The 62,944-nt window shown below is 34.8% G+C and overlaps 3 protein-coding genes and 1 pseudogene across 8 annotated transcripts; all 4 read right to left on the minus strand.

The window, feature by feature from the left end:
• Window positions 1–24,139: 24,139 nt before the first annotated feature.
• On the minus strand, window positions 24,140–30,042 carry LOC109064522. 3 transcript variants are annotated; one of them, XM_042745160.1, is made up of 10 exons: window positions 29,963–30,042; window positions 29,737–29,850; window positions 28,489–28,697; window positions 26,299–26,507; window positions 26,151–26,205; window positions 25,909–26,027; window positions 25,599–25,825; window positions 25,198–25,357; window positions 24,893–25,003; window positions 24,140–24,588 (listed from the first exon to the last, which is right to left on the minus strand). In XM_042745160.1, the coding sequence occupies exons 4-10, from the start codon at window positions 26,498–26,500 to the stop codon at window positions 24,503–24,505; spliced, it is 960 nt and encodes a 319-aa protein (XP_042601094.1). In that variant the 5' UTR covers window positions 26,501–26,507; window positions 28,489–28,697; window positions 29,737–29,850; window positions 29,963–30,042; the 3' UTR covers window positions 24,140–24,502. The 3 variants fall into 3 exon arrangements, with proteins under 3 accessions (XP_042601094.1, XP_042601092.1, XP_042601093.1); XM_042745158.1 differs by lacking the exon at window positions 28,489–28,697 and having other exon boundaries at window positions 29,963–30,039; XM_042745159.1 differs by lacking the exons at window positions 28,489–28,697; window positions 29,963–30,042 and having other exon boundaries at window positions 29,737–29,864.
• Window positions 30,043–33,323: 3,281 nt separating this feature from the next.
• LOC109064523 lies at window positions 33,324–45,170 on the minus strand. Of its 4 annotated transcripts, none has more exons than XM_042745154.1 (9): window positions 45,087–45,164; window positions 42,598–42,762; window positions 37,200–37,404; window positions 36,204–36,258; window positions 35,958–36,091; window positions 35,657–35,871; window positions 35,150–35,309; window positions 34,883–34,984; window positions 33,324–34,117 (listed from the first exon to the last, which is right to left on the minus strand). In XM_042745154.1, exons 2-9 carry the CDS (start codon window positions 42,619–42,621, stop codon window positions 34,029–34,031), a joined length of 984 nt encoding a protein of 327 aa, XP_042601088.1. In that variant the 5' UTR covers window positions 42,622–42,762; window positions 45,087–45,164; the 3' UTR covers window positions 33,324–34,028. The 4 variants fall into 4 exon arrangements, with proteins under 4 accessions (XP_042601088.1, XP_042601089.1, XP_042601090.1 ...); XM_042745157.1 differs by lacking the exon at window positions 33,324–34,117 and adding an exon at window positions 34,243–34,382; XM_042745155.1 differs by lacking the exon at window positions 42,598–42,762 and having other exon boundaries at window positions 45,087–45,170.
• A 2,926-nt stretch (window positions 45,171–48,096) lies between these two features.
• Window positions 48,097–49,163, minus strand: LOC109064475 (annotated as a pseudogene).
• Window positions 49,164–49,295: 132 nt separating this feature from the next.
• LOC109081895 (nuclear GTPase SLIP-GC-like) lies at window positions 49,296–60,053 on the minus strand. The gene is made up of 19 exons (XM_042745991.1): window positions 59,952–60,053; window positions 55,771–55,836; window positions 55,638–55,670; window positions 55,502–55,564; window positions 54,759–55,024; window positions 54,112–54,327; window positions 53,771–54,016; window positions 53,536–53,642; window positions 53,394–53,433; window positions 53,014–53,097; window positions 52,678–52,771; window positions 52,371–52,507; window positions 52,105–52,269; window positions 51,856–52,013; window positions 51,022–51,145; window positions 50,700–50,808; window positions 50,344–50,477; window positions 50,167–50,251; window positions 49,296–50,034 (listed from the first exon to the last, which is right to left on the minus strand). Exons 3-19 carry the CDS (start codon window positions 55,648–55,650, stop codon window positions 49,979–49,981), a joined length of 2,097 nt encoding a protein of 698 aa, XP_042601925.1. The 5' UTR covers window positions 55,651–55,670; window positions 55,771–55,836; window positions 59,952–60,053; the 3' UTR covers window positions 49,296–49,978.
• Window positions 60,054–62,944: the final 2,891 nt, after the last annotated feature.

The raw sequence follows: 62,944 nt of genomic DNA on the forward strand, positions 1-62,944 counted from the left end.
GTATGTGTGCTGTACTTCAGTGTACTTGTTTGTGTAGATAAGAGAGAAATAAATCAAGAGGAAGGGTGGGTGAAGATCAGCTCTTTTAACCGTTCCCATTGGAAAAATTGTTTCTTTAATACCTCAATTGTTTTTCCCTTGACAGCAATGAGATTAAGCGGAGAGCAAAAGGGAGACTTTTTCTCACGTCAACTGCTTGTCAGATTTTTCTCCTGAGAAAAAGACGGTAGAATCTCATGTTTTCAAGGGTTTCCATGAAGTGATTTCAAAACGTTATCACAAAAATGTTCTCAGAAGGGAATGTGAATTTAAATGCATCAAAATTAACTTTAATCAAGTTTTAGGATCAGCATATAGTAGAGATGGGGTACTTGGACTCTGACAATTGGACTGTGGGATACAGTTTGAATACGTGTCAGGTGTAACATATCAGATAACAAACATAAATTTAGGATGAGCTGAAAAAAAGCAGAGCTGGTAATGCCATATGGAAATTAGTATTGTTGTGGTTGACTTAAATCACCATTGCAGCCCTATCCACCAGTTACACTCACTGACGCTCCCCCTTCATCAGCTCTATTCAGCAGCGTTTTGAGTCGATTGTTCCTCCAGCTCTCGGGTCAAGATGAGAGGACCTCATTAGTGAGTGCCGTTCATAACCTAGAAATAATAAAGAGATTTCAGAGACTAGAAAGTGAGGATAAGACCGCTATGGCTGCAGTGCTCCAATCTTGAGTGTCATTTTGTTTTAAAAAGTGGAGGAGACAGTGAGGTCACAACATGGTGACAGCTTTGCTTATGAATAGAAATTAGTTTATATATATATATATATATATATATATATATATATATATATATATATATATATATATATATAATATATATATAATATATATATAAATAAATTAAATACCCGTTATTTTAAATTTAAAATAGAATGTACAATTTTGTTTAAAATTGTAATAATATTTCTCAATATTATTTTTTTTGATCAAATAAATGCAGACTCAGTGAGCATAAGTGACATATAAATATATATAAATGAATTAAAATCCTGCCAGCCCCAAACAACATTTTTTGGGGTATTTTTTGGGATAAGTATAATTATATAAATACAAAAATACATAAAATAAATATTATTAGAAATATTTTAAAGATTTAAAATTATCCTACCAACCCCAAACTACAATATACATTATTATTTTTCATATTATGCATATTTGTATTTTATATTTGTATATTTATATTGTAACATATAAAATTCAAATAGAAAAAAAAAATCTAATGTAAAAATATTCAAAAAAAATCATGTGAACAGCAATATCAATAACTCATTTGGTCACTATTTTTTTTACATAATGATGTTCTCATTACCCAGTGATTTGAGGGATCATCAACGCTTGACAGTTAATTTCAAGTGCTCAAATGAACTTGTGACATACTTAATTTGATAACTTCATTCTGCTACTGTCAGTCTTTGGATTATGTAGGTCAGTGGATAAATTCATCAGTAATTGATTGTCAAATGTGACACGCTGGATTCATAGAACATTTTCACTTTGAATTTGAGGGGTTTAGGATTGTAATTGGCCCTAATATAAGGTTTTTTTCTTTTATTTTGGATTACATCATTCAGTGAGCTAGTTCATAAAGTGGTGTGGACATATCCTAAAAATATGATGTTTATGACTCCTAAACTGACATTATAAAAATAAACCACAACTACAAACTATTGACTTGAGCCAGAACACTGATTCATTTGTTTGCCATAACATTAATCATGTTGTCTCGCCATCTTTCTGCCAGTCTGTCTGTCTATCCTCTCTCTTTCCCTTTGCTGCAATAAGCAACAAAAGATGATTGATCTGGCAGGCTCCCTGATGGCTGCCAGCACAGCGGCGGTATCACACGCGCAGTGGACGATGGCGGCGAGCTCTATTGTCTTACAGTGATGCGGCTAAATGAGTCTCTTTATCAAAGCGCACACGGCTTCTCAGGATTCGCTTAATTGAGACACACAGCGATTGTCCGGAGCCGAATGCTGCGAGGCGCTATTGATCGCTGGCGTCTTGTTTATGTCACATTTGACTGAGCATGATCAATGCTGTCCCTGCACTGTAATTGATCACCGATAGCCAGTCACCTGTATTGACTGAAGCTCATTCTGGCTGGAATAATAGCTGTCAGCCCTGGCAGGAAGATTATTAATGTAAATAGCAAGTAATAAAGTGTCCTATTCAAACCCGTAACATACACAAAAATAAAAATCACACCAAAGGGGTAGTTTACCCAAAAATAAAAATTCTCTCATCATTTACTCACCCTCATGTTGTTCCAAACCTATATTGACTTTCTTTTCTTCTGTTGATCATAGAAGATTCCATTGAAAAAAAAAAAAAAATTCACTGTAAGTAAATGGGAACCAAAACATTTTTAGTTACCCACATTCTTCGTAATAAACTTTATACCTTCCACAGAAGATTTCAGAACAAAATAAATGGGAAGGAAAATTCATCTGATGTTTATATGTGGAATATCATGGAAAATTAGATTCCTAATGATATAAGCCCTTTAGTTTTTATACTCTAAGCTCTTCTTGCTTTTTCCTTTGATTTATCAGGACTCCAGCAGCTTTATTGAGTCCATCTGTGAAGTTCCCTCCCTTTGGTCACTCATTCATTCTGTGTGTGTGTGTGTGGACTAGTCCCAATCCATCCATCTTTGTCTCACTCTTTCCATTCTGTCCACCATCATCCATCTTTCTCTTCCCATGTGCTCCAGCTTTATTCTGCCAGTACCTCCTAATTCGTTCTCTTCGCATGTCTTTTTTAAGCCTGAACTCGTTCGCATTTGTAGGTATTTGTTCATAAAGTGTACATTTTTATTTTTATATGCTTAGATATTGAAACATACTGTACATCAACATATGACTGCATTAGGTCACTCTTTATTTTTAACTGACTTTTGCCTCAATTAACTCCTAATTTGCTGCTTATTAATAGTTAGTAAGGTAGTTGTTAAGTTTAGGTATTGTGTAGGATTATGGGTGTTTAATATGGTCATGTAGAATATGTGCTTTGTAAGTACTAATAAACAGCCAATATGTTAATAACAGGCATGCTAAGAAGAAACTAGTTAATAGTGTGAATTGGTCCCTATACTAAAATGTTACCCAGCATTAATACACATGCTTATTTAGTGATTTGTTTTTAGAAATTGCATAGAACAGCATGATAATGTCCAATTATACAGTAAACAGTGCATTGACTGTTAAATACGATGGGGTTAAACATATTTAATATCATGGTAAATTGTATTTTTATTAACCAACATTAACAAAGGTTTCTAAAAAATATATTTCTCATACTTAGTTCATGTTAACAAAGTAGATCTTATGGTTAAGTTAAAATCAACTTATAAATTGAAATTTGTAAGAAATGTGTAATTGTGAACTGTAAAAGTGTTCATGTTTTATATGTTGTCAGAATGATAATAGCGTCCGTTTCAGAATTTGAGACTACTAAAAGTCTGATAAAGATGACTATTAAAAATACTTGCTATTTGTACTTAGTATAAATAGTGGTAAATACAGTTTGCAAAAAGTATGAATAGTAACAAATAGCATCTTGTTTATACGAAGTGCAAATATTGATGCTATTCACACAGTGTAAATAGAAGTAATATTTGTAGTAAATATACAATTTAATCTCATTTATCAAGTTACAAACTTAAAATTTTGAAAAAAATGTGAAGGTGTTTTAGATGTCAGTTTGCTAATACTGTAGTATTGTTCAGGTTTTATGCACAAAAACAAAATCAAATCTAAAATCAAACCATACGTAGAAATATCTGTGAATACTAATGAGATATCATTGTTTTTTTATCTCTTTCTTTTCTCTCTAATCTCCACTGCCATTTTAAAATTGTTAATGATGACAAACACCGGTGGTGCCTCTCGCTGGCTGCTCTTGCTGTACAATCCTCCATCAAACCTTCCCCTCATTTGCGCTCATATCCTGTCTTTCCCCCCCGCCCCCTTTATGTGCAGGGCCAATTAAAATTCCATCCATTCTTCCTCTGTGTCTCTCAAGGGTCACTCAGTAAACATAGGCCATTTCTTTTCTTTTCTCTTTTTCTTTTCCTCTCCCTCTCCCCCCCCATCTCCGTCTGTTCGGCTTCTCGTTTTTTCCCCTTGGCATCACTCTCTCCATCAGTTTTCACATTTGTGTGAATATATAACAATAAACAAGACACGCTGATCTGTTGTTTTGTAGGTTGTTTTGTATCATATCAACCTGTCTCCTTCCTTTCCAGTGCTCCCAGTTAAAAGACAGACAGGACGTTGCCATGGAAACACACAACAGACACAGCTTTCCATCTAGCGAGGGAGTAATCTGGAAATCAAGATGAGGTGATTCATGGAGCCATAAATAACATCATAAAATGCATGAAAATAACGTAAAAAACATTGGTAGTTAAGCCCTATTCAGACAGTAATTGAGTCTCATGGGGACATAAACTATTGTCAACATTTTTTTTTTTTATGTTAAGTGTCATATTTATGTTTGTACTATTATGACACTTCAGTGGATCTTTTTCATCTAAAAAAACACCTCACTTTATGGTATTTGCATTGAATTGAAATACTTTTTTTAAATCTAATATCATTATTGATTTATAGTTGTGGTTTTTTTTTTTGCCTCTTCTGCATTTTATGATCCTATTTTAAATAGGACAGAGAATACACTAGTACTCTTTTAAAGTTTAGAGTCAGTATGATTTCTTTTTTTTTTTTTTTTTTTTTTTTTTTGAAGGACATCAATGTGTTTATTTAACAAGGATACATCAAACTGATTATTATTATTGTCAAAAGTGACAGAAAAGACAGAAAAGATTTCTATTTAAACTAGTGCTGTGTATATTTATTATGTACATATAAATACACACATATGCATGTATACATTTCAGAAAATGTTATGTTTATATATTAAATATATTTATTTATAAATATAAATTATATGAATATAAATATAGACGTATATTTTCAAAATATATACTTTATGTGTGTGTATTTATATATACATAAATATACACAGAATGCATATATTATGCAAACAAAAGCTTTTATTTTTATCAATTTATTTGCATCAATACTACAGCATGAATAAAAGTTATGCCTTCTTTCTTTATGTAAACATTTGAGCAGTGTTATGCAAATCGTCCACACAGTGACGTAGATATGTGGGGCATGTTTAAATGAGGCAATTTAGGAAGGCATGGACGAGTCTTAACTTTTATAAAGAAAATCTCTTTGGGTTTGAGACTTTAATCTTTGTGACTTTACAAGAGGAACCCCATTCATCTTAGATTTTTAGATTACTAGATTAGATCACTAGATTTTACTTACTCCCACTCTCATACGTTTGTTTTGAATGGGAATTTACTACAATGGCAAAGGCTATTTTGAATCACATTTATGCTTTTCTGAGGTCAAAAAATCTAGTGCAGGGACCCTGGAATATTTCCTTATAGGTGGATTTGTGGGCAAAAATTTGAGATGCACATTATCTTAAGGAAATACAATGTATGTTTTGATCATTCCTTCAACTAAACTAAGAGAGTAAGAGATAGTTAAAGAACATTTAAAGAACTATACAGGGGCTTAATGGGTTCTTTGTATGGCAGTGGTGCTATATAGCACCTTAACCAGCCCAAAGAACCACAGAAGAACGGTACTGGGCTTAACAGGTTCACCAAAATTTGTGTGTGTGTGTGCGTGCGTGCGTGCGTGCGTGCGTGCGTGTGTGTGTGTGTGTGTGTGTGTGCGCGTGTGTGTGTGTAAAGCCTTCTACACACTGCATGATTTTAGCAATCCTATAAGATCATTACAAATCACATTGTGTGACATGGATCTAATAAACTTTGGTACAACATGTATTCAGACTGTACGATGATGGCACCTAGTGACTTATAGGCTACGACGCAAGTTACTACTGAAGAATAAAACATCATTAGTATGCGCTAGTGGTAAACAAAAAAAGAGCATGACAAAGCACAGTTTGGTAGTTGTACTTTTTATGTTTACTGAAAAAATCTGCTTCTCAAAGAGATCTGTGAAAGAGGAAGTAAAAAAAAAATGGAGGTAAGCAGTTTAGCGCCATGTCGAATTGATCAACAAGCTATTTCATGTTGCATATTTATTGGCTGGCCAGTAAAATGTGGATCGTAAACATGTAAACACACTGTGCGATGATCATGCTGAAGTTCTGACACTGTGTGTGTGTACATTCGGAAGGGCACATCCCTTTGCCCTGATCCCTTCAAAGGGTTTACCCTCCAGAGTGAGAGGGCTGAGGGGTGTAGGAGACCAAACAACTGTTTCTTGAAATGCCATTCATCCCATGCCCATAAGGAGGCGCTGTCATCATGGAAAGAATCAGCGCAAAGGATCATGGGAGCCCAAAGTGTCCATTAGTTGTACTCTTCGAAATCCTTCACTCCTAAGGGAAAATTGAAGTGCCCAGTTTTGAGCACTTCGGTTTTGGAACGACCCTTCAATATGTCGGCCATGATTGTTTTCAATATAGTTTCAATATATCCCGTTTTGAACGCACCGACTGTCAGAAAATGATTGCAGGCTATCTTTGGTCGCAAGACCATGACAACAGGTTTCTTTGAACCTCTCTCCCTAATACAGTACGACATAGGACCTCAGTTTAGGATCACAGAAATCATTTCACGATCTGGGACAGCCAAAAATCATTGAGTGTGTAGAAGGCTATAAATCAACCACTAAAACCAGACTTTACCACTGGCATTCACAAACAGAAAAACTAAATTCTGGATCTGGATGATCCATTTCACACAAGACGTAAAACCTCTAGTGTTTCTGTGTAAGGATGCTAACATTATCACCCTGCTGGTGGATGAAGAAAAACACACTGTAGTACCAGAAACATTGAGAAGATGAGATCTTAGATCTCACAGGTACTAGGCTGCTTACAACTGCTTGAACAAAACCAAACCATCAACTGATTGATGTTCAATTTTTCTCTGGTATACCTAATAAACAGTAATAAATATCAGGTGCTTTGTAAGTGACCAGAAGTTTTTTTTTGGTCTTGCTCAAAAGTTTTTTTTTTCTCCAGTTGTACCTTCAGTTTTGGTGCCACCCTGGAAGAATACATGGCTCTTCCGCTTATGATGCAAGCCGAGATCAAGAAATGTTCTCACAATCCTCCTCTCAAGCTCTCACTCCTCAAGCAAAACTAATCCCTACTGAACTCCCAGAATTCTCATATTCCAGGATCCCCAATCCGGTAAAGCCCACATGCAACGCACACACATAGCATCCCTCAAGTGGCACTAATCCTCCTCTTCTGGTTTCATCTCTCTTCTTGCCTCTCCTGTTTTTCTGATCTGTCAGTACCAGAGCAAAACTAATCTTGCCCCCATTCCCACTTTCCTGTGCTGCTGCGCATCGCTCTCTCTTTCACCCTTATCTCTCATATGACAGTATGAAGATATTCCAGACGCTGTGATAGTTTCAGAGACACTCACCTTTATTGAGGGGCCATACATTTACATTTTCCAAAAAAGCTATTGAACTCGATCTTTTTTTTTATATGCTGAAAAGGTGTGGAAGTTCTTAAAATGAACTGATGTTATGTATTAAAGCATTAGCTTTCATACTTATAGATGTATAGTAATCCTTCCACATGTATGACATCAGTGACCTAAACAGCTTATGAACCTGTCACACATTTGTCATCTTTGGTTAAACATCAAAGTGAATTCACCTCCATATTATTGGCTTCTTTTAAGCACCTCTCATCCCCAGAGCCCGTCGCCATCCAGCTGCTAATCAATTTGTGCCAGTCTATTGATGGCCAAACCACCTGAAAAGCCCCTGCAATTTATATTTTTCAATTTGACGGTCTAAAATTGGTGATTGTTGACTGGTTGATTTTTGGTATGTTTTGTAAGGGTGCTTAAAAACTCTAGACAAAACACAGATGCTTTTGGTGGTCTTGTAACAGCCAAAAATGTCTGTCAGATACATGTAGAGAAAATTCTAAAATGCATAACCACGTATAGATATTTATATATATATATATATTGGGTAAAATAAATATGATAATTATTTAACTATAAATGTACAATTTTAATTACATATACATATATAAATGCATATGTTTTCTAATATGCTGATTTGCTGCTCAAGTAACATTTCATATTATTATCAATGTTGAAAACAGTTGTGCTGCTTAAGATTTTTGTGGAAACCATGATGCATTTTTAAGGATTTTTTGCTAAAATAGAAACCTCAAAGAACAGCATTTATTTAAAACAGAAAATTTTGGCAACATTGCATGTGCCACTTACTGTCACTTATTATCGATGTAATGCATCCTGAAAAAAAGTATTAATTTCTTTCAAAAAATATTTATTATTATTTTATAATATGGTTTAAGGTTTTTCTACAAATAATGTATAAACAAAGTGACTCTTTCCTTTATTGTTTAGCTTTATTGAGCTTAAATATCCAACCAAACGACTAAATAAATGTCTTAAAAATGACTTGAGCAGTGTGCCAATGCAGCAACCACCAATTGGATCGGCTAGCATCCAGCAGGACAATGACTTAGTGACCTCCATCAATTTAACAGCTGTCAGGATAAAAGTACTTTTTAGACTCCACTTTTTTTTTTTTCTTTTAAAAATGCCACGCTTTACTGTTCCTGCAGTCTTAATCAATCACAGCGTGTTTTCAGACCATCCGATTTCTTGTAATAGCCATCGTCTAACCATACGATCCCTCTGCCTTGTATGATCTCAGCTAATAGCATGTCTGTCCTCTCACTAATCACATGTGTTTTTATACGTCTGCGAAACCACATTTCTCCCTTTTTCCTCCTTTTTTCCGTCCTCCTTTTCTCTCTAAATGTTCCCCAAAGCCTTTCTTCTCTCTCCCACTCCCATCGTCTGCTTGTGTCTGGGGCTCTCTCTGACAGGCCACGGTGAGCGAATGCTGGACCACGAGAGCCGATTGTCAGCATCCTTCTCTCTAAGCGAAAGTGGATATTGAAGCCGGCCACATAATTACAGTCTTATCTTAGCCATTCATGACCCTTCATATGCTGACAGCAAATGAAAAGGCCCCAATTAAGCAATTATCTTTAAAGGTGCTGCCTAATGCAGTCATCTGAGCAGCAGAGAGAACTAACCGTAGTGGAGCTAAGATGGGACTTTTTTAATGAACACAAAAAGGGGGACAGCCAGCCCCCTAAACCTGACAAATCTGTCAGGAGAGATACTAAATAGAGGCTACTAATGATGAGAACACACACACACACACACACACACACACACACATACACTCTGGTACAAAACATAGTGAGCAACCCTACACCTTTAAAGGGTCGATCACACAACACGCATATATGTTTTTAAAAAAAAAAAGAATTATGGAGTACAATGGAATGGAATAAAATGCTCTTGTTTTGAGCTTCTTTTTTTTAAAAGTTTCCTTTTTTTTGCCTAACTTGTCACAGCATCTAAAATCATGATGTAAGATACTGTGAAAGATCTAATTCTATAAATGCTAATAAGCATAAAAAATACACAGCTCACACAAATATGGATAAAACAAACAAAGCCTTTCAATTACTAATTTTGTAAATAATGAAAACAATATTTTTAAAAATCATTTTAACCATACATTAACCAGATAATACTACAGGTCTATATATATATATATATATATATATATATATATATATATATATATATATATATATGTGTGTGTGTGTGTGTGTGTGAGTCTGTGTGTGTGTGTGGGTGTGTGTGTGTGTGTGTGGTGTGTGTGTGTGTGTGTGTTGTGTAAAATCATTTAAATTGATAATTTCAGTAATTATTAAAAAAATTTTAAAAATGTTTTTACTCCTAGATTGATAAACCACACTGATAAAAACCATTTTAATTGATATATTAGAACATTTATATATATTAATATTATTAATAATTTATTTATATCTGATTAATATGGATAATTATTATTTATTTATTCATTTTACAAATAGCAGTCAATGCATTTTCTTATTTCTATTGTAATCTCAAATATTGGGTAAACAATTGATTTATAATTATTTAATTATTTTATAATAAATAATTAAATTTTTTTATAGCTATTTTAACACTAGACATTACCAAGATAATATTTTTTAATTATTATTTAAATCACATAAATTTTTATTATTTTAATATTTTTATTATTAATTTAAAAATAACAGTAGTAATTGCATTTTTTAAATAATCTATTTTAATTTCAAATATTTGGTTAATTTTATATATATATATATATATATATATATATATATATATATATAATATATATATATATATATATATATATATATATATATATATAATATTTTTTTTTTTAAACCAAACAGTAATTATACATTTACCAAGAACATTTTTAAATAAATATTTGGTTAGAGTAATATTGGGTAAAAATAATGAGTCATCGTGTACGTTTCTGACTACAGAAGTATTTTAAATTGATTATTTTGAATCAGTTGCATCAGTTTAATGAAATATGTATTTATTTATAATAAACTTTTATCTCGTTTGTTGTTGTTGCAAGTGCATTTTGTGATTGCTGTTCTCTATGAATGATACATTCTTTGTATTTGACCAGAACAAATTTTTAAAGGCAGCATAATTTAAATTTTTTTGAATATAAAGTAGGCGGCTCACTAGATTTTAAACAGAACCTGCATTACAGACAAAAACTGTACTGTGATATTTGACAGACACGTGTGATCAAAAGTATAGATGCCAGACAGCCGATTGAAAGGAAGCCATTAAGCGCCACATTCAGACAAACAAAACGCCGCCTATTTCTCTTGGCTCATGTCCCTGTATCTGACAGCAGCGAGCCACTAAATAGTTCTGTTGTTTTTGCTGTATTCTCTTTGCTTTTCCTCACCCCCATCCCTCTTCCTGCCTTCCCCAATGCCTCCCTCCTGCTAGTCATTATAGACATTTTTCTCTCTAATTGATCCTCTCTTCTTTCTGTCTGTGGTGTGACGCTTCTAATGGTCAACTGCCCCCAGTATCACACAATCCTACCTACAACAAAACATTCCTCCTCTCTTTTTTCAAACATAAATGTATCCATTGTTTTTGTCACCATCCTACCCTCCTACTATCTTTTTAGTTTGCCACATAAATCATCCCCCCACCAAACAATCCTCCTCTCTCCTCTTTATCACCACACTAAAGAATGCTCCTCTGATAAAAGAATCATCTATGATAATAAGGGTCTGTCATGTATCTTCTTGGTTTGTCTCTTTCACATTAGCAGACCACAGAACACAGGACATTAACAAGACACAAACCCAGAGAAAAACAGTGCAAAACTAGAAGTAAGAAATGTGTGGGAATGAGCTATACACATCTTTCAATGCAACAGAAATACATTAAAAAAAAAAAGAAATAAAAAGAAAGAATAATATTAGTCGTAATATTGATATTCATGTTTTAGGCTTTATTTTTATTCTTTAACCCTTAATAATATTTTTATATATTTAAATAATATTTCATATTGTGATATACATAGCAAAACTGTGGGATCAATAAGATTTTTAATGTTTTTTAAAGACGTTTCTTGTGTTCAGCAAGGCTGCATTTATTTGATCAAAAATACAGAAAAAAACAGTAATATTGTGAAATATTATTGCAATTTAAAATAACGGTTTTCTGTTTACATATATATTGTGATGCAACGCTGAATTTTCATCACCCAATTATTCCAGGCTTCAGTGTCAAATGATCCTTTATAAATCACTTTAATATTCTGATTTACTATCAATTGAGGTTCAATAGAGATATCATGAAAATTGTTGTGCTATTCTTTTTGTTTGTTTGTTTGTTTGTTTTTTTTTATTATTATTTATAAAGATAAAACTAAAATGTAAATAGGGTTCTTTGATGAATCAAAAGTTCAACAGAACAGCAATTTACACTTCCGTTCAAATGTTTGGGGAATTTTTTTTTAAGTTATTTATATTTTTCATTCAGCAAAGTATATGTTAAATTGATGAAAAGTGAATAAAGTGTTAAAAAAATAGTATTTTTACTTTCTCACCGAAGGATCCTGTAAGAAGTATCACAGGTTCCAAAAAAAAATTAAGTTAGCTGTTTTTAACATTCATAATAATGAAGAAATGTTGAAGAAAAGAAACTGTTTATTGAAAAGTCTCCAAATCAGCATTTTAGACTGATTTTCTGAAGGATCATGTGACACTGAAGACTGGAGTAATGATGCTGAAAATTCAGAATTTCATCACAGGAATAAATTATATATTAAAGTATATTAAAATAGAAAACAGTTATTTTAAATTTTAATAATCAATAATAAATAAAAATTCTAATAAATAAAATTCTAATAATCTTTCACAATAAATTACTTTTTTTTTTTTTATTTTTGGTCAAATAATTGAAAATAAGATACTTCTTTAAAAATATAAAAAATCTTACTGATCGCAAAGTTTTGAAAGGCAGGGTATTGTAGTTTATTATGACACTTTTTTTGGATATTTACATTATTTTCAGGACTATATTGGCACATTTTACCCTTCTAATTCTCATTACTGTAAAGTCTTTGATAAGTTATTTTGTTGTAACTGTAATACAGAAAAATACTGTTTTGAAATTATTTCTTTAATTCATTATTTTAATTAAAGGGACAATACAATAAATGCTACCATTTAAAATTTATATATTATTATATGTTAAAGTAATGAAAACAAAACCTTGATTTGTTTATTTAAAAAACAGATGAGCAGCTTTTTGAACCCATGACATTTCACACTTGAAAAAAAGAAAGATGTACACTTCGGTCTAAAGTTTTGGGGTTAATAAGATTTTTTTATGTATTTATATTAAAGAAATTTAATACATTTATTCAGATCACTCACACCCAAAGCAGTAATTGTAAATGAAATGATCACAGATAATAGTTTTGATGTACTCTGCTTGACTAAAACCTGGCTAAAACCAAATGATTATATTGGTCTAAATGAGTCTACTCCACCAAACTACTGTTATAAACATGAGCCCCGTCAGACTGGTCGAGGTGGAATGGTGTTGCAACCAATATATAGTGATATTCTCAGTGTTACCCAGAAAACAGGATACAGGTTTAAAGTCATTCAAAATACTTCTGCTAAATGTTACAACAATGTCAGATACGCAAAAGAAATCTCTCATATCTCTTGCTCTGGCTACTGTGTGCCGTATATACAGAATTCCTAAAAGAATTTGGAGATTTTCCTCTCAGACCTTGTTGGTTACCGTGTGGATAAAAGTTCTAATTGTTGGAGATTTTAATATTCATGTTTGATAATATACAAATGAATGATGCATTAGGACTCTGAGTTAGACTGACCTAATGAACTCATTTTGGAGAGCAAGACGTCAAAGTCAAGTCACCACAGGGCCCCCATCATCGTTTTAATCATACACTAGATTTAATTAATTGCATGGAATCGATCTTACTGATATCTTACCTCAAAGTGATGATGTTACAGACCATGTCCTTGTGTCGTTGCATGCTGCGTATCACTTATATGTAATATATGGCTCAGCGTTACTGTCTGGGCAGAACTAATGTTCCAGGCCACCAAAGACAGATTTGGCCTAATTTATCTCAACTGCTATGTGTACCAAAAAAAATACACATGAAACTAGACAAAATTACTGGCAACATGGGGCACTATTTTCTCTAATACATTAGAAGCTGTTGCCCCCCATCAAATTGAAAAGGTTAGAGAAAAATGTACTGTGCCATGGTATAACAGTAATACCCACTCTCTCAAGAAAGAAATCTTTGCGTGGAAAAAACAGTATGTCCAGCTATAGACAGGCACTAAAAATTGCCAGGGCCCAAGCATATCCACAAACTCATTGAAAATAACCAAAACAATCCAAGGTTTTTATTTAGCCCAGTGGCTAGATTAACAAATAACCAGACGCCACCCGATTCAAATATTCCATCAACATTTAATAGTAATGACTTTATGAATTTATTTCACTGATAAAATAGATAACGTCAGAAATACATTAACAAATGTAGATTCTACAGCATCTAATACTTCAGTTTCATCCATCGCACCCAAAGATAAACTGCAGTGCTTTACAACTATAGGACAGGAAGAGCTAAATTAAACTTATCACTGCATCTAAACCAACAACATGTTTATTAGATCCTGTACCCACTAAATTACTGAAAGAGTTGTTACCCTGTAGCAGAAGAACCGCTTCTCCTCAATATTATTAACCTGTCGTTATCTCTAGTTTACATCCCAAAACCATTCAAGCTGGCGGTTCTTAAGCTCTTATGAAGAAAACCACAACTAGATCCTAGTGAACTTGCAACATTATAGGCCCATTTCAACTATTCCATTTATGTCTAAAATTTTAGAAAATGTTGTTGTGTCTGCTCAATTGTGCTACTTCCATGCAAAAAAATTATCTGTATGAAGAATTTCATTCAGGTTTTTGGTCCCACCATAGCACAGAAACTGCACTTGTTAAAATTACAAATGACTAGTTTTACTTAATCTTAGTGCTGCGCGTTCGACACCATAAGATCATGACCATACTGTAATCGAATAGATCGATTACAAAAGTTAACTATACAGGTATTCAAAGCGCAGGCTCTAAGATTCGTTTAGATCCTACCTGTCCGATCGCTACCATTTTGTTATTTAAATGGGGAGTCATCTCATTTACCACCCAGTAAAATATGGAGTGCTACAAGGATCTGTCCTAGGTCCCTCTGCTATTTTTCAATATACTGTTGCCCCCTTGGTACTATTATTAGAAAAATACGGGATTAGTTTCTCACTTTGGGAATGCTGATGCTACTCAACTATATATCTCAACGAGACCAGATGAAACTTCTAAATTATCTAAGCTAACCGAGTGTGTTAAAAAGTAAAAGATTTGGATGACAATTATTCTCTTCCTATTAAATTTGGATAAGACAGAGGATATTACTTATTGGACCAAAAAACAGTGCACGAATCTTGTAGATTACAGTTTGCAACTAGACGGAAATGTACTGTTACTTCCTCTACTGTCAAAAATCTGGGTGTTTATATTAGACAGTTAACTGTCTTTGAAATCATATTTCCATGTTACAAAAACAGCATTCTTCCATCTTAGAAACATTTGCAAGCTACGAAACATGTTTACCTGTTTCTGATGCAGAAAAAGAAAAGCTAGTTCATTGCACTCCATGACCTCTAGACTGGACTATTGTAATGCACTGCTAGCTGGTTTTCCTGCATCTTCCAATAAACAAAGCTACAGACAGTACAAAGTGCAGCGGCTAGAGTCCTTAACCAGGTCAAGAAAATTGATCATATTACCGCCAATTTTTACCAGTCTCTGCACTGGCTACCTATTATGTTCTGTATCAGTTACAAATTATTATTACTTACCTATAAGGCCCTAAATGGTTTAGCTCCTGCGTACCTAACTAGCCTTATACCACGCTACAATTCATCAAGCTCCCTAAGGTCACAAAACGCTGGACATTTGGTAGTTCCTAGGATAGCAAAGTCCTCTAAAGGAGGTAGAACTTTTTCGCATTTGGCACCCAAACTCTGGAATAGCCTTCCTGATAATGTTCGGGTTTCAGACACACTTTCTCTCGTTAAATCTAGATTAAAAAACACATCTCTTTCGCCAAACATTCACAATAATGCATCTCATAATTTGTGACTGCAGTTGTAATCTGATCAAAATGCGCATTATTATTCTTAAGCTTGGTTTAAACTAATTAATTTTACTTGTTTGGAACAGCAGCTACACTAATTATGTCTCTATTTGTTTCTCTGTTTTGCCACGGGATTTACTGTACATCCCGTGGTAACTAGGATTTACACAAGCTCCAGTCTGGATCCAGAACACCTGAGAAGAGATGATGCCAGCCCCTCAGAGGACCTCAGATGATGCCAACCCTGAAAAAACATATACTTTTGAAGGAACATGTGACAGTGAAGACTAGAGTAATGAAGCTGAAAATTCAGCTTTGCAACATAGAAATAAATTACATTTTACAATATTATATTAAAACAGTAAAAAGTTTATTTTGGAATTGGAAGATTTCACAATATTTCTGTTTTTTGCTGTATTTTTATTAATAAAATGAACATAAGATCCCAGACTTTTAAACTTGGTGGAGTCATTTACATATATCCAGATCTCTAAACCCTCAAATCTTGTGTGCTTCCTTAATTTAATTTTCAGTTTAATAAACCTAAAAGAGCCAGTTTAGAAATATGTACATAGTACAGTCATGCTGTGTACAGTCTCACCTCAGGCAAATCATTTGCATGTTCTTGTTAATTATCCTCAGTGTGGCACCTGTTGGGTGACAGTCTGAAGAAGGCGATTCAATATAACCACCACACACTGACTCAAGGCTAATCAATAGAGTGGTCTCCAAGTCCTTCCTGGTGTAATAGCAAGGCCAGTGAAGTGAAAGCTGTGCCGTCTCCCGGATCAATACAGACTCAGCTCCATTAAACAACACCTTTTTTAAACCCGCCGTCACAGTATGATGCAGCCCATTGTGGAAATGAAAATGACTTCTAGCAAGAGGGGCACCTTGTTCGACATAAAGAACGGTCAAGCGTTTCGATCCATCCGAGTGAAATATTGTGTTGTAAGGAGGGCTTAATGACCAGCCCTTTGAAAGGAAATCAGAAGCTAAATGTGAAGTGCTAGTCAATAGATGTACTCACTGTTCTAGAGAGAGACGTTACTTTGTAGTATCCATTACTCTGACTTAAAGATCTTCTCTGTGACTCTTATCAGCCAATGCCTTTTAAAAATAAAAGGGAAAGATCAGAGTAGTTCATCCATTTGCTCTGTATTTACATTTTAGTTTTATCTTTATAATAAAATATTAAATTAAGGGGGGCTACTCCTTGAACAGAATGTCTGTGTTACAAAAAATCAAGGTGCAATACAATGTTGTGTGATATAATCTAATTTATATTTGGTTATGAATACATTGAAGTGTAGGTGTTTTGACACATCAAGAGGCAAGTGAAGGATCAGAGCTCCATTAAGATTAATTCAGACATCAACAGGTCACAAGCTTCAGGATCAATAGACAGCTGCCTATTTAAGAGACTTTATATGCAGCAGGGTCAGAAATGAACTCTGAACCTGGAAAATCAATCCAGGAGCATTTTTTTTTTACGTTTGTAAAGGCAGTTTTTATAATTACTGTTTAACTGTAATGTTCTTGCCTGTATGTCAAATACTTAAAATTTACTATTACTAATAACAATAAACTGTTTAAAAATTGCATATAAAATTATAGCCTACTTAAAAAAAAAAAAAAAAAAAAAAAAAAAAAAAACAAAAAAAGGAGATAATTAAAGGACAAGGCTGCTATTTTGACTCTGTGGGGCATTTTTGTTCATTTAGCCACCGTTTAATTTCCCATCCTGGATATGCAGCATCTAAAACTAATTTATCAAAGATATATTTTGTTCATTGTTGACCAGTGTGTAAACATCCGCAGCACACCTGTGTAAGGGTTTGACCCATCCTCTCACCCCATCTCCTAATGTCTCATTTATATACTTGTATAATAAAAGAAATCAAGTTCTATTGTTTGCCCTAACATAGTTTATAAAGAATATATTAATATCAATAATTTTGTTTATATAATTATTAAATTCATTATTAAATTGTTAATGAAAGACTATTATTATGTTCCCATATGTGGACCTATAATACAATACAGTGCACAACTCCCTCCAGTGGTAAACTGTGTTATAAGGGGGGGGGAAAGCACTGCTTACAACAGTCAGCTGCTTACTTTGTGAGGTTAGACTTCCCTCAAGTGGAAAGAAACAAGTAATATGCTTTAGAAACAATTGATTATTTTAAAACTTCGGCCTGAGTGAGATAGACACATAAAGAGCATATGCATTAGGTCATTAGGAAAAGTCCAGACTAGATCTGAACATGAATGAAGTGTGAATATGGACATTTAACAAGTCATAATTGGTTTAAATGCTACACCATTAATAATTATTTATATATTTATAAATATTAATCTGTATAGTTTATTCTGTATTTAGACAGCACCACTGCTGAATCAAACCACACAGTAATCGCCATTTTAATTATCTTTTGGGTATTTACAGTTCTGTGAGAAGTATAAACAAACTGATAAGCTCAGGCTTACACATCACTATAGATTTTAAAGGGGTCATATGATGTTGCTAAAAAGAACATTATTTGGTGTATTTGGTGTATTGAAATGTGTTTATGCGGTTTAAGGTAAAAAAAAATACATTATTTCACACATACTGTACATTATTGTTTCTCCTCTATGCCCCCCCGCCTTTCTGAAACGCGTCATATTTTACAAAGCTCATCATTCGGAAAAGCTTTATTGGCCAGCTATCCAGTGCGTTGTGATTGGCTGAGTACATCAAGCATGTTACTGTAACTTTACGCCCCTTGCCATACTGTGATGCCGTGTCCTGGTCAGAAAACAATAAAACCCATTACAAACAAGCCATTTGTGGCATCCAGTGGGGAGATAATTAGGGATTTTAACAGCAGTTCTCAATCCCAGTCCTCGTGCCCCCCTGCTCTGCACATTTTGTATGTTTCTCTTATTGCTTCAGACATTTGTTCTATTCGAACGTAAGTGCAATGCGAAGTGGACATCCACAGGATATTCCGCCATGATTCCAGTTCGAAGCGAACGTACTATTTCCATTCAAAATGCATTGAAGTGTGCGAGACGTCAATTTAAATTGTATTTATTTACAGAGGTATATGATGTCACACTTGTTCATGTGTGAAGATGTTGCGCAGCGCAAATCTGTGAATGAATGTTCTGAAGTGAACTTCAACAGATTTCCCCTGCTCAGGGAGTAGGGAGCAGTGAACACTGTGTAGGGACCATGTTAATGGGTACACAGTTCATGCACGGAGCTCACTTCTAACGAGTTGATTATCTGAATCAGGTGTGTTAACAAAGTGAGACATGCAAAATATGCAGAGCTGCGCAAGGACTGGAATTGAGAACTGCTGGATTATAATGATTTATTGGCTACTGTCTTTTTTATGCGTTGCGTTGCACCGCGCCCGTATAAACATACAACTATGTCTGCATTTGTGATCGGAGAAATTACAAAACAAGTGAGACTTGTGAGTCAGAACAGCCAGGTGTCCTGACATTTTATCCTACCCCTCAAATTTTCCTACCAGGGTTTACTGCGCATGCGCACATCAATATTGTGTCCTTTTTCCCCATGCTGAACAACAAAAACTTGAATATATCTGCATTACTGTAAAGGTAGGTTTAGGGTTGGGGTAGGTGAAGACTTTAATAAAACAACAACCTAATAGGTAGAAAAAAAATATTATTGTTGCTTTCCAGTAGCCGTACCCCTTCTAGCTGCAACCGCGAATAAAAACATAATAAAACTAACTGTATTTGCATTACTGTACACTCTCAGAAATAAAGGTTACAGAAAAGGCAAAAAAAAGGTACAAATGCTCGTCGCTGGGGCAGTACCCCCAAAGGGGAACAAACTTGTACCATATTAATGGGTACAAAGAAGTACCCCTACAGTTTGTGCCTTTTAGGTACAAATTATGTACCTTTGAGGGTACAAATGGCTCATCGCTGGGGTGGTACCCCCCAAGGTACAGCAATGGTACCCTTACCATAGGTACAGAGTTGTACCCTTTTATACTGTACCTTTTTAGAGACAATATGGTACCTTAGCAATACATTTGTACCTTAATCCACTGGTACAAAAATGTACCCCATTAGATGGTACTAATTTGTTCTTGTTAGGGGTACCACCCCAGCGACGATCCCATTGTACCTATAAAGTGGCAAAAATGTCCTTGACAAATAGAAAAGAATGAGAGCAAAAGAAAGCAATGTTTGTTTTCCCACAATCAATGATTTAAAAGAAGTTAAACTGTACAAATTAAAAAATACTGGAAAGAGAATAACGAACCGCACACCCACAATCTTCGTTTTACAATAAACTTTAATAAACAAAGTTTTTCACATTTAAACAACTTTAATAGAGAATCACTTTATAAATGCATTACATACTGCAGTGTAAGAACATAACATAACATATTTGACTAAAAGCTATTGTGAGTGTTCACTGTATGCTTAAAGGATTAGTTAACCCAAAAATGATAATTTCCTAATAATTTACTCCACCCAACTGCCATCCAAGATATCCATGTCTTTCTTTCCTCAGTGGGAGAGAAATTGTTTTTTGAGGAAAACATTTCTGGATTTTTCTTCTAACAATCGAGTTCATTGGATACCATCGTTTTTAAGTCCAAATCAATGCAGTTTAAAAAGTCTTTGAAGTGTTTAAACGGGCTGTACGCGATCACAGCTGAAGAGAAGAGGTTGTTTTCTAGCGAAACGAGGGGTCATTTCAAAAAAAATATATAATTTATACTTTTTACCTTCAATAGTTCGGATTGAGCTGATCAACAAACGGACAGAGAACTACATCATCACGTTGGAAGGTCACGCCGGCGCCAGAAGAAGTACCACCCCACTGTTTACAATGCGACCATACGTAGGAGAATAGTTCAAATAGTATTGTTTTGCTATTTATATATATATATATATATATATATATATATTATATATATATATATATATATATATATTATATATAATATATATATCTATATAGTATAGTATTCAGTGAATATGATGTATATGAATAACATTCTGATGAATATGAATAGTAGTTAAAATAGTATTGCCGGCGTGACCTTTTCAACGTGATGATGTAGTTCTCTGTCCGTTTGTTGATCAGCTCAATCCGAACTATTGAAGGTAAAAGTATAAATTATATATTTTTTTTAAGTGATCCATCGTTTCACTAGATTAACAACCTCTTCTTCAGCTGTGATCGCGTACAGCCCGTTTAGACACTTCAAAGACTTTTGAAACTGCATTGATTTGGACTTAAAAAGGATGGTAACCAATGAACTCCATTGTTAGAAGAAAAAATCCAGAAATGTTTTCCTCAAAAAAAAACAATTTCTCTCCCACTGAGGAAAGAAAGACATGGATATCTTGGATGGCATTTTCGCAATACATCGCTGGAGGAAGGTCAGAGTGTTCTTGTTTTTGGGTTGGTATTCAAGATTGAAAACAAAATATCAATAAAACAAGGAGATCATGGCTTCCTCTACCTTCATGCCTTCACACACCTCGACCCTGTCTACCTTCAGGGAACAGGAGCTTCGTCCCTCTAATGTGGACTTCCAGTCTTCTTGGGTCACCTGGACAACTGGGTATGGTGTGTTGTGTTCACCCTGAAGAATACAGCAAAGAAGACATGGGGCAAACATGTGAAATGTTCACAGTGCATTTTATGCAAACAACTCTAATTGTAGTTGTAACTCTATATTTACAGTAGGCATAATTGTCATTGCGTATGTGTATGCAGCATGAGTCAAATACAATCTTCTGTTTCGTGAACAGTTGTATTTCATTCATTAATCTGACTATGCATCCGTGCATTTAATTGCCATACGCTTGTGTGATAGTAATATGGATCTTAGTAGTATTTTAAGTGATAATTGATTCTATAAACAACTATAAAAGATACATTTCGGCTTTCTCCGGCTCCCTGCACAGGACTTAATGAGAAACCGGAAGTGTCTAACCGCACACTCGCTGGTCCAAAATCCAAAATGGCGGCCACGTGCAACTAGTCTATTCTAACGTACACAACATAGCCGCCATCTTCTAACGTTAAACTGTGTTCCGCGTGCACAAATGGAATTGAACATCATCGAACATCAACTTATAAATATACAATACCCATTCACTAAACACTTATATAATTGATTATCTACATAGCTGCAGCACTATTTGGGCACCAACTTAACTTTAACTCAACTTTTCAGTTGAGTACGTTGGCTGTACGAGGAACTCGAGCTAGCTAACGATAGCTGTAGCCATCTCTAAGCTAGCTAAGGTCAGCTAAACTTCATGCTTTTTTCTTTACAATCTTTACAACTAGCTACATGTAACTAACGTTAGTGGTAACTTACAATTAAGTCCCGATATAATGTTATTTCGATCTAACTGGAGATAACGTGCAGCCATCTTTAATCAGCGGGCCGCAAGTGTCACTTAAATGTAACTTTACGTTAGCTAACGACAGTATTACTCACCTCTGAATTCCGTGCTTCAACTTCTGTCATGTTTTGGATCAGCTCATCTGAGGATAAAGTTGGCAGGGTCATTGTTGAGCTGTCAAGCGTCCTGCAGGCTCCAGCGACTGCCGCCGTGCCGACTGCCGAGTGAAAGAAAGAGGCGTGACCGCTGACCTAGAACACGAATAACGGCGCGAAAACACAGCCAGTCATAATATTAGACAGACCAACCACAGGACAATTTTTACAATGTTCGCCATCTTATTCATCACTAAATTCACTTATGATAACGTTTTAGGCGAGAAAAGAACTGTTTAGATTTCGAATACGGGCAGTTTTGTGAAAATTGATGCCGAATTGACAATTTGCTTCAAAGTTTTCGGAGTTGAGAAGCTCCATGAAGTGAGGCGACAGCCAGCAGGCTCCTGCCCCAGCCGCTAGCTCGTCGCTCGGCCAGTCCTGCTCAAAGACCCCGCTGTGAGCTGGAGGTCTCTCAGACCGGTCTCGTACATTAGCGGCTTTTATTTCGCCGTTGACGATTCGTTTGTTTACATGCTGTTCATGTAAACATTCAAATTCCATTCATGCCATTGATTTTATACATTCGTTACCTGTAAAGGATGATATTAACAAGTTTAAGCGATGCAATCATCAGCGTTGCTTTATCTTGAATGAAACGTATCGCGAGAACTCCTTCTCTAAATGCACGCAATGCCGCGCCCACGCCCGCAAAAACAAGCACACACATCCATCTTAACTATAATAATATATATTGAATTAAATTGAACCAATAGTGCTTATTATAGAACCCAAAATATATGCAACAATTATTTAAATGAAAACAATAATGATAATAATTATAAATATCGAGTATAAATCTGTAAATAATTCCTTAGCAGAAACAAATGAAAATACTTACGAAAACTGATAGTGATAATAATTATGCACTTATCACAAAGGATTATTCAGCATACCACATTTAAAAATTATGACAAAGGCTCTATCAGTCTTAGAAAAGGCAGCTGCTACCCCAGAGGATTGTGTACCCTGTAACTTGAAAAGTACTTCTTAGTACCCCACAGGAAGTGTACCCCTTTGACTTGAATAAGGTACTTTTTTGTACCCTACAGGATGTGTACCCAAAAGGTACTTCTAAGTACCCCATGGGAACACGATAGGACCTTTAATGGTACATTTGTGAATGTTGTACCTTAACTATTACTTTATATGACAATTTACTTTTTCAAAGGGTACATATATGTACCTTTCACCATGCATATTTCATTGTGTACCCCTTTTCTTTGGAAAGGTACTTTTTGGTACTCAGCTGGATACATGTTTGTTCCTTTGCTGGCACATTTGTGAAATTTGTACCTTAAAGTACTTAACTGTACCCTCACTGTACCTAAAACAATTACAGAGCAATGGTAGGTTTAGGGTTGTGGTAGGTGTAGACGTTCATAAACCATAATTTTACAGGTAGCATTTTTCGTTGTAGAATTGTACTACCCACTGTTTTAATGGGAGGTACCTGACAGGGTAGGACAAATTGGCAGAACACCAGCATTGTAGTCTAACATACTCTCCCAGGATCAGGAAACAGTCAACATGACGACAACGACAACGACAACATGGTGCCGGCGGCAACAGCGAGAATCAAAGTTATGCCTTCTTTCTTTGCTGAAAATTTGGTAGGCGTTATGCAAATCTTCCCACACAGTGACATAGATGTGGGGGCGTGTTAGAACGAGCCGTTTTAGGAGGGCGTGGACTAGTCTTAACTTTTATAAAGAATATCTGAGAATATCTATATTTCAGACTTTAGGGATCTTATCTATTCACAAACAGCTTGTAACACTCCAAAGAGAAAGGAATTTAATTTAATGAATCACTGGCAATGACAGATATAGCCTAAAAAGTTATTTACAACATTTTGTACACTTAAGATTTTGTTTTAATATTGAGGAGGTAAAGTTTATTGGCTCAAACAAAAACGCTAGTGCCATTATTGTCACACAGCTGAAAAACATGGCAAGCCATGCAGTAATGTCACAGTGAAACAGATTTTTCAATATTTGATTATTTTTTACAGTTAGAATAAAGGTTTAGGAAAAGGATATTACCACAATTTGAAATAATGAAAAAAAAATAGTAAGAAAATAATTAAAAATAACATACAGTACTTAATAAAATGTGTAATTGTGTCTGCATGACCTGTGATTCATGATCAAATGTCATCAAAAAAATCCCAAGCCATGTCTGGCTGGTCGTCCACCAGCGTGGGAAGCACATTTGGGATCTCAAGCCCAGGACCTGCAGGGGGGAAGTAGGAAATATTACAAAACATACTATACCATGTTGATTAAACAACATATTATTATTATTATTTATTTATTTATTTATTATGGAGTTGATCATTAAATGGCAAAAAATGTGCTATATACTAATGATTAGGTAAGCCCTTTGTATCAATCATTCAACATTGCATGAATTTTGGAAAAATTGCAGATTGAGCTTAAAATTAAATAGAGGAAGTCCTTGTCAGTATGTCAGGAGCTCATCTGTATTTTAAAAAAAATAGTCCTATGGGCCCATTCATATAAAATCTGTCGCTCACCTGCTTGTTCTCTTGCTCTCTTCCGACTGAGTCGATCAGCTGTGTAACTCAGATATTTTTTTATTTCAGTTTCACAGTCGACCCTAGGTACATTTCGTTTGGATGCAGCCTCTGAAAGAGGAACCTTGATGATGAATGAATTCATACTCTGAGCTGAAGACAGTTTATACACTCTTAGGGTCCAGAGTTCTTTTTTACCCTTAGCCATTGAAGATTTAATTTGAAAGTAAAGATTGCAGACCAAATCCAAATAAAATACAAACATTTTTGGTATGTGGGAAATGTTCATGCAGCGGTGAGTTTACCTCTGATCACGTCTGCTAAAGTCAGCTGAGAGAAGGGTTTCTTATTTCCTCTTCCCTGCCAGTTGAATTCATTAGCCAGATCATCTATTAGGACATGTTGCATAATATTCTTAATCACATCCCTGTTTCCAAAACCTCCAAGTCCTGACAAATATTTTACCTGTGAAGAAAACACTTTTTATATATAATTGTAATTGGTCAATCACTGCACTGAATGAACAAGTGTTTATAATGGTCAAATGTAATGTAACACTGTACTTTTATAATTGTCTGTCTGTATCATTTATTCTTAACAGAAGCTTTAAGTAAGATAAAATAATTTTGAGTCCAATTAGCATATATTTATTTATTCGGTAGATAGTTGTGGAACAAGAGGAACATTAAATGCTGTGTCGACTCACATATGTTTTACGTGTTGTTGTGGTGTTGAGCTCCCTTTCAGTTCTTTCCATATCTTCAAAGGTTCTAAGAGGCAGATTTAGGCTTGTTTTAACTTCTTTAGGTGGAACGCTAGTACTGCTGGGCACCTCGGAAACTGTATTGTCTTTGAGTAGTTTCTTTAACATAGCAGAGTTTTCCTGAACTGTGCTCTTGATGTCTCTCAGCATTTGGAGGAGCTCATCCTTGTCTGTTGTGTAAAATGAGTTGTGATGTAATTACAAAAAATAAAACAAATTCTCAAACTGATTATGATAAAAGAAGTTGACTCACCATCAGCTGACATTCTGGCAGGTGATGCAGGAGCAAGTTGGTGTTTTGACATTGCTTGAGTGCTTTCAATTCTTTGTCTTTTTAATATTGGAGAAAATCCAGTAGCTAATAGATATCGCCTTTATATGAAAATGAACAATACTTAATTTTTTTATATATATATAAAATATGAATTCTTTGAAGGTCAGATCTTTTGAGCAAACTTTGTTTTTGGGAACAAAATGCAAATGTCTTTTACTTACCGTTCTTTCTGTTCTTCAATAATTTTTTGCTCCTCTTTTGCCTTATCGAAAGTGACTGCAATAAGATAAATATTTCATATTGTTTGAGAACTTAGTAGATAGTACAAAATCCCATATTTAAACAATTATTTTTAATAGTGCCCCTTACCAAATTCTCTGTGAAAGCTAATATTTAATTTCTCCCATGGTTTCCCTCCTGTTTCAGGTTTCATTCTGTTCTGAACAGCTTCTGTGCACTTATCTGTGGATTTGAATGGGGGCCAGTAACATTGTTTCTTGTCTGAGCACAACCAATGTGATGGTGCCACCATCACCTCATCTGAGTCCTGCAGAGTAACAACTGCATACATGGTCAGTCTAGAAGGGAGGGAAAAAACAAAAACGAGACAGTTTACAACTGATTGCAAAATAAATATGCTATATGCTCAGTTTTATAGTAAATTTGATCAATCACAAAATTGACCAATCAAAACATCTCAAGTTGACAAAATATTTATTTGTCTTGTCAGAAAATAAATCTTTCATTTAAGATGTCTGATTACTCAACTTTTTAACTGTTGTACTAATTTACTTAATTTTTCATTGTCTAAACTAGATACGCCTTGTGTTCATAGGTTTGTGAAACTATTATGAAATATCTGCATTTCCTTATTGATCACTCAAAATGTGGTCGGCCTTCTAAGGGTGCTTTTACACTAGCACTTGTGGTGTGCACCTTGGTTAATTTGGCATCAGAGTTCAATTTGTTTAGTTAATGTAAATGCTGTTTTGAAATGCTGCATACCCACAAACCATACCCACCTAAAAAGGGTGGTCTGGGGTACCGTTCATTTCTGATGTAACTGCAATCATACTAAACCATGGAAGTGAACAGCTATTTGATGACATGGATTGGTCAAACTATATACGGTATTTATATGCTTTCTTGCTCACTTTCCTAACAAGCATGACTAACACGCTGCAAACAGAGAGAATATATATCTCATCTCTTCTCATCTTCAGCAGAAACTAACTTCTTTTGAATATTTGCATTATGAGTAATTAGCTTTTTTTTTTTACAGCAGCTATTATTTTCTAAAGGTGCTCAGGTTGGATGCAAAGTATCATGCTTTCTTGAAAAAACTGAATTTCATGCTGTTTTAAACAGGCAGCTAATGCAGAGGCAAAGCATGCCAGCATAATGAGAACTGGGGTCAGCGGGCAGCCCGGATCCAGCAGTTTGTCTCTCTCAATTGAAACATCTGCAAATTCAGTATCTACTTCTGGTGCATCTCTGAGAAGGTTTTACACAATAAGAAAATCCTGAGACAGAGCCGGGTTTGACAGTTTTTGATTTTCTATCTCATCCTGAATACGAGACAACCTCATCTCAGTGCAGAATGTTTTGGGAGTGATCATGACAGCAGCTGAATATTTTGGTACATGACACTTTGACTGAGACTTCAAGTAATCATCCAGATGTTTTGCCTGAATAGTTGCAATGATGAGGTAGTCAGTGTTAAAGAAGTGTTGGCTATTGTCAAGTGGACTTTTCACAGTTTCATTGAAGTGTTTCGCAGAGCAGTTAAATGCATCTCTGTGGATTCTGTCATAGAGCATCTTTATGTATGGAATTATGACCTGAATGTTGTCTTTATAGAAGGAAACTGGGATCCTGTCTGGTCTTGGTGTGTCTGACACCTGAAGAGAATTTACAGCTGACACAATGTCAACCTCACTGACTGCATGTGAGTTTTCTTCATCTAATAATGAACCCATCTCATCTGTCAAAAGATCCTTTTTTAGATTCAGCCATTGGACGACTGGCTGTATCTGGAATTCTTTCAGAAAAACTTCTGTGGGGTCATTGTTGATCTCCAAGTACACAGGATGCATCTCAGAGTTTCTAATCTTACAACTTCTGACACACCACATACATTCTTCTGGAACAAAGAAATAATCCAACCTGGACAAACTTGACTGTGGAAGTGGATTGTATTATTCTGCTCTGTGGGATTCTTTCTTCTCCAGATGTCAACCAGCTGAAGAGATTTCATGAATTTTTTCACACAACAGCGCAGCTTTCTGTGGGTTGTGCTGTCCGTCACCTCTTTTGAATGGATTTGGTTATCTTTGTCAACAAATGGACTGAGAACCGTGTTGAAATCTCCACTGATCACCAGCAGCCCTGTGGTCATTGACTGCAGGTATCTTGAAAGTTTATCAAGGGTTTTTGTGTCTTTTTCATGGTTATAAACACTCACCGGAGTGTACATCACTTATTTGTTCAAAATGTGGTCTTTTCTTGACTAGTATGGCTGTTCCCATTCGGGACATAAACTTTGTGTAGGAAACATACCACTCGTTTTTTTAGACATTCTATAATGTGTTCATCTCCTACTCCAATGTGTGTCTCTTGTAAGAAAAAAACATCAGCATTTTGTAGTTCTTTAAATTGTTGATCTCTTTTTTAAGTTCATTAACATTCCAGGTGATGAAGTTTATGGTCTGCGTAGCCATTAACAGATCTGCTCTCACAGACCAAAGATCATTAGCTTAGTAAGTTCCCTGTCAAAACAAAGAGGGATGGGGGTAGGAACATTTTGTTTTATACTTTGAGATAATTTTTGAATTTTAAACATTCTGGTGTCCAAAAAATATTGCTTTCCCTTTGTTGTATTCTTTGTCCAAAGTTAATTTCGACTTGGGTGTTAAGTTTGGTAACAGTGTTGTCTTACACTTGTAAGACAGACTATCATTTAGCTCTCATCATTTCTCCCACAACTGCCAAATCCTGCTTAACCAGTTGTTAGAACCCAGCCTCCTCTTATTATCCACTAATCCAGAGTCAGGCCAAACAGTTAATGTTCCATTCAGTGCTGGCATGTGGCAACGTCACAACATGCATTTTGCTAGCACATCTGGCTTATAGAATAACTTATAATTGGTTTAGAATTCTGGGCCAAAAATTGTTTGTAATTGCCAAACCAAGCTCAAGTATAAATATTACTTTAACCATTCCTTCCCCATCTTAGAACTGTTCTTGCCAACAGTAGCAAAGCAGCTTTTTCATGTTTATAAAGATGCTGTGGAATCATAAGATATTTACAAATCTTTTTTAGCCATTTTATTGATATATTTTAAATCCCTTGCCCCCATGCCTAAACATAACCATTTCAGTGTCTATGCAAGCCAAAGTAATTGTACATATTACACTGTTGTTTATAGAAGATACATATGAATTCTCATTAGATCACAGAACCATAAGCAGCTTATGTGATGCATGTAAATTTATAAACCAGTGTTAGTTTTCGTCTTTGAAGTACATCAAGAAACTCTAGGAATTGCAGATATTTTAAATATATTTAAATATATATGCAGTTTCCCTGTTTGACTCTCGTTAACAAGCTTGTATTATTTATCTGATTAGTTCCACATTTTTTACTGTCTACAAATCACGGATCAAATACTTGTTGAATTAATTAGACAGTTATACATGAAAAATTATACTTGTTGGTCTTTGGATTGTTTTTAAAAAAGTTAAAAAAAAAAAAACTTTTTAAAATTTCAGTTAACTTTACGCAGCTCAATTTAAAGGAAACGTTACCTTATATCTCACAGGATAATGTCTGCAAGGACAGGAGACTGCAGTCGATTCAGCTGTCTAGTGTCAGAGTAAGATTTCCAACCTTAAATCTGATTGACCTGTGGGTGTGGACTTCTTGGTGTGCGTTAAGGTGAGAAGTGAAACAGAAATGTCCTACTTTGTGAATTTTACTTGAAATTATTCAAAATTTATACAGAATAATCAAAAATCAGTAGAATACACTTACATGATTACAGTGTGTATTGATTTGCTTGCATTGTTTTATTCCATAAAGTTATTAGCCTTTTAGACTATCAAATCCGGAGCTTTCGTTTTCTGATAAATAATAGGTATAGGTTTCAGGGGAAATTAAAGCGAAAGCATGGAAAGTGAAAGTAAATTAATATTGACTTTACACTTCAGGCAAAATGGAAATGATCCAGTCTGAGTTCAATGGATGTTTAAATATTTGTAGAGATCAGTCCACTGAAGGTGAGAACCCAAGTGCAGTTTATTTACAGAAGTGAAACCCAAAACATCCAAACAAGAAACGAAGACTTGACGAGGCATGAAACAGACTTGACAGAAACAGACTTGACGTGGCATGAACAGACTAGACTCAATGACAGCAGGTTACAACATTAATACACGACCAGAGACAATAGCAAATGACTGCCATTACTGGAAGCTCTGAGGTCATGGGGACAGTCTCTGTGACAACCATGACATGGCGAGACTCTGGAATGGCGGCCATAAAGTGACGAGACTCTGGATGATCAGCTGTGACATGGTGAGACTCTGGATGATCAATCAAGATATGACTCTAGAAGGCCGGCCAATTACAAGACATACCCATGATTTTTATAAAGGGTGGCCAAACGTGCCATTATCGCAGGACACATCCTGGCCAGGATTTTTATATTGCCTAAAATATCTACATTTTGTTTGCGCTGCGGAGACCAATTGTTGCATAAAGTACCGTGAGAGCTCTAGAGAGAGCAGACGGCTTCTTGTGCTTTTGAATCGCTCTCACGGTACTTTGATGTCATACACCGATCGGTATGCTCAGTGCTGCTTCCAGTCCAACACTAATATGTACACGCATTTGCATCGCTTTGACCATTCTCTGTAGATCCCACCTTCTCACACACCACGATTGGTCAATTACGTACAATGTCTGCATGTTATTGGGCAAACGATCATTACCGTCATTGAGTATGAAAACAGGAAACATAAGCCAAAACCTGGATATTTTAGGCAATATAGAAATCCTGGCCAGGACGTGTCCTGCGAAAATGCCACGTTTGGCCACCCTAGTGGCAGCCATCTTACAACGGAGCTCTTCAATGAACGAATGAACGAAACAAAGCTCTTGAGTGACCGGCATGTGAGCAGGCTCTGGCTTGGAAGACGTGATGTGAAGAGGACTTGGCGTAGCAGGCATGACGGGAACAAACCCTGGGGTAGCAGCCATGATGTTAGAGGACTCTGGCTTGGCAGACATGATGTGATCAGGCTTTGACTTGGTAGACATGATATGAGTAAACTGTGACTTAACTGGCATGTTGGGAGCAGATCCTGGAGTAGCGGGCATGCAGGCTTTGTTGTAGCAGACATGACATGAGCAGGCTGTGGCTTGGCAGGTGCTGCGGGACTGTGGATACCATCATCCACAGTTCCCACAGTGAATGGTGATCCACTCAGCCGTAAGGCATAGTCTATATATTCGGCAAGGGACCAGTGAACTTTACCCCCAGGAAGCTGAGAGCAAATGGGCTCATTAAGACCCACCCGAAAGATGTCCATAAGGGCCACATCATTAAAATCCACTTGGTTATACAGTAGAGTCCACAAAAGTCCTGAACATAATCCTCAATAGCATAATTACCTTGACAAAGGTGGAGACGAACAACGGCTGGGTTCATATTTGGTGAGGGTCGTGTATTCTGTAAAGATCAGTCCACTGAAGGCGAGTGAGAACCCAAGTGCAGTTTATTTACACAAGTGAAATCCAAAACATCCAAACAAGAAACAAAGACACACTTGACTTGACTTGACTTGACTTGACTTGACTTGACTTGACTTTTGACTTGACTTGACTTGACTTGACAGCAGGTTACAACATTAATACATGACCAGAGACAACGGCAATGACATGGCTACTTATAGGCTACAAGGCAGAGATACATGAGGGCAAGGTAAACATGACAAACAGCATAAATAAAACTACAAAACAAAAGACATGAAAACAAGAACATGAAACAAAACCCCAAAACAGACATTACATATTACACACTCCAAGACATTCATTATTGTATGTTAAGGCTTCAGGTCTGTTATCATTCTTATTATTCATTATTATATTTTAGTGAATAATGATTCATATATATAGAAGCATTAGCATTACCATGGGAGAGGTTTTGATGGACAAGCGTCATGTGCACTTGTCCATTTATTCTGTATAGAGGTTTAGGCTATGTGCAGGTTTTTTGTTTGTTTGTTTGTTTGTTTTGTTTTTGTCTGGTGTGTTGAAATGATACATTTTTAAATAAAGCTTGATTGCTATTTATCTCTACAAGATCATAGTTTTTATTTATTTATTTATTTCAGGATGGTTAATTCACCAAACTTATATCAGCTCTGTTTGAGGAACATTCTGAACATCAGCAGCACAGATTTTTTGTTGACTCGCATAGCACAAAAGTATTAATAAACAAAACTTAAGAGTTTGCATTTCTCTTTTGCATGTCAGCTTTTAAAATTCTGCATTTGCCCTTAGGCTGAGGTTGCGTGTATGAAAGTCATGACAAACTGGTTTCTGTTTGCCACCGCCCTCTAATTTTATATCCAATGAAAATTACCAATCAGTTTGATCAAGTCTTGACTAATATTTGGTGTCAAATTGATTGAACATTTGTTGTCAAATGTTAGTAAAGACTTGATCAAGATGCTGTATAACATAATTTTAAGGTCAGTTTCAAAGTGTGTCCCAAAGTGAAGTGCATGCACTTCGAAGTGACAGCTAAACAACAGAGCTCTGTATAACCATTCCGAGTCCTTCAGATGCAGCATTTGATATGGGTCGCAGCTGTAGTTGGCAACAAATTTTTAATATTCTGACAATAAAAGTTGTTAGTTGCTTTTTCAAACTAATCAGTGGTGGACTGTAAGGAAGTACATTTGTTAAGTATTCTTGTACAAATGTAAAGTACTAAGGATTTTTTTTTTTCTCACAGGACAGTAACACTACAAAAATGTGGTCTTTTACAACATGATGCATTGTTGTACATTAAACTACCCAACAGTATATGAAGTATATGAACTTTGAACATTCAGAAGTAAAATGCAACATACACAGTATTGCAGCAGTAATATTAAGGCAAAGCCATCCTGACAAATTATTTTTCAGAACAATACTGTACATACCTTTACTTTCACACCTTAAGTATATTTGTATTATGCAAGAAAATACTTTTAATTAAAGGGTTAGTTTGAAACAAGAGCCAACAAAAACATAATGGATGTGTCTTTTATTTTGAACCCATAGTATATTCACTAGTGTAAGATTAGTTGTCTAAAAATAAAAAAGCACTGGTAAAGAGGAGAAATCATCTGCATTTCTGGTTTATTTTGAGTGAAATCACATGCAATTTGATGAAACATTGGAAAAGACAGATATAGGCTATTTTAAAAAAAAAATATTTACAATAATTTATACACATTTTAGTTTTTGTTTAATATGATGTTGAGGGGGCCCTGAAACTACAGCGGTGCCCATTCCTTAAAACATGACAATTCATTAAGTATGTAATAATGTCAAATTGAAATAAATTTCTCAAATGTATGTTTAATGTGCAAGTGGGTCTACATGACCTATGATTGATAATCATGCATGATATGAGTCTCTTTGGAATATAAGTCACAGCATGTTTCAGATGATAAAAAATGTGACTTACATTTCAGAAAATATTTTTATCACTGTTAAAATATTTAAGGAGTGATTCCTTACATTATTACAGGAAAACACCTTGTGGTTACAGTACCTACTGAGCCGCTGGAGCAGCTCTAATGTAATCTTAAATTAAATATGACGTACCATAGAGCAAATAAAAAATAAAAAGTGAAAGTAACAAAAGCTTGTAGAATACATTTTAATGAGCATAATTATGAAAATAACTGAAGGAAATTTGCTAAATGAACAAAGCCTAATGAAAATACAGGTATCAGTACTCTAGATCTGCAAGTACCAAAAAGTATCGGTATCAACCTCGTTTTGGAAAATGTAGTATGAGTGCATCCCTATTTAAAACTCATTATACAAAAATGTTCAAAGGTATTTCCCTCTCTGGCTGGTTGTCCATCATCGAGGTAGAAATCACATTTGGAATCGCATGCCCAGGACCTGTAGGGAGAGGAGGTAATTATGTAAAATATACTATACAATGATGATTAAAGGGTTAGTTCACTCAAAAATGAAAATTAGCCCATGATTTACTCACCCTCAAGACATCCTAGGTGTATATTCAGTCGAATCCAACTGGAGTTATATTAAAAATTGTCCTGGCTCCTCAAAGCTTTATAATGGCAGTGGGTGGATGTTTCTGTTCAACAGCCCACAAGAAGTCCAATAGAGCACATCAATCCGTAATAAAAAGCTCCACACGACTCTGTGGGGTGAATAAAGACCTCCTGTAGTGAATCAATGCTTTTTTGTAAGAAAAATATCCATATTTAAAACGTAATAATCACGTTTTATTATGGATGGAAGCACTTTATTGGACTTCTTTTGGACTGTTGAACAGAAACATCCGCCCATTGCCATTATAAAGCTTGGAGGAGTCAGGAAAATGTTTAATACAACTCTGATTGGATTCGACTGAAAGAAGAAAGTCATATACACCTAGGAAGCCTTGAGGGTGAGTAAATCATGGGCTAATTTTCATTTTTGGGTGAACTAACCCTTTAAACAAGGTGGTTTCTACAGAGTTGGGCATTTAATAAATGAAGATCACTTTTACAAAAAGGAAAACAAATTATAAAATGTGAATGAATTTTTAAGTGAGCTTAAATTCAAAATCAAGGAAATCCTTGTACATGTCAGGAGCTCAACTGTATCCTAAATATAGTCCCATGATAGCATTCACATAAAAACATCTGTATCACTCACCTCCTTTTTCTCTTAGTTTCATCCGACAAGCTGCGTAACTCAAATATTTTTTTATTTCAGTTTCACAGTGACCCATGTTTACATTTCGAGCTAATGCAGCATCTGAAAGAAGAAACCTTATGACAACTGAGTTGGAAATTCTCAAGTATTTGTTGTATAATGCCTCATAATCACAACTGTAAAGAGTTTGTATGTTCTTAAGGTCAAATTTGTTCTTTAAATATATTTTATTTCTACGCCTTTGTGTTCATGCAGCGGTGTGTTTACCTCTGATCACATCTGTTAAAATAAGTTTAGAGAAGGCCTTTTTATCTCCTCTCCCCTGCCAGTTGAACTGCATAGCCAGATCATCTGTTAAGACTTGCTGCATAATATTCTTAATCACGTCCTTGGAAATAAAACCTCCAAGCTTTGACAAATATTTTACCTGTGAAGATTATAAATTTACATTTTTTTAATTCCAATTAGTCAGTCCTCACTTTAAATTGGTCAAATATTTTGTATAATGACATTAAACTGTACAGTTATAAAAGTATGCCTGGACTCATTTTCTTTATGGAACCTTTAAGCTTTTCTTAGAAAGATAATAAAATTATTTTGATTACAATCAGAATTTATATAATTGGTAAAAAGTTATCATCATGGAACAAGAGGGAAATTCCAGTACTGTTATATTATTTTTATATAATTAGTATTTTAAATATATTTTGTGATTATAAGCAAATAAATGAACAGTATCCCTTTAAATATCGTATAAATGCTGTGTCGTCTCACATATTTTTTGCGTGTTGTTGTGTTCTTGAGCTCCATTTCAGTCCTGGCCACATCTTCAAAGGTTCTAAGAGGCAGTTTTATGTTTTTTGAAGGCACGCATGTACTTCTGGGGGCTTCAGAAACCGTATTGTCTTTGAGTATTTTTTTTAACAAGGTAGAGTTTTGCTGAACCTTGCTCTTGACGTCTCTCATCATTTGAAGGATTTCAACCTTGTCTGTTGTGCAGAATGAGTTGTGCTATAATTACAAAAAAGAGAAAATAAACTTCTCACATTAATTATGTCAAAAGAAGCTGACTCACCATCAGCTGACATTCTGGATGTTGATGCAGGTGTTACTGGAGGAAGTGGTTGTAGCTGATTATTTGACATTTCTTGAGTGCTATCAAGTCTCTGTCTTTTTATTCCAGGTAATACATTCTTTAATGGATTTGACCTTAAAATAAACAATGGTTTAAACAAAACAGTACAAATCAATTCTTTTGCTCTTTCAAAGGTAAAATCTTTTTAAGAATTTTTTTTTAACTAAATGCAAGTCTGTTACTTACAATTCTTCATATTCTTTGATTTCTTTTTGCCCCTCTTTTGCCTTCTCAAAAGTGTCTGCAAGTCAGATAAATATTGTATTATATTATTTGAGAACTTGAGACAGTACAAAATCCCAAATTAAACAGTTATTTTAAAGGGGTCATAGGATGCCCATTTTCCACAAGCTGATATGATTCTTTAGGGTCTTAAAGAAAAGTCTGTAACATAGTTTGGTGAAAATTTCTCAATGGTAGTGTAAAACAACATCCTTTTTACCCTGTCAAAAACAGCTCTTTTTAGAGTGCAGTTTTGTAGCATTTTCCTTTAAATGTTAATGAGCTCTGCTGACCTCGCCCCTCTCTTCCGAGCCGCTCTCTGGGGGACTGTTTACCTTAGTCGCATTCATCGTGAAACTTGCTAATTAGCACATTATTAGGAAAGGCAATTTGCAAAGATTCATTAAAAAAGCCTTACACTCACTTCTTCTGGATGTGAAGCTGGATCACGAATGATTCGCGTGAACATAGACGCATTTATGTAGATCGGGGGGCGCATTCTCTTCAAAAACAAATGTAACATTAATCCTCTGTGTCTTCAGCGACTTGGATGTCGGGAGGAAATGACGACTGCAATATTCATTATTACATCCAACAGCAGAACAACTCAATCGCTTAGGAGTCATTCTTGTCTACATCTGCTGCAATGACGGACTGATGACGGCTCACTCAGGGTGGGTCTAAGGTAAGACGCCAATCCAGTCTGTGCTGAAACGCTAATGTAAATCAAACTATCATGGGAGGGGCCTGTTTTTGTGACGTCACACAGGCATCTGAGATCGGCTCGATTTGACAAAGGGGTAAAGATTTGAGCAAATTTAAAAAAAAAAAAAAACACTGGGTGGATTTATATCATTATAGGGTGGTTGTGTACACACACTGCCAACACACATTTCAGATCAAACAACTTGTAAAAGTGCATGTAGCATCATATGACCCCTTTAAAGTAGTGACCATTACCATATTCTCCGAGAAAGATAATGTGTAGTTTCTCCCATGGTTTGCCTTCTGTTTCAGGGTTAGGTTTGTGCTGAACAGCTTCCATGCACTTCTCTGTGGATTTGAATGGAGGCCAGTAACAGTGTCTCTTGTCTAGGCTCACCCAATTTGATGGTACCACCATCACCTCATCTGAGTCCTGCAAGGTAACAACTGCATACATGGCCTGCCATGAGGGAATAGAGCGAGAGAAAAGGACAAAAACAAGACGGCATTTAGCTCTGACTGAAAATTAAATATACTCAGCTTTATAGTAAATTGGAAAGTTGACCAACCCAATCATATAAAGGCGGTGGGGGGGGGATATAAAATAAATTAAATTAAAGGGTAAATTACAGATTATCTAAATGGTAAATGTTTTAAATTTTCTAATTTACTGTTATTATTTTTCCATTGTCTAGTCCAGTGGTTTTAAAACCGTTGCTGCAAGCACCCCTAGCACCTCACATTTTGTATTGCCTTGTCCAAATACCCACACTTGCGATTTTGGCCACTTCAGAGCGCATGTGCGTCACAGAAAGTAAGTGTGCAAGACCAGGTCCTTAAAAACGGCAAAGCACAGTGCCCTTAAAGCACACTAAATCCACACTATCTCGAATACCACTCCGGAGCACTATTCAAGGCTTAGTGTATCCCATCATGCATCATGTTCTGGAAATACAGTAAATCATGAGACTTTTTGCCGAGAGCTCGCAAGAAGTCAAGGAAACCTTTTCAATGTAAGTTAAATATTAATATAATAATTAGATATTACATATAAAACAGTGTTTTTACGCTTTATTGGTGCAAAGATGAGTAGTGGTGATATTTATTTGGAACATTTGCAACTGTTTTTTATCACTTAATTAGAAGCACCACAAATTAAAATTATGTCATGTTATAGTGACTACTGAACAGACATTTAGAAGTTGATTTTAAAATGCAAAGTATTTAAAATTAAAATTAAAATTAAAGTAAAGCTATGTAAACACTTGGATTTTTACAATACTATAAGTGTGTCCCATCATATGGCCAAATACAGGAAATACGTCATGTAAGTGGTCAAGTGCAAAGACCGCAAGTGTTGGTATTTGGAAAAGGCATCTGTCTCCCTATATCTGAAACACCCATTTAAAGTCTTCCAGTCTCTACTAATGAGCTGATGAGTTGAATCAGGTGTTATATATGAGGGTATTTTGATTTAGTATTTAGACATTATAGAAAATGCCGATCCATGTGTGAGATGATAATATAAAATGTAATAAATATATATAATATAATAAATTAAACATTACCTTGTCATAGTGTTTTATAATTTATACAGAGAACTGTTATATATATGCCAATAAAATACATATAATAACCATATTAGAATAATACATTACCTTATTTATTACTTATATTAGTGCTTTATCGTTAACATATCATACAAATATATACAGTGTATATATATATATATATATATATATATATATATATATATATATATATATATATATATATATATATATATATATGCTATATTATGTATTGTAATATAATGTTGTGCGCTATCTGTCACGCCCACTGAACTAACCCTGGAACATAGGTTTTCTTTAGAGAGCAAGTTACTATGGTTACTTGCATACCCTGAAAGTAACCTCGATTATGGAACCGAAAGCTGAGGTTATCCGCTCGCTTATCCTCAAACATACCCGGGTATGTCACATAACCTGGTTTTTGGAATACCCCCTGAAATACAGACAAAAGTCTGAAAATGTGGTCTTAAGGGGGCTTTCACATAAAATGGAGATGGTCCTTACAGCAGAACACAAGATCCAGGGGGCGTGGTTGGATCCATATCCAACTCCTCCCACCTTACTTGTAAGTGTGGGGCGGAGATATCAAGGGCGAGGTCCAGGGGCCCGTTTCAATAAAGAGGTTCAACCAACTCTGAGTTGAAACTCAAACTCTGAGTTGACTTACCCTGAGATGGAAAACTCAAAAAAAAAAATCCGGTTTCAGAACAGCTAAATTGTGTTAGTTCAGTCGACTCGGTGTAGGTTCACACTGAGTTTAGCGCATGCATTATGACTGTGAGATGTCATGAACAATGGAGCTATGAAATTATGATTCACCATGGCAACAGCACCAACAAAAAGACATCCGCATACTTCCGAGTCAATAAATAACTTTAATTCTTAATCACTGTTATAATATCAAAGGTAAAAACTGTAAATTATTTAACTAAATTTAATTTTCATGGTATCCCACAGCAAAAAAAAAAAAAAAGAACGTAGCATCTAAAATTTTATAAAAACACAGTTCAATCAAGGTAAAGCTTTAAGCATAAAAGTTGCATGGTTGTAGGCTACATGACTTTACAAACATTTGACATAGATTTAATATCATTCAGTGTCTATTTCAATGCGCAGGTTTTTCCACGCTCTTTCACATAGGCTTAAAATATTCTCTAATCAAACCTTTTACATTTCTTAATTACAGTAATGATATTAACAACTGACTTGTACTCAGTGGACAGCAAGAAGGCAGAGGCTCGCAAAGTGGGGGGAGAACCTGAACCAGCACCACGGACAGATGAAGAGGAGATGGTCAAGTAGAAGAATCTTAAAATCCAAAAGGAAAAAGAATAACTGTTGCTTTTGTATTTGTAGAAAATAAGGATGACCAAATAAATTGTAAATACTTTGTGTTTATTTAACAGCTGTGGTGGTGGTTACGGCATATATCTTGTACTAACCCTCCATCTGGCATCCTTCCATTCCATTCAGTAATCAGCTTCATTTAATTATTGGGTTACTTCCAGAGGTTGCAGCAAGATGTTATCAAGTGAACATCATTTATCAGATTAGCCTCATTTACAACACACTGCAACACTGACCTGCAGTCCAGTGAAACTCCTCTTTGACGGATTTGTGCCCATGAAAAAATTCTCAGATAAAAGCGTGAGAGGAACATACACTTTAATCTGTACAGCCACCTTACTAATGTGCTCTGCATCTCCAATGTTTTAAAGAAAAAAAAAATGTCTTGTTTTCAGTCAAAATATCAAGGGCAGGGCAGGCTAACTGTCAGGCTAAGATGAGTTCATCTAACACTGACCAATAGGAACGCATTGATATTACTGCTGACTTGAATTGTATTGTATATGTATCGTGCCCAAGATTTAATGACTTTAAGATATTTGAAAACATTTTAACCTGCTGCTACATGCGCATTCAGTTGATCAGCAGTTTCTAGCCATGCAGCCTTTCTCTCTGGTTTTATGACAGCTGTACTTTATAGTTATTAGTAGAACATTAAAACATTACAATATAAAATTAAAAACACATACATTTTTTTAACTAAATTAAAAGTTAAAATCACTAAATTAAAATAATATAAAAAAAAACAGACTATATTTTTATATGACAAGAGGAATAAACATTAACTCTATTGCTTACTGTATTAGCTAGCTTACATTTGATTTACAGTTACTGCTAACATAAAAATACACTTATGTGTACCATTAAAATTCTATGTCACATTTAATGTCCAACAACAAATATTTTAGCAGAATGCATATTTAATTCAGAATTATTGTGCTATTATTCTATTGCGTTCCATCTGTTAAGCGCTCATGCGCGCAGCAGCGATTGGTCACTCGCATATGCCTCGCCCACTACTGACAGCAAAATGGATATATTTGCATGACTTTCTAACATTTACAGATAAAAAATATACATGCGACGTGTCAGTTATGCACTGAGGAAAACACAATGTCTCAAACGCATTAAATGGCACAAATATTCGCTGTTTGCCATGGTGGATCGATTTGATCCATGATCGACATTAAAGGGATACTCCATAACAAAATGAAAATTTTGTCATTAATCATTTACCCCCATGACGTTCCAAACCCATAAAAGCTTTGTTCATCTTCGGAACACAATTTAAGATATTTTGGATGAAAACCGGAGGCTTGTGACTGCCCCATAGACTGCCAAGTTAATAACAGTGTCAAGGTCCAGGAAAATTTGAAAAGCACCTGGCTGACACAGAAGAGCGTAAGCTTCCTGCGTTTAGCTCATATTTTCCAAAATGGCGCTATGGTGATGTGGAGAGGCACAGAGGAATTGTTGAATAAAGTTGTTATTTTTGTTTTATTCGCGTACAAAAAGTAATCTCGTCACTTCATAACATTATGGTTGAACCACTGATGGCAGATGGACTATTCTGACGATTCCTTTCATCCTTTACTGGACCTTGACAGTGTAATTTACTTGGCAGTCAATGGGAGAGTCACAAGCCTCCCGGTTTTCATCCAAAATATCTTAAATTGTGTTCCAAAGACAAACAAGGCTTTAACAGGTTTGGAACAACATGGGGGTAAGTGATTAAATTAAATTAAAAAGTGACAAAATTTTTATTTTGGGGTGGAGTATCCCTTTGAGGGCTCCTAAAGAATAAGCATGCACATCAAATTATCCTGACTCACTGAACCTGGATCGAATTAGTGAAATTGTGTGAACTTAAACTGTCGTTTATGAAACCGCTTTAGTCCCAATTGATTTGTTAGGTTATTTCAAGTCAGGTTTTGGACTTTAATCCTCGCTTTTCTTAGCGTCTTTTATGAAACAACCCCAGGTTAGGTTCACAGAGTAAGTTACCACGGTGACTGACTGTTGGGTATAAGTTACCTCTCTTTCAGAAACGGCTTGACTTACCCTGCTTTCTCGGGTTTGACAAACCTCCCATTCTGAAACGAAAAACCTTGAGTTTCCCTCATTTCATGGTTAACATACTCAGAGTTTTAACTTAACCTCCTTTCTGAAACGGCCCCTGTTTTGGTGCTTTCAAATATCAGCATTGTTTGGCAACAAATCACTTAGTACACCTTTAATGTGAAATATAATGTGATTATCATTAACTTCAAAGATGATGATTGGATTAAATACTTGAGCACTACATGCTGTAACGTAAAAATACAGCACTGTTTGATGTCAGACTCATGAATTCATAGTAGTTTGCAGTCAATGAATATTCTACATTTTTCCCACGCAATTGCTTATGATCTGTTAATAAATTTTGACAATTACTTAATGGTGTTTATATCTGCAAACTCATAAAATTTGGGTAAAATTCTGTCATCATTCTGACACTGGCCATTCATATGATTCATGTAAATCCAAAGAGTTGTTTTTTTGTGTTGTTTGCTATGAATTTATCTCAGGGGAACTGACTGTCTTCAAAGACGTTTTGATGGCATTACAAGAGTAACCAGAGAAAAGCTTTATTTCTGCTGTTCCATAAGTGCCATCTTCTGTAAGATGGAGAATTTGCAATTCAATTAAAGGATTAGTTCACTTCCAGAACAAAAATTTACAGATAATTTACTCACCCCCTTTTCATCCAAGATGTTCATGTCTTTCTTTCATCAGTCGTAAAGAAATTATGTGTTTTGAGGAAAACATTCCAAGATTTTTCTCCATATAGTGGACTTCAATGGTTTAAATGCTGCTTCAAAGGGCTCTAAATGATCCCAGCTGAGGAAGAAGGGTCTTATCTAGCGAAACGATCGGTCATTTTCATAAATAAATCAATATTTGTACACGTTTTAACCACAAATGCTCGTCTTGTCTAGCTCTGCGTTGCGTATGTGTACTGTGTGCCACTGTGTGTCAAAAAACTCCCATCTCATTTTCTCCTCCAACTTCAAAATCATTCTACATCTATATAAATTTCTACATAAATAAATAATTTACATAAATTCTACATAAATAAAGAGTCCCACTTTTTCCATTGTTCCACAAATCACACATATTCCACCATTTCAAACGTACATTATACTGTGAAAAAAAAAACATTTATCACCAAAAATGATGAACTGAAATAATTTTAATAAGAACAATTATAATAAATGTTTTTTTAATATATACCCCATGTGTGAATGTCTTGCTTGTATACAAATTCTAACTTGAGGATAAAGCTAAAGCTAAAATGTTGATATTGAATGCTTGTTGGATAAATTAGTAGTAGCCTAATATGTATGTCTTTAGATCAGGGATGGGCAACTTTGATAGTGACGAGGGCCAGCATTTTTTCTCCTTTATACCAAGGGGCCAGATTACTGATCCACGTCCACACACCTTTTACACCGTCTTACTCAATTTCATTTTTATTGAAGGAAGTTAAAGTATAACTAATGTAATTTGTTTTTAAAGATTTTACTCAACTATAAAACTTGTGCAGTTATGCTAATTCAGAAGGAAAACTTTGTTGTCAGTGGACAGAAATATTATCCCAACAAGCCAATGTACACATCTCAATTGCATTGTCTGTAAACTTTCAACAAACAAATGCACAGAGGTCCTTTTTATATTAGTGGCCTACAGAACATTCTCAAAACAACCTAAGAGGACAGTTAAAATGGGCTTATTCAAAAAAATAAAAAATATTATTTCAAATGGTAGGCTACCATAAAAAGGATTTTTAAAATCAAATTTAAGACTTTTAAAGACCTTTTTAAGAACAGCACTTCACATTTCAGCCTTTAAACAACCTTTAAGAAAAGGGATGAGTCAAAGGTATCAATTATTATATTAATTTAAACAATTATTATCAATTAATTATTATATTAAATAACATATAAATATATCTTTGTGTCTTAATTGTTTGGATTTTTATAATGCATAAGCTTTTTGTCGATCCACTGGTTCATATTTTAAAATATGAAGCAAAAATAGCAGATGGGCTTATTGACAAAGCAAACTCGTTCTCTGCCAACAGGTTTCACTTTCGGAGAGGCAGAATATAGTGGTTTCCCCAGTAACCGCAGCAGTACACAAAGCTGACGTGCCAAAGTGAAGTGAAGTGAAGTGACATGACATTCAGCCAAGTATGGTGACCCATACTCAGAATTCGTGCTCTGCATTTAACCCATCCGAAGTGCACACACACAGAGCAGTGAACACACACACACACTGTGAACACACACCCGGAGCAGTGGGCAACCATTTTTATGCTGCGGCGCCCGGGGAGCAGTTGGGGTTTCGATGCCTTGCTCAAGGGCACCTAAGTCATGGTATTCAAGGTGGAGAGAGAACTGTACATGCACTCCCCCCCCCCCACAATTCCTGCCGGCCCGAGACTCGAACTCACAACCCTTCGATTGGGAGTCCAACTCACTAACCATTAGGCCACGAACCATTAGGCCAAAGACCTCTTCTAATTTAGAGTTTTTGTACCATTTAAGAGTTTTCATGGCCTTTCATGTAAACAACTTAACTGAAGGCTTTTTAAGGACCCGCGGAAACCCTAATAAGAACATAACCTAGTTCAGTGCAAACATTTCCATTATGCATTTGGTAAAAAAAGTTTTTGTTGACTATGAATTTTACCTTTGAAATTTGAGTCAAGTGCAACTCTGGCGTCCTAGTCGTTTGTGAGCAGTGGTGTGATGGCGATTTAAATAAAATACATATTTCCAAACAATCCAAACATATAAAATACTGTAGTCATGGTCAGTTTTTCATTTATTATTTGCTAATGCTAGTGAATGTTTACATTAGGGTGCACGCCTTACTAAGCTGAAATTAATACAGGGAGCGGCTGGAAACTAGCGACCTCTCCTGGATGGAGATAGTATTAACATCATAAACTGAAAACAATCTTTACGTGACTTGCTTTTCAAATGTTTTAAAATTTATCATACGAGTCTAATATGATTCAGCGGGCCGTACTATAAGACACTGCGGGGCCCATCAGTTGCCCATCCCTGCTGTAGATTGTTTTGAAAAAAGTAAGTAAGGATAGAATGTATTTTTGACGAAATAAGTTTAGTCATTTTAATTAACTTTAAGGATCTTAATAACTTGAAGAAAAAGTTACCTTTTATCTCTCAGGATAGTGTGCCGTCGATTGTGTCGATAAGCAGAGTGTCTGGCGTTAGATCTGATTCACTTCTGGGTGTGGACTTCTCAGAAAGTGAAAGTAAAGAAAGGCAAAGATAGGCTAGCTTGTCTCCTTAGCAGATTTTATTTGACTTTTATACTAAATAAAATCAATACTGATCATATGTATTGTATGTTAGGTTGTTTTGTTTTATTTCATAATAATAAAGCTTATAAAGCTTATTTTCTAAATAAAGTTAAATTACTGTGACATCATTTTCTTCAGCAATACTATGTCCTGAGTTTTAGTCTGCCAAAATAATAGGTATAAGTTTATGGTAAGGCAAAAGAAGTCATGCTATGATAAAATTTAAGTGAAAGCATGCTAAGTGAAAATCATATCTTTAGGGCAAGGATTACAAGTATTTACAGTTTTTCAATATATTAGTGAGCCAATATATTAATGAGTAATGGTTCTCATTTACAGAAGCATTAGCTTTACATTATTTGGGATAGTTTTTGATGCACGAGTCCCTAGCAGTTGTCCATTTTGTTGTGTATGTGCGCCTCCAGATTTCCTTGTTATTTTAATATGTAGAAAGGCTTAATATATTTAAATAAAACCTGATTGTGAGTTGTTTGTCACAAGTTCAGATTTATTTGAAGATGTTAAATTCACCAAACCACCCAGCTCCATTTTTAGGGACATTATGAACAGCATCAGCAGCGGTAGCATCAGCAGCAGTAGGAAGGAGACTACAGTTTTTACAGTTTATTTTCAATAAGTTTAATATGCACCCTTTAGAGGTAAACATTGAAAAAAGGTGACAGAGGAAAAGTGAGAAAAGTGAACGTTTTGAGAACCAATGTATGTTTTGGAGTTTTGTGCTGATAGAATGATCAGCAGGTGTCAGTAGAACATTGTATCTGCTAAACATTGAAACAAAAACTTTCACTGTCAACCCTTGTCAACCCAATCTGTGTCAAAAACATTTATTAAAATATTAGCCTATATATGACGCAAACAGGGGGGAAATTTAATATTTGCTTCATTGGCCAAACAAGAAAAAGCGATGCCAAAATAGTACAAATGTAAAATAAATAAACTAATTTTGAAGCCTTGCCAACAGAATGAAAATGCCTAAGAATGCATGATTTTATGCGTATAAGTCACAGATTATATGAAATGGATTTATGAAAGGAAATGAGGTTGAAATTTAAATTTCAATAAAAATACACATTTTGACAAAAAAAAATGCTGTTTGAATTCATACAGCCAAAATGATCAACAAATAGGAGAAATTATATTAAATTCTGGTTTATTTTAAAGAAATCATCATATCTTTGAGAAACTGAAAAGACAGCCTATGTAGAATCAAAGCTATTTACACGTTTAAAAAAAGTGTTGTTTGAATATTGAGGAAATCAGACAATCAGACAAACATGCTAAGGTGACTACTGTTAAACACTTGAAAACATGCCCAATCATGCAGAAATAATACATCAAACGCATTCTCCAATATTTCATGATTTCTTGGCATCCTAAAAATTTAAAAAAAATAATAATAATCATATTTATATAGACACAATACCCAGTGGCAAATGGAATTATATGATAGATTAGTACATATATAGTTCTCCAAAAAATAAATGTTGATGTGTTTGCACTTAGGCCTACATGCTGTATGGCCTATAAGTAAATGATTCAAAACTCTGTCACACAAAAAAATGCTGACTTTCAGTGACTGACTGGATGGTGCTGTCAAGGGCTGTGTGAGATGTCACATTTAGGATTTCATTTTGAGAACCTGCAGGGGAAAAGAACATACTTATACATAGAGTTGACTGAATAAAGACCTGCTATGGACATTTTTTATTTAATTTAACATTGCAGTTTTAAGTTAAAGGTTTAAGTGAATCAAATAAAAAATAAAAAAAATAATAAGAAGAAATACACAATCAAATAATATTTGTCACTCACCTTCAAACTCTATTGGTCTCTTCCGACCAAGTCGATCAGCCTTGTAACTCATTTTTTGTAAATATTTTTTTATTTCAGTTTCACAGTCTACCAGGTTAATTTTGTGCTTCTGAGCAGCATCTGAAAGAGGAAACATGAAAAATAATTTCTCATTCTCAAGAACTGCATAGACCCTCGTACAGATGCAAATATTTTGTACACTCAAAATGGTAGACATCTCATCTCTTGAATTATATGCTTACACTACTGAAGTGAATTAATGTGAAGACAAGTTGTCTTCACATTAGACAACTGCAGACAAAATCAGAATAAACCCAAACATTGGTACAGTATGTGGAAAGTGTTCATGCAGCGGCAAGTTTACCTCTGATCACATCTGCTAAAATAAGCTTAGAGAAGGGTCTTTTATCTCCTCTCCCCTGCCAGTTGAACTCCTTAGCCAGATCATCTGTTATGACATGTTGCATTATGTACTTAATTACATCCTTTTGCCCAAAACCTCCAAGTCCTGACAGATACTTCACCTGCAAAGATATTTTTTATATTATTATCATTATATGACTCTCCAGGTTGATGCATTGGATGGTCAAATATTTTGTATAATGGGCAGTCAAATATATTTCTACACTTCATATCTGTCTATTGTTCATGCCAACATAACAATGCTAATTTTATATCTTTCATTTGCTCCATCTTGCACTGACTGTAAAGAACCAGAGCTGGGTGAGAGAGAACTTATAAAGTTCTCAAATATGTGAGCTAGCAAGTCCATCAAAACAGGTTCACAATAATGCAGATTAATAAATAAATTGTAACATTGTTGTTTTGTTGCCATGACATTTAATTTCTGTATGGATTCCAAACGACATTTCATATCCATTTATGTCTTTATTTGATAATTAGCCATGTATAAGAAGGATAATGTATAGTCAGCTTGTCATTATTGCAAAATAAACCCCTTGAGGATACAAGTGTTGTTTATTTTGTCATAATGATTGGCTGACCTTATATTTCCCTGTATATTTCTTTAAATGCTGTGTTGACTCACATATTTTTGGCGTGTTTTTACATTATTGAGCTCTCTTTCAGTCCAGGACACATCATCAAAGGTTCTAAGAGGCAGTTTTTGGTTTGTTTTAACATCTTTAGAGGGCCGGCTGGTACTGCTGGGGACCTCAGAAACCATATTGTCTTTGAGTAGTTTCTTTAACATAGCAGAGTTTTCCTGAACCGTGCTCTTAATGTCTCTCAGCATTTGGAGGAGCTCATCCTTGTCTGTTGTGTAAAATGAATTGCAAGTACAAAAAAGAGCAAGCAACAGCTTTTCATTTATTTGATTATATGACCAAATATGTTGACTCACCATCAGATGACATTCTGGAAGCAATTGGTACAGAAGGCATGTGAAACTAATTATCTGACAGTCCTTGAGTGTACTCAAGTTTCTGTCTTTTTGCTGTTCCAGGAAATTCAGTGGCTAATTGAAATGGCCTTTATTAAAAAAAAAATAATAATAAAAATTTAAGCAAAAAAGTATAAACAAATTTGTTAACCAAATATTAATTGAAAAGAAATGTATGCACCTATGCTGTTCTTTAACTTGTTTTTGATGCTCCTTAGCCTGATCAAAAGTGGCTGCAATAAAATAAATATTTGAGAAGTGAATAAACAATAAATATTCCTACATTTAATTTTTATGTAATTTTGAAATTGTAGCTCTTACCATGTTCTCCATGAAAGCTAATATTTAATTTCTCCCATCCTATTGCAGGCTCATCTCTGATCTGAACAGCTTTTATACACTTCTCTGTTGATTTGAATGGAGGCCAGTAACATTGTTTCTTGTCTATGCTCAACCAGTTTGATGCTGCCACCATCACCTCTTCTGAATTTTGCAAGGTCACAACTGCATACATGGTTTTTATGATGAAGACAGTTTATCAATTAATAATTATTAACATTTCAACAGTATCAGCATTTTCATATTTGGATGAGGTACATTATGAACAACAGCAGCAGTAGTTTTGATGTTGACTCAAACAACATTTAAGTGTGTTACTCAGGAAATATAGGAGTTTGCAAATTGTTTGCATTTCTCTTTTTTCATAGTGCTGTGTTTGCCCTTAGGCTGAGGCTGTTGCAGGTGTGAAAACGACAGTAAGGGTGTCCAATAACCACATGAATTTCAATCATGGATCTATATATATGTTGTGTATAATTGTTCTCTGTTATAAATCAATGGTTTTAATCCCTCCCCACCAACAACTTGTCACTCACATGCAACAATTGCAGCAATCAGCAAACATTATACACTTTGTACAATCCACTCAGTTGCTTGACAGTCAAGCCCCATCCTACTAGTTTCTTCTTTTTTGAGGTCGTTTCACTCAGATACAGTATATGTCAAAATTGGGAAGACTTTATTTTTTAATCTGAATTTTATGCTAAAAGCTTTTCTAATACTGTAAATACATCAATAAATTAGAAAAATATGTTTCAGTAAGACCTTTGCAATTACATTCCAGTCTATACTGTAAATGAATCAAATGTATTCAGGTTCTTGAAAACTAAACAGTTACGTTTTTAAATGTAATTTACATGTCTTGCTGTAAAACAGTTATAATAAAAACAACAAATCAGTATACAGTTTGTATATCATATGCCACCCTATAATAAAACCCAAAGTTCAGAAATTTTATGAAAATGAACAACTTAAGACAAAATACAGCTGGCAAACAAATGTACCGGAAAAAAATATATAACACATTTGAGGAAAAAAAAAAAAAAAAAAAAAAAAAAAAAACTCTAAAACAAAACAAAGCATTGGCTGAAAATGTGTTACACTTGTTGCACAATACAGTAGTTATGTTTCTATTGTGATTTGTGCTGTTTCTCTTGCTTGATAAGCATCAGTCAGACAGATGATCTAGAAGTCTCTCCAGCTCTTCAATCTCTCTGGAGACATCTAGAAAAGACATATAACAAGATATTACATGAGGCAATGACTGAGATTAATCCATCAATAACCTACTTCACATCATAAAAGATTGTTTGTTTAAACTCTTGTTTCTTTGGTGTGGTAGAATGACATTCTTACCCATCCATTTCTTTTTGCTGGTTTGTGTGTGTGAGCGTTCTATTGTTTCCTGTAGTTCATTTTCAAGAGTACTCTTTATGTCCATCTTTACAAAGAAACAAGAGAAGATTCCATTTCACTTTAGTCATTGTACAGCTGAATACATGATCATCATAATGAATTTGAAATCAGATATACCTTAAAGTGATTGAACTTTTTAAGTACTTCTGTTTTTGCCTTTTCGAACATGTCTTCTTTTTTCTGATCGACTGTGTTTATTAACAGGTCTTGCATTTTCTTCATGGATCCTGTTCCTCTCACAGCTGCAGCTTCTAAAATAAACAACACTCCGTATTCATTCATTCTCTTTCTCATAAAGACACATCAGAACAAAGAACTAAATCAATTCTTGGATGTGCGTTGCATGAAAGAAATGTATTTTGTGACATGCAGGGTGGCTTTTTTATTAATGAAAGGTGTTTTCTTTTCTGCATTAAATAACAATTTACATTTAAATTATTTGTGATTAATTGTAACTCTTAATGCTAGCTTACGCTGATAGCAAGAAGCCATTTCATTCACAATTGTTATTTGTATTGATGAGTAGATGTCCTTCTTCTTGTCAACAATGTCTCTGTGGAGTGCAGCCTTCAGTTTGGTTTCCTTTCAAAAGGGGAAAAGCCCAAAAAAAGTCAGAAAAATCTAGGATCAAGTCCCTTCTCACATCTGTCCACTAAAAGTTAGTTTGGTGTGTTTTAGTGCTTGCTGCTTTATAATAAAAACCAGCCTGCTTAATTATGAGGATTCACATAGACTTCAACAGAAGACAGGCATAGAGTGACCCATTAGTGTCCCCAAGAGGACAGCTGAACTCACCTCGATTTTGATGAAGTTGTGAATGTGATGTAGAATGTCAGATCTGGGGTAAGCAGAGTCACTCTGGATGATACTAAACTTGTCAGTCTGTTCCTGCACTGACTTTTCTGTTTTTCCAGTCACACTGCAGCCAAAAGAAATCCATTTGCAGTTTATTTTAAAAACATTTTACAGAACATAGTTGTAATTCTTAATATATACTCTCAGAATTACTGGAAGGAAATAGTGATGGGAAAGGCTAAATCCCCAAACACACAAAGTTTGCTTTATATTGCTATTATCTAACCTATGCGGTTGTCATATGACAAATAAACAAAAGATTCAGACCAGAAAGGACCTGGGAGGTGAACAAATCATTTCTTTTTGTCCTTAACAAAGTGTATCCGATGGCCTAAATGACCCAAGACTAGAAGGAAAACCAATACAAACCCACTCATATTTTTTGAGTTCTGCATATATGCCACATGTGACAAACATAAGGATGTTGTTTCCTTGAGAAAACACTTGACCTCAAATTAATCTAGCACAAATAATCTGCCACAACAAAACTACACCCAGTCTGTATCTTCCTGGGCATCTGTCTCATTTGCTGGTTTACTGTTCTATATGTACAGTTGGTCCAGTTTTACAAGCCGTGCTCCAGTTTGTACTCCAATTTAATGTTAACAATTTGTAAAAAAAAAAAAAAAAAAAAAATGCCAACAATATAAATAACAACAATGGTATTAAAAAACTTGCTCATGTTAATGCCCTAAATATCAACAACAAGCATTGTAAATAGTTTGTTGTATTTTATTCTAAACTACACAAATGGAATGATAAAACAGAACTTACGGAAAAATCTTACAGAAATCATCATAAATGTTTTTGTGCAAATGTTTGGCCAATGACTTGTTCAGGTCTAGAACTACATCCCAATTTTTTGACCAATAGCATCCGTAGTTCTTGCACAAAGCTCTAAGGATTTTATGGAACCCTCTTCCCTCTTTATTCTGAGTAACAAAAAAATAAAATAAAAATTCAAAAGTTAAAAGGAAGGATAGTAATTTTTAAAATGGTGCAAAACATTTGAATCACACTCACAGATGCTATCAATTTCTTTGTGGAGGCAACACATGAGTTCACTGATTCTTCCACTCCCTTTGAGAGATGCTGCTCCAGATCTTTATAAATGCTTTTAAAATATTTTTCCAGTTCAATTAGTGACTCCTTTAGGTTCTTCTTAAATTCGATGACTTTCATTTCCATCTAAAACACATCCATGTAACAGCAATGAATTACAGAATAATACACAGTGGCAGCAATCTGAAGACATTCTAATTCTAGTAATTCTAATTCTGATTCTGTACCACTTTTTTGTCATTATCCAGCTGGTCACTATGGATCAAGGACAAAACTCCCTTTGCTTTATTGACATACTCTCTGGTCAATTCTATATTAATGCTCTTGTTAAGATTCCTCAGATCATCCTGCAGCTTTGGGATTTCTACAAATAAACACAAGGATGTGATTTGGGCTCATTTGGTCAGTGCTTTATCTCGCTTTATAAAAATATTTTTAAAAATACTCATGCAACAGTTTTACAAGTTTTATTTTGAATTTTCTCATGAATGAATAAAGTGGTAAAATGAAAGCAGTAGACAGAGGATAGTTTACCTGTTTCACTTGATTCCAGATTTAAACTGTTGTCAAAGAATGCATTGGAACTTACAGTAAAAACTTGAAACTGATTGTCAGTGTTGAATATTTTCTAAAAAAAAAAAAAGGAAAAAAAGTTTCACTTTATTTTGATGGTCCCTTTTAACACATTCTGTTAAATTCTCTGAGAGCTAGTGGACATGTAGGTGCAATGGTACTTATTGTCAACAGAATGTTGAAAAGGGAACATGAAAATAAAGTGTTGCCAGAAAATAAAATACAAATTAAAAATCATGTATCAACAGAGTTTTTAAAACGTAATGGTAATAAAGAAAATTAGGCAAGAATTAATACCTTGATGTCAGAATTTTCAAACTTTTCTTTGACCCTTGTCTTGGCATGTTCATTTCTATGAAGAATGCATGTTTTTTTCTGATCCTAAAGAATAATTAAAAACAAAGCACACACACACGCATACGCATGTATGAGTATACTGTAAATCTATTGTAAAACTGATCCATGGGTTGATTATGAACTATACAGATTCTTTTCATCTCAGTAAATTATTATATTCATTACATTGCAGTTACAGTGATATGAGCCCTCACTGACATTAGTAAAAACCAACAGTACAAACAGGGGAAACTGACAGTTAAATGAAGTACTGCTCTATGAAAACAAAGGGGCCATACTACAGAAACACTGCTAGTATGTTCCTTCTACATTTTCCAAACCTTGTCTTCTGGGATTTGGTCTCTTGGAAGCCGTGCAGATCTAAAAAGGAATATTAAAAAGTTGCTTACTACAAGATTACTGTAATTACTCAGATTTAGACCACTTCCCAGCCCTTCATTTCCTATAGTATTCACAAAATACCTAATATACGCTCCTAGATTGATATCATCAGTCTTTGTACAGATGAAGTTGATGCTTTTGCATTTTCCTCCTGGTCCCAGTTCTTCAATGCAGTGTTTTAACATCCCCTAGGGGTCTCTGTCAGTGATTGCACGATTGATGGTGCTTACAATCCACACAGAAGAGCACTCTCTCAGTTTCTACAAGAATTAAAATAGGACATAGTTATGGTTTATATTAGCACAATAGATTCTACAGTGTATATGACAAAATGTTTCATGAAAAGAGTGTAGAAAATATATTTACAGTTTTTCCACAGGTCATCTCTAATCTTATTGCAGTCTCCAGTACCAGGAAGATCAAGAAGTACAATGTGCTCCAGGAGTTTGTGACAGTCTGGAATCTTGATCGTCACGCTCTTCACAAGCGGCCAGAACCAGTCACCAGAACTTGACTCACTGTGTTGTATGAAACTTGCAGCTTCGTTGGTAAATTCAGAGAGCTGTTGAGATGATAAATTGCTATGTTTTACTTTGCTGAAAAGCAAATTAGCAATGCATTATGCATTTACTGTAAAATATTAAACATGAAACTTACATTACTGTTTGAGATTATTTTCTTACTGATAGACAAAAAGGTTTCAATCTCAGTAAATTTTTCATCATTCTGGAGCTCTTCTAATGTTTTCTGGTCTGCATCATCTCCATACAGCGCAGTGATCTTTTCTACAGCAATTTCAATCAAGTCCTCATTCCTTTCCTCACTTTCATCTTTTATATCTTTGAAAGCTTCTTTAAGCTCATTCTCCCACTCCTGCAGAGGTACACAGCACAATGTATAGAGAAAAATAATGCTTGGTTTTGTTCCGTCCAGTCTGGTTTATTTACATATTTATCCACCTTTCACTTCAACACGGAAGTAAGCTTATGGGTGAGACTTCCAGTTCATTATCTGCTATATAACGAGAAGAATAACAACATGCAGTAAATGGTAAAACTGTTTGCACTACAAATGAGTGTGCTCATAATTAAGATAATACATGAAAATAATATGGCAAGACCCACCAATTTGCGACATCAAGCAGCAATTTGAGTTGTTTTGTGTGGGTAAAAATAGCTGGACGAGGATGAGACCGGAAGCCTGACCCATAAAATTTACAAATGGGAATTTACTCTTACAGGAAGAAAAAAAAACATGAATAAAGAACTCTCACTAAAGGCATGCTAGGACACAATGAGGAAAACCTCTTTAGAGAATAGCTCGATCTCTGCTGTGTAGTTGGAGTCATCCAGATTGGCTTCCACCTGAGTAACAACAGCTGTACAGGCACCAAAACAACCAGATGGTAATAGTTCCTTTTTCCCAACGATTGCACTTAAAAGGGAGCTCTTTCCTTCTCCTGATTTTCCAAAAATCCCTATGGTTGCCTTCTTCCTGCTGCCTTTATCGATTAGGTCTGAGATTTTAGTGACTCTTTGCAGAATTTGCCTTGCATTCTCCATGATCACATCTGTGTACAACAAAGAAGAGAGTTACAATGGGCTTGACAATGGGTGTGCCTGTATACACACACACACACACACACACACACACATACACACAGGCATGTTTCTGATGAAATAAAATTTTTCTAAGCAACATAAGTAACAGATGTTTAATTCTATTATAGTATATGTTTTACCAGTGGCATGTAATTCTAATATATATTGTTCAGTCATGTAGCATTTATGGCTCAGGTGCTGGACTCAAAATGGTACACATGGGCATCTGTCCAGGGTGTTTCTTTGACCATGGCCTGAGAGACTGGGATAGGCTTCAGCATCCCCATGATGCTACATATGATAAACCGTTTGGAAAATGGATGGATGGATGTGATATGACCTTTCTAAGTTAGTGTGCATGTCTAGATTCTGCAGACCTTTTATAGGCAACTAATTGATTAATTACTAGTACAGGTTAGAGGTGGACAGATTCAGATTTTACTTGCCTGTTGTCAGTGTTGTCTCTATACTCGAGTCAGATGATTCATGATCTCGTTTTCTTTTAGTACCTATCAGAGAATTCATTCCACTCATTATTTTGTCCTTAATCACAGACTGTACAATGATCTTTAATTTGCAAACCTTGGCTAGCCATTGTAGGATCGATGGGAAGTCCTGGAGGGGAAAGAACATATTAAAGATGTTACATTTTTTACCTCTTACCAATTTTTTAAGAACTTTTTTGTTCTGATTATAACAAAATTGATTGTCTCACTATCAGAGCAAGTTCTAGATTGTGATGGTACAGGACCCAGTGGAGGTCTATTCAGAAAAGACTGATCTATAAAACCAGTAAAGAAAAAAATAGTGAATTAAAGCACAAAATAAATAATGTACAGTTTCACTAATTATTTTGTCCTCAAAGATATGTACAGAAATACCGTCGCTAATCAGCAGATACTGCATTTCCTTATGGAAATTCAGATGAGTAACAAGTCAAGTCACCTTTATTTCTGTAGCGCCCTTATACAAAACAGATTGTGTCAAAGCAGCTCACAGAGATCAACAGGAAAATATTAGATAAAGTTATGTACATTCCTTCACAATTTTGTTTCATAATGCTACTTATGAGACAAAGTGTACAAATATATAGGAAAAAAACTACTTTTTAGTTGTTTCTTTGTTTGAGTTTTCTTTAATAATGGAGTTAGGGAACATTTCTCTGCTCTAGCTCATCACTTTTGCTCTTGAACAAAACACAAGAACTACGAGTCACTTTAAATTGAGAGTATTTCCTAACCTGCATCAATGTTCATCACAGACCTCATCCTTACAATGGATAATTACTCTGGATAATATCTCCATTTCATATACTTCATTAGTAATGTTCTCCACAATAGCTCTGACCATATAGGTCCTCAGGTTGAAAGCAAAAACTATCACACTTTGTTTGAAAATAAAAACACCAGCAAAGTTTTCTAAATGTCCAAATAGCTGTGAGGCGTAGCTTTTTCAGAGCCCAGTGTAATGCGTCCTGGGGTCAAAGGGCAGCTCTGCTGCAGTACTTTGTATTTCCCCACTGAAAAAACTTCTTTTGCATCACTGAGGAGGTTTTCTATAATGAGAAGATCTTGGATCAGAGTCAGGTTTGGACGTTTTTGCTGTTCCAGCTAATCCTTAATATGACTTAGACTTATTAAAGTGTAATGTGTTTTGAAAGTGATCATGACAGCAGCAGAATCTTTTGTTATTCACCCCTTTGGAAGAGTCTTCTAGAATTCTTGCCAGAATAGTATCCATGATGAGTTAATCAACGTTAAAGAAGTGTTGACTATCATCATGTGGACTTTTCAGAGTTTAATTAAAAAATATCTGAGCAGTTTAATGCACCTCTGTGGATTCTGTCATAGAGCATCTTTATGTATGAAATTATGACCTGAATGTTGTCTTTATAGAAGGAAACTGGGATGCAGTCTGGTCTTGGTGGTCTGACACCTGAAGAGAATTTACAGCTGACACAATGTCAACCTCACTGACTGCATGTGAGCTTTCTTCATCCAATAATGAACCTACCATTTGTCAATAAAACACAGCATATAACAGGCAGGTACAAACTACAGTCATATTTTTTTTTAATCATTAATATTCCAAGTCTTCAGAGTCAAAATGATTGATTTGTGAGAGTAATAGACATTAGGGCAGTGAATCTTTTGGGTAGACAGGGAATCGATTTGATTCACGATTCATAGGTTTTCGTTTCGATTCAAGAACAATTTTTGCAAATTTAAAACGATTCGATTCGATTCACAATTAAATTAAGCATAATGCAGTCACAGGATTATTTAAATGCTTCCCCTAAATTCTTTACATGCTTAGTCAGATGGCAAATTACACAGCAGCTATGGAGTCAGAGAAAAAAAAAACACTTTTGTCCATTGTTAGATGTTAGTTTAATGATGCTATGGCATCATAGCCATACTGTCTCCACCCGCCGTAAAGCTCAGATCCTGTGTGTGTGCAGTCTGTGCGCAAATTCAAAAATTACCGCCAGAAGAAGCCATACATCAACCTTGGTTGTGAAATGTCATTGGCTCTTGTGTGTTTCATGACCAACTGCATCATGCTAAAGTACGGGAGTATCATTTTGAATGAGATGTGAGTGCATTCACGGAGCGGGGTCGTTTTCATTGATTAAAACCTTATGTTTTACTCTCTTCTTCACATAAAGATATCAAATGGCTTCAGAAGTCTTGGAATGCAACACAACTTGTTTGTAATGCTTTTATACTGCTGCTTTATGGTCAGTTTTTGCAATAAATATCTGTGACTGCACTTTTATTTGCCTGTTACGTGTTTTATTGTTCAGAAGTGAGTGTGTGACCTGTTAAAAATATTTGCAAATAACAGCACAAACAACAGAACATGAGGATTCATACATCGTCACATCACGCACCTGCAGCGCTGTGAAGAAAGGAAAACAGAATAAAATACCAAAAAAAAAAGGAAAAAAATAAGTAAGCCGACACAAAAAATATGTTTTAACATAAATAATTAAACACATTACAAAACCAGTCCAGTTTGCTCTACACCACTCCCGCACACTGTACAACTGACCCTCACCTACAAGTAAAAAAAAACTGAAGTTTGGCCACAAAAATTAAAGCAGATTGCAGCCTGAATTAGAGAGTTCCTGGAGCATCATAAGTTCTATTACTTTTGTAATGCATATTTGGATTTTCAGAAAATCCCAAATATGCATTACAAAATTAATAGAACTTATGAGTGCCCTCCAGCTGCAGCATGAATTATGGGTGCCCTCCAGCTGCAAGTATGAATGATACATAAATTACATGTGTTTATAGTGCTACTGCTCATGCCTCCTTATTTTGGTAAAAAATAGTTAAAGTACGATTTTTATGTAAACATATGATACACCATATGTATACACCATATATTTTTTTCATGCTTAAGTGACATTGTTTGCAGCCGACTTAACGTTACTTCAAGAATTTTATCCACTGACGGGGCAAGTGTACTTGCTCAAATAATGATTTTTGGATCATTTTTTAACCAAAAAAAGTTACGGACTGCAGCTTTAAATAAAGAAAATGCTTGCAGACCGCCTAAATTACCAAGTGATTATTTCCTTTAGTAGTGGCAGATTAAAGGTAAACAGATTTGGATTTACTTGCCTCCTGTCAGCTATGACTTTGTACTTGAGTAAGATGAATTTATGATTTACACACTTTCTTTTAGTGCTTCACTGTAAATTAACCCTGTACTGCAATTTTTACTGAGGGGACCTGAGTCAATATGCTGTTCTATAGATATAGAATCATTACCCACATTTTTTTAATTGGATGAATGAAAAAACAATAAACTTTATAACAAAAATACTTAAAAAAAAAAAACATCAATAAATAAATTAAAATCAAATCTTGTTCTTTGTCTGTAGGCAAAATTTGCCCTTTCAAAGTTGAAGGTAAATCATTCAGGTCTGTTAGGTAAATGAGCATATACTGAGATGAAATGGCCGTTTGTTTTTTTCTATGTGCATCTCCAAGTGTTCTTTTTATTTCTGTGTAGAAATACATAGAAAGGAACAGTTCACCAAAAAAACTGCTGAAAATTGTAACTCACCGTCCAGACACCGTATCATCCAAGATACAGAAAAGTAGGTTCTACCAGGAAGACTACCCTTATGAAAAAGAAGTTTATTCAAGTCTGCTATTAGTATACTTCTTTTAAACTAAAAATAGGAAAGTATGCTTTTAGTTTACTTTTTATGTACTTCTCAGAAATGGGCTTTATGCACTCCTCAGAAATATACTTAAAATGACATTTAAGTATACTTGACTTATACTTACAAAAAAGTCTAAATATATTTGAGCTATACTTGTACTCCTAGAATCCGTGTTTTCATTGTTATATGGTAGAGGGCGCTAGTACACATCTTCTGTACAGAATTTTCAAAAACACAAGTGAAGAAAGAAACAACAGATACTAACACATGTAATCTAACACTAACACCTGACATGAAACAGCATCAAAGCTGTCAGATTTATTGCATGACTCGGGCAGAGAAAAGTGCTATCAAACATTGTTGTACTTCATCAGCTGAGTCAGTATAATGGTGAAGGGATAGATCAAATAGGCCAACTGATGGAATGTTTGCGAAGAAATTTTCACACTCCTATGTAAAAGTATATTTTAGTATTTTTAAAATACAAAAATACAGTAATTTATTTTGATACATAAAATGAACGTATTTGATATTTTATTTTAAAATACATTTTGATGTATCTTTGCCCAACCCTGTATATAAGTACTGACTTTTCTCTTTTACGGTTGTAGTTTATGATGATGATGTTCCACTCCATCCTCCCCAACACTCACCACCACAAAAACTAAAAAAACTTAGAATATGGACCAGACTACAATTTTATATAAGCTTACCCTATCCGTTGTCTGTGTATGTGTGTCTCAGGAATCTCAGCTGTCAGTTGTATCTTGATACTGTAATCTAAAGTATTGTTTTCCTTTTCATGCTGCTTTGTTTTGTTCACACCGGATGTGGTGGATATCTCAGCTCACAGGATGTGTGTGGGTGTGTGTGTGCAAACTGCAACTACATATAATCCTTGTCATAAAACAGAAATAATCGTAATTTGCGCTGCAAAAAAATTGACTGTTTTTAATATACAATATCAGTATAGTATTATACATAATGTGGGTATTATTTTGAGTACACATTTTTGTCTTTAGGAAATATGACATGCCTGAAAATAACATATTACCTTTTCCCACCTTTTTCCCTATATTTCTATAAAAATAATTTCATCAGCATAAAAAATACAAGTATTATGTTTATATTTCTGACCTTATAAAAACTGCATCACATCTTCAAACTAAAGCTATGTGCGCTCCTCATTTGAGAGTCACACTCATGGTCTTCACGGTCAAAAGTGACCGGACACCTGAAATGTAACTTTTTTTTTCCTTCAGTAAAATCAGTCTTATATATTTTTTTTTTCAATGATATTTTTTCTTTTTTCTTTTGTATTTTGATGAGATTTTCATGGTACTAATTAATATTTATGCAATAATTATGATAATTTTTTCCCATTGAAAATTGTACAAAAAAAAATCACATTTTTTACAATTATTTTTCAATTAATGCAGTATTTCAGATTAAAATAGAGACTAGGCCTTTAAAATCTAATTTGTGAAGGCAGATTAGCACCTCCTGGTGAGAGCAAAAAAAAAAAAAAAAAAACCTGTAATTTCATGGTGTAGCCACTAGATTCCTGTATAGGACTCTATAGAGAGGCTTGTGAATTCCCTAGTTGTTTTTACACATAATTGTTTACTTTTATTAGGTTGTGGATGTAAATGTACAGTATATTAAGGCATTCTCAGAGACTACTTTTTGTCAAGGTTTATATTTTTTGCTGTTTTAAATGTTGATTTGAAGTGTAGTTTTTTGCATTATTATTACTACATTCAAACCTGAACAGAGTAAGCACTTTGTTACACAAAACACTAAAATTATATACAAATGTAACAAAAATGAACAGGAATGCTTTATCAGAGCTTAATCCTTCTGGGTCTGATCTGATTTTAACCTCTTATTTCAGTCTTCTGACTCATTTTGGCAATATGGTTATAGCCATACCTATTCATTTAAGTATGTATAATTCTGTATGTGTGTGTCTGTGAGTGTGTGTAAGTAAGTGTGTGTGAGTGGATGTAACCGTTTTACACTCTTGATGTTTTAGAGTGTAACCCCTTCCTTGCTGTCCACATTTTTACTGCATTGTAGTTGAATTATTGATTTTATTTTACATAGTTGTAGTGTTACAGTCACACCAGTTCATAGGTGTGTATGTGTGTTTTACAAGTGTGTGTCCATGTGTGTGTGTGTGTGAGTTGATTTTGCACTCTAGATGTTTTTTTAGAGTTTCACCCCTTCATTGCTGTGCAACCTTTTTCTGCATTGTGGGGGATTTGTAGATTGTACACACAAAATGTTCTGTATTTTTTTTTTTTTTTCCATTCATTTCCAATTCATATCCTATGTTATTTAATTACCAAACAAAAACAATGAGACCGAACACCAACACAACACAAATGTAACCTACACTAAAATAAAAATTTTAAACCCTGGATATTTTTTTAGGCCTTATTGTCTCTACCTTGTTTGTTTGCATATTACTTGGATTGTTTGCCACCTGCACTGACCCTGTGCGTAATGACGCTGTGTCTGTCAGTGTTTCAGTACTATTCTGATTCAGTAAGTACAGTAGTAGTTCCTGAGTAAGTTGCTTTCTGCCTTTTCTCTGCATCCTCCTACTCCTCCTTGTCTCAGTTGCTCCTCCACAATCTCATCCTTCTGCTGCTGGTACTTCTCTTTCTCATCATCCTCCTTATCTTTATTCTCTCATTTCCCATCTACCACATCATTCTTTCATCATCAACTTCTTCTTCTTATTTTTTTTAATCTACATCAACTTTCATCATCTTTTTTCATTCTTTCTTTTTTTGTGGGCTTAGTTTGGTTCACTAATCTGTTACTGATATTCATACTGATATTGATTTCTAAAGCACTGTTTTTTGAGTGTGTACACTCTTCAAGGAAGTCAGTCTTACAGTTTTACAGTTATCGCTAAATATTAAAGTGGGATAGTAGGAAGCATTTTAACTACCGCAGTTTGTTTCAACCCGCCCCGTGTCCCTAACATTAGTTAATGCATTAGCTATGAACAACTAAACTTGAACATTAATATTACCATGAATATTACTTAACATTAATATTATTTAAATGTATTATTGTTTACAATTCATTCATTTTTGTTTACAATACCTAATGAATATCAGACAAAAAACATTAACTAATGTAGATTTAGACAACTTGAAAAGGTGTATATAAAAAATAAATGATCCTCACCCTTTACTGCTTCTCAGTGTATTAAATGGATTTAGAAGTGTTAATTTTGACAGGCATTTTTGAATTAGTCTTAGTCTTTATATTGAGACGAAAATGCTTAAAAGTCTTAGTAGCATTTTAGTCATTTGAGTCTTTCATAGTTTCAGTCTAGTTTTAGTCGATGAAAAGTCATTGCATTTTTGTCAACTTTTAGTCATTATTTTTAGTCAATACTTTTAGTCTAACTGCAGTTACCAACATTTATTTTGGTAGCTATTTTATATGTAGTCTTCAAACAAAAACAGTCATTAATTCTTCTCTCTTTAGACCAAATCAATTAAGCTAATGAGAAATTTGAATCAAGATTTTAATTTGGAAAAACTTGAATAAATGACAGTTTTCATTTTTGGGTCAAATATCCCTTTAATAGTAGTGAAAAAGGAGCAACTTATAAAAATTATAGTTGTTCATATACAGGTGCTGGTCATATAATTAGAATATCATCAAAAAGTTGATTTATTTA

This window comes from Cyprinus carpio, chromosome B19, assembly GCF_018340385.1.
Source record: "Cyprinus carpio isolate SPL01 chromosome B19, ASM1834038v1, whole genome shotgun sequence".
In the NCBI taxonomy this organism is placed as follows: Eukaryota; Metazoa; Chordata; class Actinopteri; order Cypriniformes; family Cyprinidae; genus Cyprinus; species Cyprinus carpio.

Excerpts from the sequence above, each read along its gene's own strand:
- LOC109064523 (XM_042745154.1), bottom strand. The coding sequence starts at position 42,621 with ATGAACATCTTGGATGAAAAGGGG. Across the intron at positions 35,872-35,957 it reads ATCCAGAATGTCAGCTGATG|ACAAGGTTGAAATCCTTCAA; the intron begins GTGAGTCAGCTT and ends TCTGCACAACAG. Across the intron at positions 34,118-34,882 it reads GAAACTAAGAGAAAAAGGAG|GTCCTGGGCATGCGATTCCA; the intron begins GTGAGTGATACA and ends CTCTCCCTACAG.
- LOC109081895 (XM_042745991.1), bottom strand. Across the intron at positions 55,025-55,501 it reads AGAGACAACACTGACAACAG|ATGTGATCATGGAGAATGCA; the intron begins GCAAGTAAAATC and ends TGTTGTACACAG. Across the intron at positions 52,508-52,677 it reads TCTGGAATCAAGTGAAACAG|AAATCCCAAAGCTGCAGGAT; the intron begins GTAAACTATCCT and ends GTTTATTTGTAG.
- LOC109064522 (XM_042745160.1), bottom strand. The coding sequence starts at position 26,500 with ATGTATGCAGTTGTTACTCTGCAGGACTCAGATGAGGTGATGGTGGCA. Across the intron at positions 26,028-26,150 it reads ATTGAAGAACAGAAAGAACG|GCGATATCTATTAGCTACTG; the intron begins GTAAGTAAAAGA and ends TTTCATATAAAG. Across the intron at positions 24,589-24,892 it reads GAGAGCAAGAGAACAAGCAG|GTCCTGGGCTTGAGATCCCA; the intron begins GTGAGCGACAGA and ends TCCCCCCTGCAG.